Genomic DNA, 72,089 nt, shown 5'->3' on the forward strand with positions numbered 1-72,089 from the left:
TCACTATATAGAAATATTTTTAAAAAAGGGAGCTCACTGCTCTAGACTTGTAGACCAAGGCTAACTACTCTTGGTGCAAGATACAACAAAAAGACTTGTGCATCGATGCTAACTACAATAGGGAAAGATACAATATTATGACTTATAGAAAAAGAATTGTATGACTAAAGGCATCTTAGTATGCTAATTACAATCTTTTTTATAGCAAAAATTCTAACCTTAATGAAATATCTGAACCTCCAAGTCTTTAGATCACTACTCTTATATTGACGGCCACCTCCGAACTACAATCCCTTATAAATCATCACTCACATTGTCATCCTTACATTAAGTCGCACATGCATTCACCACTATATTCCACACACTTACACTCATACATCAATTTCGTCTATCATGTGTATATATATACCAATTTGGAATCAAAACATCTTCACCAAGTCAGCCAAAAGAAAGGTTGTAACGTGTATGCACATCTTTGACCCAAAATATACAACCAAAACCAAATATGAAATGTATAGAACATAATACAGACCAAAACCAAAACTAAACGTGCAACACAAGACCAAAATAATACTTCACATGGCATCATCGGACCAAAAATATATGTTACATCTAACTCTGATAGCACAATCCTAACACATGTATCAATCATATCATTTCACAATTGTGTAAGTCCAAACCAAAAAAAGCAACACTTGGACCACAATAATCAAATTTCCAACTATCCTCATCACCAACAAGTAATCAGATCAATATTAAAGCATACTAATATTAATCACATCAACTTTCAATATAAACTGTCCATGTCCATACCATAGTATGTTGACAACAAAACTAAGAGCAGGGGGGGTGGTGAATCAGTTTTCACCGGATTATAACAATTTAGCACAATCTCATATTTGATCAATTGCAGCAAAAAGAAAGACAACAACAATAACAACAACACACATAACACTAGTATTTTTGATGTGGTAAACCCGATTAAGGGAAAAACCACAAAAGCAACCTACCCACAATGAGATGATACTCTGCAGTAGTATGTGTAACTATTATGATGGGGAATGAATATGCATTCAGGCACACTTCCTAGAGCTCACTACTCAAACTACAATGATCGAGAAGGCTCCAACCCTCAAGGAAGGTTCACTACCTTACAAAAATATTCAGACTACAGTCCGGAAAGAGTGAACTGCAAAAATAGCATCCTCTAATGCCTAATGACAGTTTCGATTAATCTCAAATGTCTGTGCTTCACCAACCTCAGTTCAACACACCACACCAAAATATGAACTCACTTGTTCACACATACACCACTCTCTGATAATGCAGACTCAACACCTCGACACCAAATTACATGAATATTACACCCATTTATACAAATCATCAACCTTGACTACAAGGTCGGCCAAACCCATCACCTAATTACAAAATTACATCACACGATACATAAATCAACCATCGGACCAATACAATATCATAGACATCATATCGTGGACCTAAATCAACTTCTCAAACACGCACCACCACTACAAATCTCGCCAAGATCAACTGCAACACGTTACACCACCAAAATACTGCATAACACGAAGAATATCACTGGACCAAGAAGATCATCAAGAACTCCCACAATAATCAATGCAGACCACCCAAAAAAATAAGAAATGATTATGAAACACCAAAAAGAACATTAGAACCATCTGTAATAGTTGCACCAACACCACTTATGCAAATCTCCATCGATCAACACGCTAACATTCAAGAACACTCAACAACAACAACTCGGATAAGAAAGATAGCGTCCAAAGCACCAAATCATGAACCATTTGAAATGAAGATACACATAAACATACAAAACATTCTCCCAAATTCACAACACGAGATATCATCATATTGAAGCTCACCGAATCAAATACCAGACTCTATCTGCCACTAAACAGAAAGACCAAACTTCAAACCAGATCAAATGATATGATCAAGTAAACTCTTGGATCACTGAAACGAATAAGAAATGAAGTATTCCATTATACCAAATAGATAAACCAACCAGATCAACTCACTGCAATCACCAGATCACCAAAACAATTCTCTGCAATACCAAAATCAATGACAACAACATATCCTAGCAACAGCAATATCCAACATAGTATGAATCCACAAATGACAATACTTCACCACTATAGCTAACTCTGATGATGTTCGGACCGTAACCCATCTGGACTACACTTTTTAACATCATTGATGATAAAGCATATATTTGTAATAATGGTCTTATTGCAGATGCCAAAGTTCTACATTTCATCCCACCCAATCATACATCAATTTGTAGGGTCTTCATACAATATCACAAGCCGAAGATATTCTATCACTACTCTCCAATACAATAAGTCTCCTATCTAACAAGGTCTCGTGAATGGATATGCATGTTCTTATGGCTCCTCAAGGCTGAACCCCACAATCCTCATACACATGATATGATCGAACATCCAGGCCTAGAGGAGAGTGGATGTCATCAAAATATTCCTCTCATAATAAATATAGTATCCCAAGTCATGGTAGAGATGAGCTAACATGCTATGTCCCCATGCGAACATAGTGCAATACTCCTCCATCTCACATACAGCATAGACTAGTCCTCTATGCATGTGACTACCTTTCAACCATCTAGACATATGACAAATGCCATAGTAGAAATCATCAATCTACTCACTAATGGGATATCACCTGTTGGATGTAGTAGCCATAAAATGAATATCCAACCCCTTGGCTTTCTAGGAGTCACTCTAGAAATACAGTATGCCTCATCTCTCCCTACCTTTTCTCATAAGCAATGTGATTGATATCTCACAGTCCTCTCTCTCAATGGTAACTATAGGATGTGATATACATCCTCTAGTGTAACTTTCATCTCTCTGATAGGAAGGTAGAAGGTAGATGTATCAAGATCCCATCTCTCCATCAAGGCCATCAACATTCGCTAATGAAATTTGATCATTGGCATGCAGCATACCCACCATAAGCCAACTACTTGAAGAATCCTTTGCTCATCTAGTGTAAGGTGATGGATTTGACTCCGGGGATGGTTTTATATGTGACTTGAGGTATGCTCTTATATATACGGTAACTCTTGAAAGTATCAAAATTGTGTATTAATAACATCATCACATAAATATTCCTAGCCCCATGTGTGCCACTTGGTGCCCTTTTTGGAACCATGGTGCCCCTATGGGACCATGGCACCCTAAGGGGACCGTGGCACCCATCTGGGAACATGGCGCCTAGTCTAGGTGGCCCATATAAAAATTAGGGATACAAAAAGCTAATTAACCAATCCAAAGAAATCAAATCAATAGAGTATAATTTGGCAAGCCTACCTCGTCAAGTGGGATGTCCTCCAAGACCGATTTCCTTAGATACTCTATCTTGATGGGTACTTTTGGTCATTTGTGGGATATTTGTATCTATATGGGCTCCTCTTTTACACTATGAGACAAAAAGGTGAATAAGACAAATGAATAGTTCTCTTGTCACCATCTAAAGGTAAATTCTATTTAAATCCCTAATTCTAGATTTTGCACTTAATCTTTCACATCTTGAGCTAGAGAGCTTTGATTATCACCTTGTCTATTGTGTTGGAATCGTGATTAAGTTCTATTTCTTACCAAATGATTCTGCATTAGTTTTGATCTTGTATTAAAACTTTTTGCAAGCATTTTTCATCAATTTTCCTTCACAATTCGAAGTGGTAAACATGATACCCTATTTCAACATACTAATTAGCAAGCCAAAACAAGGGGGCATATAGCCACCCTCGAATTTCATCACTCCTAGTAAGCATTTTAGGTGATTTTGTGATTTCAACTAACAATATGGTTTTGTAGAATATGGTTCCTAATGTTATACTGTAAATTTTGTTGGGGGCTTTGTTCGACATATTATGGACATGTCCTTTTTCTCATGAATTTTTACTTTTTTGTACTTTAGCTTGAATATGCATGTAATGTCATATGACCACTAAAGTTGGGGTTAAATATAGTGTCATAAATTGTACACCTTTAATTAGGTTATAAAATTCCATGCTTAGGTTATCACCCACCTTAGTGTGTCCCATCGCATTATGCATTATAGGACTTCTTTAGGCATTTAATTCTTAATTTAATTAAACCCAATTCCTCTCACATCAATTTACATATCAAAAAATCGAGTCCCTGATCTTAAGTGCACCCCTTTTTTATTTAATCCTAATCCTACCCTAATTTTAATCTTCAGGGAACATTTCACATATCTACACATCTTGGTTTGAGCCACTATGTTGGATTTGGCATTAGAACCCCATTATCTTGCATTCCTAGAAAATCAAAAATATTTTGTCGAGACTGGGTAGTATACTACCTAGTATCGCACTTTTTTCCTAGAATTTTGGGAGGATAATAAGGCAGTCCTAAGTTATTCAAATCCCACTTGTGTCAAATTTCATCAATTCTAAGTCAATGTTTTATAAAATTCAAACTTAGGGTTTCATATATATGGCAATTATTTTCCACATTTGAGTATCCCTAATCTAGCAATTGGAAAAATAAATTCTTGTGAAGTGAAAGTACTACTTTGTGTGAATTCTCAGACCTGCAAATTCATCCATTAATCAAATCTTCATCAACATCTTCATCAATCATGGAAGCTTTAGGAGATAATGAAGAATAATAAGGGAATCACTGATTGTTGATTGGCTTGTACGTCTTCCTTATTTGGTATGATTTTGTGTTTTTCCTATGTATCTATGTTGAGCTTCATATTTACATCACATTGATTTTTATATTTACATTATTGCTTTAGATCTGAATTACTATTAATGATTTAAATCATTCCCATTACAAGCATTTATGGTTTTCTCTAATACATTTGGGTAGAACTTTAGTTTTCATTTAGCTCATAGTAATCTTACAAACTCATAAGATTCAAGAGCACACACAATTTTTAATTACAATATTGGTTATTTGTGGAGATGGAAACACCAAATAAAGGGGGTTAACTAAAACAAACCCCTATATAGCCATAACCATGTACCATTTTCAGATTATAGGTGCACTCATAGGTATTCATCGATGCGAGAAGTTTTTAGGAGACCTCAACAAATAGGTATAGATTTTTAGCCAAAAGTTGAACCTGGTTTTCAAGGACCAGGGAACCCAACACCCTTGTCCTAGGTCTAGGACTCCCCCATGCCCTGGTTTTCTATGTTCAACTCCATATTTTTAGGTCACTACTCAGGTTATCTTAGAAAACAGACCCCCAAATTGTAGATCAATAAACCAAGGTGCCAAACTCCTTGGTCCTATTAGTTCGAGCTTAGATTTTGGTCACATATGCACAATTACATCTCTCTAACATTTTTGTGCTTCTTGTCTCAATTTTGTTACATATCAGTCTATTGTACTTGATATTATATTCACTTTCCTTTGTTCTTTAATCATAATTTTATATTCTCCTATACTTTACATATCCCTTTACATAGCACCAAAGAAATAGAAACCCTAGAAATATCTCTTGACTCTCTGTCACAAGAGTTAGTCAAGGAGAATCACTCCTCTAGGTCCTTTCTTATTCCAATGTTTGAATGAAAGTGGAGTTAACTCCTAATATTAACCAATTCCATTTTTATCTAAAACACATACCAAGTCAAAGGAGCTTATTTTAGGCCATAGAGAAACTTTTGAAGATGACAAACAAGTGAAGGATCCTGAACAAACCCTTATGGCTATTCCATGTATATCTCATCTTGAAGGTTACCATGAATAAAAGAACTCTTCACATTGATCTAATGAACTTCCCATATGTGAGTTGCAAATAAAACAATGACAAGTCAAATGGGATTCATTTGGGTGACTGGTGCAAAAGTCCTAGATTAGTCAACCCCAAGAACCTAGGAGAATTCTTTAGCAACCAAGTGAGACTTATGTTTATCCATAAACCTATCTGAAGAATTTTTTTGATAGATCTACCTTCATCAAACAAGTTTTCTTCCCTTGGGAAGAGAGACAAGCTCTCAAGTGTGGTTCCTCTCTAAGGAATTGAACTCTTCCTATATAGCTATTTCCCACTTCGGGATACTTGAAGCTTCCCAAAAGGAATGTGGATCAAAATTTGAAGAAATGAAGAGGTGTGGACCTTGCTAAAGCTATGACCTTGTTTTTCTAACATCTAAAGAATCACCAACCCAATCACTTGCTGAATCTTTTTTTTTATGAATCCAAAGAGGTATTGAGACTAAAGAATATAGAGGAGAACCGTCATCCTTTGAATGATTAATTTCAAAGGAATTTGAATCTCCATCATCACTATCACCATATGAAGAGAAGAAAGAATACTCCTTAACAATTTAATCAAGAGGATTAAGATCCCCTGGAGAACTATCATCATGATAGGATATCTCTGATATGATAGTGGATGGAGAAGTGGTAGAAAAATAGTTATCATGCATCTCCTCAAAATGAACACTACTCTCAATCAATAACTCATGAGTGGGAGGATCATAAAACATAGAATTTGACGTCATCTAGACATCCAACAAATATGCAAGGATTACTTTGTAGATCTATGGCCCTGCATTTCTTTGATAAAATGTGGGCCCATGCATGAGAACCAAATACATGAAAGTGCTTAACTGAGGGTTTTTTAATAGTCTAAGCTTCAAAGGGAGTTACTGACTTTATATCTTTCTAAGGGAATCGATAATGAATATAACATGCATAGTTAATGGCTTTTGCCCAATATGGTGGTGTCAAAGATTCAGACTGAATCATACAATTGACCATTTATGGACCAATTTTTCTATTATGCAACTCTATTTTGTTGAGGATTGTAGGGAAATGTATGCTACAAGTCAATCCCCTTAGAGACACAAAACTACTCAAACCCGTTGTTGACATACTCCCCCCCAATTATATATATTCAAAAATTTGATAGATTTCCAAACTTGTTTCTCTACAAATGCTTTGAATTCAAGGAATGAATTAAAGACTCAAACTTTTTTTTCAAAAAATATACAAAGGTGTATCTAGAAAAATCATTAATAAATGTCAAAAAATATCACACTCTACAAAAACATGGATGTGAAAATGGTCCAACCAAATCACTCTGTACCAACTCTAAAAGTTGTGAAGCTCTCCAAGCTTTGCCTTTGTCAAATTTATCCTTTAAATGTTTTCCAACAATGCATCCTTGACAAACACCATCATAAAATTTAACTATAGGCAATCTTGTAACTATGTAATGTTAATTGATCTATTGCAAGTAATGGTAGTTTAAGTGGCAAAACCACTGACACCAAAAGTTACTCATTTCATGAGAATAAGTGAGCAAAACATAAGGTGGATTGAAAAAAAAATGAGAAAATATATGAAGTCGTGAGCGATGATATTATTTCCCAACTACAACTATAGAATCATTCTACAACTAACAAATTACCATTGAATCATGAAAGAACTCAACCCATTTGCCTGAACCTATGTGAGTGATCTGATATATTGATAAGAGATTAGTTCATTGGGAGGATACATAAAGAACATCATGGAATGTGTCATCCCCCACATCAACATACCCTTTTCCACACACCACAACTAGAGTTTCATTACCCATCAAACTAGAAGGCATAGAACATGCCTCCAAAGATGTAATTTCATCCTTTGATGAAGTCATGCGGTGCGAGGCACACGAATTAAGAACCTAAGTGGATGGTGGTGAAACAAATACTTAAAGGGCCTTTCTCTTTCATGTCCCCTCTCTATTTTATTCAGCCTTATTAGACTCCTCGCTTGAACTTTATTTTACTGATTTAGGACCATTAATATTATTATTTTCAAGAATGTGTGTCAAGTGATCAATTTGTTTCTTCAAAAATTTATGATCATAATGTATGGGTCTATCACAATAGGCACATTTGACCTTCTCTTTCTTAGGTTTCCCATCATTAGAATATTGGGTCTCATTAGATGCTTTTGGGGTAGCTTCTTTCTAATCATTCTTCTCATTTCTATTCTCTTATTTCTTCTCCTTATTGTTAGTACTTTGTACTTTTTGTTCTTTTGTCCCTTGGTTGATATCTAGGGTATGTGACTTGGAGAATTTTAGAGTGACCATCTAGATAATCTTATCTTGTTCCCGTGTGAGAGATCTAACAAAATAATCTAATTTAGTATGGTAAATTAAGTCCCAAGTACACCCTTAGTAGTATAGAAGGTAGAAATAAATATTGAAATATTTAAAACCTATCTTGGGGAGAATATTGAGAATTAGTTGTCCATCTTTCTTTTCATTTCCACATTGATATAACTACAACCTTACCAATTTCAATTTTGTGAAGAAACCTTAGATTGTGTTAAAATTATTTGGATTGACTTGTGAGATCATTTTCCAAGACATGACCCCTCATTGAATGTTGAATTTTGAATAAAGTTTCTAACTTTGTTCAAAGTTCATTAGTAATCAAGGATTCAATATGAAAGAGTAAATCAAGAGATACAAACAAACACAAAGTTCCATATGTTTCATCACATCTATTGAACCACTTAGGATTTTATGCATCTATAGTAGTTTCAATTTCCAATCCTATTGTTATCCTATGGAAACCAATTCTTTAAAGTAGATTTTCATGTGTTATTTTTGTAGTGTCATAAAATTGTGACCCTAGAAGTTTTAACAACATTTGAAGTCCTCACCTTGGCGATAGCATCTTCCTTCCCAATCTAAACTTCTCTCTACATTTGCACCTTGAACCTCTCCTTGTTAAAGCCCTGAGATGACGTCAGGACCCTATTCAGACCCCAAGATAGGGCAAGACAAGGACGTGGCACCCCCATCCCCCCTAGAACAGGGGCATGGTATCCTTGTCCCCCTAGGACAGAGGCATGGTGCCGCTGTCCCCCCTGTTAGGGTGGTTCCAAGATAGGTCCCTTCGGTCCTATCTGCATTTTAGGATTCTGAACTTCCCCGATATCGGCCTTTGGTGAATAGATCCTCTGAGACATGTATAAAAGGGAGTTGGTCCTCTCATTTGGATATAAATGAATGGGTGATACAAAAGAGACAAAGGAAGAAATATACACAATAGGCGAAGTTCAAGCATTCAAGTCTTCAAGCATGCATCAAGTCTTCTTCTCCATCTGTCTTCTTCATTTATCCATTGGAGCAACATTTACAACATTCTTTTGCAAGAATGTGTGTGTGTTAGGGTTTTGTCATGTTACATGCCATTGCATACAACATTTATGATTACATTGAAGAAGTAAAGCAACCATTATCAACAAATTGCAGATCTACAAGGTATACATTTCCATTGTTTACATTCAACCATTTGCAATTAATTTCTTTCAAGGTTGATTCCTCAACCGGGGTTTGACTGAGGAAAAACCCTATCTACAACCCTTCTTCCCCTCTTTTATGTGTGTAGGTTGCAGGTGTGCAGTTGTAATTGCAGGTTTGGGCTTCATTTGCAGAGATGAAGAAACCCTTTTCGTTTAGCGGATTTTTCGAAGGATCGTGGACACTTTCAGCATGGTCCCGACAACTTTTCCTCAAATTTGTAGGGCAAATTTGTACCAGTATAGATATCTCAAATCCGAAGTTACAGCGCGATCCCGAACCGATAGCCCCTCATTTCACTCATTTTATCTCTCTTTTCTACATACTCAACAAGTCAACTTTCTCATTTACAAAAGAGGGTAAATCACACTTCAACCCTTGCAATCCACTCAAATTTCACATCTTTGTTTCCCTTGGATTTGGATCTAGTGGATTCAAGTCCCTCTTTTGAATGAATCCTTCCAAGTGAAAATAATCCTAGTGGCTTCATTTCTCTCTCCTAGCTAAGGAGTCACTAGGATCCAATTTTCCACTTTACAATTTTCACTCAAAATAATTGTAATGAGTTAGAATGGAAACCATAATTTAATCCATGATGTAGAAATGTCAAAAGAATGAGAACACAAGAACACCAATACATCCCCACCCTTTTCACTAGACGTAGAACGCCCTACCCCCTCCCCCTCCCCTGAATATTACAACGTTGGAACTTTATATTATAGTATGATTACAAATATTTTCCCAAATTACAATAGTGTTAAGGCCCACAATGGCTAAACGTACAATCATAAAATCTAGAAAAAATAATTATGTAGTTGTGCTCAAGACCAACTTCAACATGCAATATCTAAAAAGGGAGATAACAAATCTATTCAAGACCAATATGGATGGAAAGTTTTCATCTTTATCTTTCCGATGATATCTTTTTTGATAAAATTTGACAAACAAGACAAAAGATATGAATTTTTAGAAAATTGATTTCATCTTGCAGGAATGGTTTCTTCTAGCAACAAAAATTTTACTTATGATTTGATTTCTGAAAAAATTATTCAATGTATGCACATAATATCATAAACCCAAAAATATTTTTGAGCTATGAAAGGAAACCCAAAAAACTCTTTTTAATCTAGCAAGCAAAAGATAAAAAAAATAAATGTTTAACATTAGCTAACCAAAAAATGGTTGCATAATGCTTGTTGGATATTAATTTTTATTAGATCTGATCAACATCTACAAAATCTAATAAATAGCTAGATGGATTTTTAGGCTTGAGAAATGAACTCAAAAATCATTCTTCAATTTGACAAGCAAAAGATACAAATCTAATACAAAAATGAAAATACCTCCAATCTTTGTTTAAATTTGTGTGCTTTGATTTTGGGTGAAATGAAAGCCAAATCTGACTTTCTTGAGCCTTTTGGATGTTATGGAACAACTAAATAAAGACACTAGGATTACTAGATTGTTGCAAACACCTAAATTTTACAAAAAATTGCACAAACAAATGTCAAAGATTAAAAGTTTCCCTCAAACTTTTTTGATTTTCAAGTTCATATGGAAATGCAAGAGAAGAACATGTTGAATTTTGCAACACAAGAACTTGCAAGATCACATGGAAAACAAAGATACCTCCCACAAACGAGAGATGCCCAAATGAATGTTATACTACTCAAAAATAAAGAATATAGAATAAATTTTAATTGCACAATGAGGTGCTTATAAAGAAAGTGTAGACACCTAAAAATGGTCAACGCTTGCGGAATCATACTTTAACATTGGCGCATTGTCTCATTTTAGAGTTTTTGCGTCGCATTAACATTTCTCCTATGTCACGCATTTGGTTTTTATCATTTGCGAGCATCGAGTCCTTCTTCTGCATTCTCCATTTGTCTCATTTTCGAATTTGGTCTTGTCAACACCAATATCAGTCATGATTTTGGTCAATCTTATCCTGTCGCATCTATGTGTGTATTCATTTGTCATCATTTTGGACATCGTCAATCCTAATTAGGGTTTTGTCCTCTTATCAATCTTGTCATCGTGCGATCGATTTGTCATTGATCCTTGTCTTTTGATCAATTTGTCATCAATCTTGTTGTCTTGTGATCGATTTGTCATCGATCGTTGACATTTTCAATCTTGTCGTTTTGCAATCTATTTTGTCATCGATCCTTGTCTTCTTGTCAATCTTGTCATTTTTGCGATCAATTTGTCATCAATCATCGTCTTGCTCAATTGTGTCAATTTGGATCAATTAGTCATTGCTCCTCGTCAATTGGCGCATTTATCAATCACATCATTTATCAGCATTGGTCTTTTATCAAGTCAGAATCATGATCAAATCAAATCGACATCAAATCAATCTTACATCAAAACCTAATTGTCATCCTTGCATTTCTAATTCATCTTTTAGGGTTTCATGATTTTATTCATTTAACCCTGTTTGTCATTTCTCTCTCTAGGTTAAATAATTTATTTATTTATCCTAGGTCTTCGTGTCACAATTAAATGTTTAATTTAATTGGCTAACTAATTATTCCTCTTTTTGTGAATTAATTAATAAATGAAAAATTATTAATTAATTCACCTAATTTTCTAATTTCATCAATTTCTAATTTCCCGATTTCATCATTTTCCAATTTTCTAATTTTCCTAATTTATAATTCAATTTCCTCCTATTTTTCTCCTAATTTCATGGGAATGACATTTCAATTTGTCATAATTTGTCATAGTTGACAATCAATCAATTTTTGACATAGAAATTTGTCATAATTTTGTCATAAATTATCAATCAATCAATTTTGCATAGAAAGTGCAAATTTGTCATAAATTTGTCATAATTGACATTCTTGATTTGCAATTTCCATTTGAATCTCTTCATGCTAATTTGATCATCTCTCCAATTTGTCTATAAATTGGATGAATTTCTTCAATCCTGATCTAATAATCACTTTTTCGAGTCGATTCCTGAATCAATCACGCTTCGAGTATTCTTGAGCAATCATCTTGTCTACTTGCTTTCATATCATGATCATGCACTAGTAGGTGAGATCCACAACAAAGCTATTTGAAGGAGAAAGAAGGACAATGGAGCCACATGAAGGAGACATTCAAATCTGCACTTGGTTTGCTTAATTTTCAAATCTTGAATGTTTTGTTTTCATGTCTTTATTGAGTGTGTTAGGATTGATCATTGCATTTGAGCTTTTGTGATTGAGCTATGACTAATATTGATATTTGCTTTGATGATTTCTGATTTCCTAGCTACATTAATTGGTGAACCCGACGTGAACTAACCACTTAACAATGCTTTTGAGTGCCTTTGAGTTGATTTGCAGGTTAAAAACCCAAGAAACAAGGTAATGCAGGGTTTTCTAAGAACTTATGCACTTGTGTCAAGCATTTTGTGCCTGTGTTATGCATTTTGTGCCTGTGTCAAGGACAATTTGCACCTGTGTCAAGCATTCTGCGCCTGTGTCAAGACTTCTGTGCCTGTGTAGGGATAGAAGCAGAGGTAAAGGGTAGTGTGTTTTTACTTGCAAATTGTTTTGTTTTGCATGTTGTTTCTTCTTTTTGGTTTTTTGGTACTGATTCTCTATGCAAAACCTTGGCATATGCATGGCAAAGACAAACAAATGAAACTATTAACACATTTTTGTGTAGGTTCGATAGTCAAAGACTAGATATATCAAACTTCTGACTTGGGTTTTGCAGGTTGCCTTGGAATACAACTAAACTTTGTGTTTGAAATTAATATTTAGGCACCTAGTGTGATTTCTAAATAGGATGGAATGAATATATGTTTGCTTTGATTGTTGAGTTTGACATTGGAGTAGGAGAGTATGCTCTCATCCTTTTTAGGGTGATCAGAAATCTAGATCTTCAATACCATGCTCATGTTTTTGATTGTGTGTCACCTTTAGAGGGCCTGCCTTCTCGACCATTTTCTTTTGCAAGCAAGTGATAATCGTGAGAAGGGAACGACCCAAAGTGAGTATGGCTAGAATGCCTTGGCATTCTAACTCACTATAAACAAATACCTGATGGGCAAAAGCTTTGAAGGAAGGGTTACATGGGAATTGCAGTTACTTGGGAAGTGATGACCCTTGAACTCTTTCTCATATCAACATCTAAGTAGGGCCTCTTGGTCTAAATCATGCTTGCACGACTACATTTGTTTGGTATCTTGATGGGCTTAATGTCTCAATCACGCGTGCATGACATCAAGGAGTAATGCTTAACAGAAATCCTTACTAAACACCTTGTATTTAGAGGCCAAAAATCCTTCTAGTTGCTTGAGAAGGACAAGTTCGGATACTTGGAAGAGATACTAAGTTCGCCATGGGGAGATTTCCATGGGGATTGATGCTTGGCTGCCCTGAGAAGTGAGTGTCGTGGAGGGGAGCCTGTGGGGTCAAGCATCTATGTATTCTCCTTGAATCCCATAACGAGTCTACCTCTCAAGTACCTAATGTCCTTGCCTACCATAAGAAATGTGTAAATGAGAATGATTGTCTGGAGTCTAAGTTGAAGTATCTTGTCTTCTTTGTTTGTCAAAAGTTGAATTGTAAAACAAGACAAATTGATTCAAAACAAGGTTAAACATAAGAATATTTCATTCAACAAACTTCAAAACACCTTCAAACATGGTTGTCAAACATTTTTCAAAATCTTGTCTCAACATTCATGTCACTTAGATTTAGGTTCATCCTAGGTGTCCATTTTGGCAAAGTGCATTGTCAAGTACCAAGATTAGGTTTCATCTAGGTCATACTCCTTTTCATATCAATAAAGGTCATCCATTTGCATGTGTCCTCTTGCATTAGAGTAATACCATTTCATAATTCAACCTTAGGTTTTTCCTTAGGTTGACATTGTCATACATTTGCATGTGAATACCCTAGGTCCCTTCATTAAGCTTAGGTCATTATCATATCATATTAGGGTCATTTTCATAGTAATTGTCCCTTTGCATATAGTGTCAAAACTAGGTCTTGTCATACTTGAGTAATGCAAATCTTTGATAAACCCTAAGTTATTGTTAGGAAGTCTAGACCTTGTCAAACTTTTGTCTTTTTGTCATCAATGTCATTTGGTCAAACCTAGCTTAGTATCCAAGCATATAGGTGAGACATTGTCATCTTGTCCTTTTGTCACTTGGTCCTTTTGTCCTTTGACGTCTAGACATCATTTCAATTTCCTAAGGGTCTCATTTTTAGAATTGCATTCATAAGTTTGTCAAAATCTTGAAAAAAGAACAAAAACATAGGTTGCATTCTTGCCATAGATTGCATTTCCGTCTGTTTAGTTTGCATTTAGTTGCATATCATACATTGTCCTTAAAAAAAAAATTCCAAAAATATTGCATTTGCATAGTGACATGTCTATTGAAACAAGGTTCCAAGCACCAATGATGCAACAAAGTTTGACATATCAATCGGCAATGCAATCACAATTATATCCAACCCAAAAACAAAGCAACATTGATCAAACTTTTTATGATGAAACAAGTCTCCAAATACAAAAACTAGAGGAGAAACTAGCTCAATAAAATGAGATTTTGGAACAAAGAGTGAAAAACATTGAGAAGAATAGATCACAAATGTCCAAAATGCTTCAAAAATTTCCAAGTTGAAATCCAAAGATTGAGCTAATTGATGTAAGATCTCTTCTTGAATGATCAGACATACGAGCCCTCCTCTCCCAAATAGAGATGATGAAACAATTTCAAGAAAAGAGACAACATCAATTTCAACATTATGTGCCTTCACATCAAGAACAAGAAGGTGTTTACTATCAATCAGATTTTCAACCAATACAACCAATGGTTCAACCAAATGTTCAACATATACAACCAATACAACCAATGGTCCAATTTCAACAATATGTCCAACCAACTATACAATGTCCACAAATGGTTCAACCAATGGTGGAATATCAATGTCAACAACCACAACCAAACATTCAAAAACAAAGGTTGCAGCACACACCAACTCAAGTTTCAAACATGTCAGAACAATTGAACCAAGTCCAATATCAAAACATGACATCAAACCAAAAACAAGTTCAAATTCCAGATCCAATCATGTCAAAACCTCGAAAGAAAGGTGGCTTTATTGCAAGGCTCTTAAGGAACCTACCAAGTGAGTTCTTTGAAGAAGATCAAGATAATACAATTCTGTCTAGCAATGCCTCATCTCCCCACAAACAAATTGACTCTCCAGTGGCATCTATCCCTACACCTTTAGAAGTTTCACAAGAACCTTTTATATTGTCCTCATCAAACAATACACCTAAGGATACAGTTATCCAAGGACTATCCATCGGTGATTGCCAAGATAATCCAATTCATGATGCACATCCTTGTCATGTTTCGGAAATACTAGACCCAATGCCACCATGCACTTTATTGTGATTACCTATTTTAGAGGACCCCATTCGAAGTCCCTCTTCCTCATGTTCAAGCATTGATTCCTTGCCAGAATCCATCACAAATGTTCAAAGTGCATTTCCTTCATGCCAAAACATTGATCCCTTGTCAGAATCCCCCATGCATATCCAAATTCCAACCCCATGTCAAGAGGATAATTTAGAGCATGAAGAAACGTGTCTTAAAATAGATGAAGATCAAGGTCCTGAAACCTTATCATCCCATCCAATTGTTGACCAGGACCCCATCTTCCCAGACACTCATGACAATTCCCTTATTCCTGTCAATTCTATCCAAGAACACAATGTCCTTTCAAATCCCATTGACATTCCACTTCCTAAGAAAGATCAAGATATCCCTTCCATCCTTTCCGATGATCCCATTAAAAGTCAAGAGAAAAGCACCTTTAAATAGGATTCCAATGATCTTCCTCCTTGTCAAGATCAAATTATTCCTTTAAATCCTCCACAAGATCCTCTTGTTCCTCCATCTCCTTGTCTTAGTGCTCCATATACACTCCAAGATCGCATTTCTTTTGATGATCCCATTATTTCTCCCATTCCATCTCTTGAAGAGCCTATCATTGAACCATGTCCACTACAAAATCCTAGTCCCTCTCATGATCCTAATCCCCCTCATGATTCTAATGTGTTAGTGCAAGATGTTCATGAACCCTCGACATGCATAATGGGTTCTTCCACTTTGGTGCAATCTGATCCACTTCAAGATCTCATTATTTCTCTCATATCATATCCACCTCATAATGGACTCGTGTCTTCTTCCCAAATAAAAGAGTATCCTACAAGTCAAGATATTCATAAAGGCAAAGGAGTAGATCTCCATAAGAAAGCATCCCTTCATGTTAAAGAAGATCTTAAGGGTCATGTCTACACAACTCACTCTCAAGACATTGGTATGCCTCCATCAAAATCCAAGCATACACCTTCCCCATCATACTTTCCATCCATCTTAGGTCCTTATATTCCTTCATCCTCTATGCAAGGTCAGCAAAGGCACACATCCTTGAGTAAATTCCATCAATCCAAAAGAACTCCATTTCATTCATATCCATCCATGCATTCCTTTCCCCCTCCAAGAAATTTGGATGCCAAGTATAAAAGTCATAAGTCTAGAAATCCACATGTATTCAAGGATAAACATGTCCAATCTAATCAACATGTCAAAGCAAAGAAAAATATGATCTATAAAGAAAAAGAAATATCCAAAAGGTCACAAAGGCCCATTTCTCAAAACCAAAAGTCAAAATATATATGGGTTCCTAAATCCCTTATGCAAGCAATGCACTCCAAGGAACCACAAAAGCATGAAAAATCAAAAACCATGTGGATCCCTAAGTGGCTTCTTGAAGCACAAAAGCCTAAAGAAACATAAAAATTGGCATCCAAAATTGCTATTCCTCCATCCAAACCTTCCAATTCTATTCCTTCATCACCTTCTTCATCCATTTTGGGCCCTTATGTCCCAAAATCCCAAGCTATTCCTCCATCCAAATCTCACAATCCAAAATACATTTTTTATCCATCAGTCCATTACCTCTCAAGGTGTGTGCCAATGTCAATCTTGCCAACATTTCCATCCACTCAAGCACAATTCTTCCAATACCCTATCCATTATTCAATTCATATTTTCCATCCTTCGATCCCTTTGGTCCAATCCTTTACATAAATCCTTGCCTTAGTTTCATCTCATTTTCCATGTTCTCATCCTACCAACGTCTTTGAGCATACTTTCATAGGTCATGGTCCATTTTTTTTTCAAGGCTACTATCCAAACAAAAAGATGTTTGAGTCCTTCTTCCATCCCCTATCATGTGTCCATCTTCTATTGAAAAAGTCAAAAAGATAAAAGAAAAAAAAAAGTAAAGCAAAAATAATTCGTCCACTAGTGAAAACTTGGCAAACAGGCGCCTTGGGCAAGTACCATGATGAAAACCTGGCAAACAGGCGTCATGCGTAATTTATGAACTTCTTGCACACCACACTTGGGGGCAGGTTTTATCCTATCATATCCTTTTGTCCTTCATTGTTCCATTATCTTATCGAACCCATGTCATACTCCTTCATATCCTATTGCCCTTCATTATCCTATCGAACCCCTGTCATTACTCCTTCATTATCCTATTGTCCCTCATGTCCATTTTCCCTTTCCACCTTTGATCTTGACAAGGCTGACGATCTTCATGAGCATCATGCATCTTGTTTGTAGCTTTTAGTCCATCATAGCTTTTGGTCTTCATCCATTTGCTTATTATAACCTTTCATCCATATTCCCTATCTTATTGCAACTTTCTGCCACTATCCCTTAGCCTATCCCAACCTTTAGTCCATGTCCCTTATCCATTCTTGGTCTTGCTTATCCTATCCATATCTTATCACTATCCATACACTCTTTCTATCCCTTGATCTTGATTTGACATAAGGATGCAAAATTTAAATATGGTTTCAAAAACCTCTTGACATGTCCCTCATGCCATGTCACTGCTTTACATTGTCATATCCAATCTCTTGTCCCATCACGCCATAGCCCTTGAAAATTGCCTCCATATTGTCTCCATGATAAAAGGCCTTTGTCTTCCCTCTATCCACCATCATTTCAGCAAGCCTATTTATTCACCTGTCATATTCCTTGCCTTGCTAGACACTGGGGGCAAAATGTCCTAAAATAAATCATAAAAATTGAAAAATGTCCTTAAAAAAAAATCATAAAAATTGAAAAATGTCCTAGAAAATAATCCAAAAAAATTGAAAAATGTCCTGAAATAATTTTAAAAAATTGCAAAATGTCCTGAAATAATTCAAAAAAATTGCAAAACGTCCTGAAATAATCCAAAAAAATAGAAAAATGTCCTAAAATAATTAAAAAAAATTGAAAAATGTCCTAAAATAATCCAAAAAAATTGAAAAATGTCCTGAAATAATCCAAAAAAATTGAAAAATGTCCTGAAATAATCCAAAAAAATTGAAAAATGTCCTTAAAAAAATCATTAAAAATTGAAAAAAGTCCTGAAAAAAAATCATAAAAAATCAAATAATGTCCTGAAAAAATCCCTAAAAAAAATCGAATAAAGTCCTGAAAAAAAAAAATGAACAAAAAAATTTCAAAACATTAAAATCCAAAAACAAGCATTTTGCAATAAATGATCCCTTTGAGCATAGACAGATCACTGAGCATCCCTCCAATGACATGCAATCACACTATGCTTTAATGAAATCATGCTTAAACAGATGAACTTTTTCACTCAAACCAGGCATTCAAACTGATCACAATTGTCTTCTCAATCGAACATCAATATCAATATCATTTGACCTTGTCACCATTATCATGAGTCTTATACAGGGTGTGGTATACTCGAAACCAGACTGTGTCCTGTCTTAGACGAGGTATCGCATTCCCTGAAACCAGACAACATGATCGTCCTATCAGCACTTTCAACTTTTGACAATGAAGATCAAGATGTTTGTTTGACTTGTTGGAATTTGCGAGTCTTATCATTTATTGATTTATCTTCGATCATGGTCCTATGTTGGTCAATGATGTCACTAAGTGATTTAGAGTGACCGGGATGGTTCATGGTCCCTTTCTTTTTTGTTGTGATTGTTGTTTGTCTATGATGTGTCTGTCTTTTGCAAAAAGGATTGCATTTCAGCTCTGGCCTTCAATGCCATGATGCTCCGCATCCATTTTGCTACATTAAAATAAAGGTTCTCACCTACAAAGTGCATTACTAAAAGCAAGTTTTTCTTCATCTCTAACTGTCCTCTGTCTCATTTCTTCTTACTAACATTTCTTCCGTTAGTTTGGATAATCAGTTCGGTCTAGTGCTCCGATTTCCCCAAACACATATGTTACATCCTGCATTCATTGGTTAGTACATTTGCATTACATCAAGCATCACATCAAGCATTTTATCCATTTCATATTATAAATGCATCAAAAACACATTAAAAAAAATACATCCATACATGTTCCACAATGGTACATAACCAGTGCATAAGTCATCCATACATGGAAAATAACATATGTCATAACACATTGCATTCCATCATATCGATGCATATCATATCATATATCAACATAATATCGGAGTACAAAATTGGACTGTCTGTCCTAAGTATGGCCCACAGGCTGACTACAAAATGTCCAACTACATAATATCATCTGTCTGTCATAAGGAGCACGTGCCTCTGTCACTAGGTGCTCCCTCTGTCCTCCTCATCCCTGCCATGTCTCATGGATGATGTTACTCCTGGTCATGGCTGTGGTGGTCTCATAGGTCCACTCACCCCCATGCTACTCAATGACCTCCGAGAGCGTGCCCTGCTCTCTATCCTTGATCGTGCCCGATATGAAGCTGCTCTCTACTCTGGTGGAACTGCACTCTCATATAGTGTCCTCCAATGGCGTATCTCCTCTCCGGTCTCTACCAACATCTGTGCCATCTCGCATGCATTGGCATCCCTAATTGACCCAATATACTCAGTGACTCTCTGTTCCTCTCGCTGTGCCTGAGCTATTGTTGTATCTCAAGCCGTTGTAAGTCTGGCTATCTCTGCTCTGAACTAATCCTGCTTTGTCCTCAAGATGGCATTTTGTCTCTCTAATGTCGCAATATGATCATGCTGACTTGCTATGGTAGCCCTGCACATCTCCATCTCCTCTATGCTAGCTGTCTCTAGCTCTATGGGTATATCCTGCAATGCCTCATGCTCACCTGAATCTGGCTCATCCTCGTCATCCCCATCCTCATCTCCATCCTCATCACCCCCCTCATCCTCATCCCCGCCCTCATCCTCCTCGTCCTCATCATCTCCCTCCTCCTCTCTAGTGAGTGGGAAGTCCTCCTGTCTCCTTGGTACCAAAATATTAGGATCTGTCAATGGCACTGGCCATCCTCGTGCAAACCATCTCTCATACTCCTCTGTCATCCCGGCATCCTCCACATTTGATCTCCAATCCCACTATCTCTGTTGTAGCTATGTGAAGTCAGCATATGCTATGTGTGGCTGAATCATACTCCCCCACTGACTCATCTCTCTGTGAGATTGGGCAAAGTGTGCAGTCCTCCTAGGTACATCCTGCCTCTCTCCAAACTATCATCTGACTCTCTCTGGCAGGTACATCTCAATCACTCTCCGGTGATTCACTGGTCGCCTGATCAGGTACCTCTCTTGTCTACAATATGGTAGCTCATCACTATCATCTAACCATCCAGGGCAATCATGATATGGCCTCCATGTGAACTCTCTCAGTCTGTCTAGCTCATGTCGCCAATACAATATGTATCCAAAAGGACCCTGTTTCAGTGCTCCCCCATAGCAATACACATATGGTCGGTGTGGTAATACTTGTCTCTCTGAAATCAGTTGACATATGGCTATGTGCTCGAATGCACATACCTGTAACAGTATGACTCCACAGCTCAAAGTTTGAACCCCCTGATATGCTATCTGATGCAGCTAAAAATATAGCATAGCCAGTACACATGGTCCCCATGCATACACCGTCCCCTCTGTCGCCATCCGCTCTAGCACTCTTCCCCATCCAATCGAGAATCCATGTCCTTGTCTGTCTCCTACTAGTAGACATGCTATAACCACGACTATCACCACATATCATCAATCATACTCTGATGCTATGGTCTCCCAGCCAATCTCCCTCTCTACGATATCCAGATCATCTATGTCGCACTCAAATAATCTGCACAATGCATCTCTCCTTGTCACTAGGTCATACTCTACCATCTCCCCATGAATCAGAATGCGAAGGATACGCCATACATCCTCTAGTGTCACAGTCGCCTCTCCAGTCACCAGATGGAAAGAGGAGGTCTTTGAATGCCATCGCTCTGCCAATGCAATCAGTAGTCCTGTGTTTGCCCTAATCTCAAGCATGAATGTGATATAGTATATCCCAAGTCCTACTAATGTATCTCTGTCCGTGCTCCTGAGTCTATGTCATAACATGAAGCAGTCAGGTCGGTTCTCCCGTGTGATCAATGGATACTGTCGACTCTGCATCACAATTGGGGCATATTTTGTCAGTTTTAGGGTTTACTCCTACGGGTTGCATTTCCTCATTTCATGTCTAAATCAGGGTGTTTTTCATCTCTTCTGACCTATCCTACCCTTATCCCCCCTTTCTGGATCATTTGCATGCTGTTTTTGACATAAATTGAGTTCCCAGGGCACAACTGCACCTGTGTTGTGTATCCTGCGCCTGTGTCTCCCTACACAAGCACAAAAGACATTGCACAAGCACAGGATTCACCCTACAGAAGTGCAGAAGTCAGTTTCTGCCTTTTTTGTGGGCCCCGCAATGTCCTGCAAGCCAGTCAAATTCATAAAATTGAAAACATGAGTTTTTGAAATACATACCGCGGCTCCTGCATCGTCCGATCGTCTGTATGTGCGTACATGTTCTCCAAGGTGATCTGCCCTTGGAATGTTCGCCATCTCTCTGCAAGTGTCCTTTTCCAAAGCAACAAATCCTTCTCTTTAGCTAATGCAAATGAGCAATTTTCACTCTCTTTGTCTCATTTATAGATCTTTGTCAGTGCATAAATGGACGTGCACTCTCTCCATCTCATGCTGGTCGCAGTCTTTTGCACCTTTAATTGCTTGTCTTTCATGCATCCGGTCTCCGATTGTCAGTCCGTTTGATCCTATCATATTCTATCACTATTATCGATCAATTGGCCTCTTTTCTGCATGTTTCCAGCCAATTCCTCGAGGGGGCATGCATATGTCATTGTCAAGATCTGGGGCATTTTCATTAGTGTTCTTTCAAACAACGCTTAAAATCGTATTGTCTCAAAGAGGGGCAAAATGTAGACACCTAAAAATGGTCAACGCTTGCAGAATCATACTTTAACATTGGCGCATTGTCTCATTTTAGAGTTTTTGCATCGCATTAACATTTCTCCTATGTCACGCATTTGGTTTTTATCATTTGCGAGCATCGAGTTCTTCTTCTACATTCTCCATTTGTCTCGTTTTCGAATTTGGTCTTGTCAACACCAATATCAGTCATGATTTTGGTCAATCTTATCCTGTCGCATCTATGTGTGTATTCATTTGTCATCATTTTGGACATCGTCAATCCTAATTAGGGTTTTGTCCTCTTATCAATCTTGTCATCAATCCTTGTCTTTTGATCAATTTGTCATCAATCTTGTTGTCTTGTGATCGATTTGTCATTGATCGTTGACATTTTCAATCTTGTTGTTTTGCAATCTATTTTGTCATGGATCCTTGTCTTCTTGTCAATCTTGTCATTTTTACGATCAATTTGTCATCAATCGTCGTCTTTCTCAATTGTGTCAATTTGGATCAATTAGTCATTGTTCCTCATCAATTGGCGCATTTATCAATCACATCATTTATCAACATTGGTCTTTTATCAAGTCAGAATCATGATCAAATCGAATCGACATCAAATCAATCTTACATCAAGACCTAATTGTCATCCTTGCATTTCTAATTCATCTTTTAGGGTTTCATGATTTTATTCATTTAACCATGTTTGTCATTTCTCTCTCTAGGTTAAATTATTTATTTATTTATCCTAGGTCTTCATGTCACAATTAAATGTTTAATTTAATTGGCTAACTAATTATTCCTCTTTTTGTGAATTAATTAATAAATGAAAAATTATTAATTAATTCACCTAATTTTCTAATTTCATCAATTTCTAATTTCCTGATTTCATCATTTTCCAATTTTCTAATTTTCCTAATTTCTAATTCAATTTCCTCCTATTTTCTCCTAATTTCATGGGAATGACATTTCAATTTGTCATAATTTGTCATAGTTGACAATCAATCAATTTTTGACATAGAAATTTGTCATAATTTTGTCATAAATTATCAATCAATCAATTTTGCATAGAAAGTGCAAATTTGTCATAAATTTGTTATAATTGACATTCTTGATTTGCAATTTCCATTTGAATCTCTTCATGCTAATTTGATCATCTCTCCAATTTGTCTATAAATTGGATGAATTTCTTCAATCCTGATCTAATAATCACTTTTTCGAATTGATTCTTGAATCAATCACACTTCGAGTATTCTTGAGCAATCATCTTGTCTACTTGCTTTCATATCATGATCATGCACTAGCAGGTGAGATCCACAACAAAGCTATTTGAAGGAGAAAGAAGGACAATGGAGCCACATGAAGGAGACATTCAAATCTGCACTTGGTTTGCTTAATTTTCAAATCTTGAATGTTTTGTTTTCATGTCTTTATTGAGTGTGTTAGGATTGATCATTGCATTTGAGCTTTTGTGATTGAGCTATGACTAATATTGATATTTTCTTTGATGATTTCTGATTTCCTAGCTACAGAAAGCACAAAGATAAATTTAGGAGAGTTAAGGTGCAAGCATGAGGACTTAAATAGAGCACAACTTAGCTAAACTAGATGCATAAAAGCTAAACTAGGTGCACAAAAGCTAAATTAGAAGCAACATAGCTAGTTGTAAAAAAGAAACTAATAGCTAAATATGCTCTACCACCACCCAACCCCTCCCTTAATTGAAACTTAGGGTGAGAAAAATATTCTAAATGTGTGAATGTAAATCTGGGTCTTATGTGAGGAAAATGTGAGTGCAATGATGCTAACAACCTAAGAAAACACAAATTAATCAAACACTTGTGATTGGGATGCTAAAAAGGAATAAATGAAATATAATTAATATCATTTTGTTCCTTTGATTTTATTATCGCATGGTTTGATGTGTGCTCATGAATTTTTGGATGCTCAATTTTGCTCCATGACAATTGATGGAAAATGATTGTGCAAAGTGAGTAGTTACTTCAGCATTACGACGGTGTGAGTGTGAAAAAGTTGATCAAATGCATAGAAAATGGAGGGATTAAATAGAATTTGGATGAGAGATGAGAGGATTTGAAAATGAGACGCTTGTCCTCAAAGAGGTAAAGTGGCAAGCCTCAAGGTGCCATGTGGAATGAGATTCCACACTTGTCCTTGGCTCAACAAGAAATGACAAGTGTTTTTTAAAAAAGCAAGTGTTAAATAGGAGAGTGACATGTGTCCTCAGAGACATGTCTATTTGGGAGATAACCATCCAAAGAATAGGGATTATTATCCAAATATTTAGAATATTAGGAATGGAACACAAATGTGAGGGGGAGGTTAGAAGGGATAAGGTTGGTTAAGTGGACAGGGTTGGTTAGAACCCATGGGTTAGGCTTAGGACAAGGGTTAGATTGGGGTTTAGGTTAGGAGACATGTGGGGAAATAGGATTAATCAATTTAATTTATTAATTCTATAATTAGAAGAAAAGGACAAAAGTGAATTAAATAATCTAATCATGTATTTGATTTATTTAATAGAGGAAGGGGGAATATTTAATTAATTAGATGATTTTGGGTTGTCAAATAATTAATTAAAAGGGACTATAGCATAATTAATAAAATTAATCAACTAGAAGGAGGGAATGCTAGTTAATTAAATAATGCGTAATTATTTAATTTAGAAGTTCTTAGGATAGTTAAATTCAATTAATTAGATTAATCAAATTTAGGTGTCTACATTTTGCCCCTCTTTGCGATGGAGCTAAAATTAAGTCTCATTTGTCGTAAAATTAGGGCTCATTTGTGCATAATTTGTGCACAATGATATTGAGAATTGGGAGCTCTAGAGAGATTATTGTAAACTTAAAGTGCATTTTAGAGATTTTAGTGTGTGCAGATGAGATGGCATATCAAGGACGACTGAGGCATCAAGTGGACGTAGTCAGGAGTGTTAGGCAACATCGAGCTCCAGACCGAGAGGTAGCAATCAAAAACTATCCTTGTACTTTCATTTTGATCATTTTTTAACATATTTAGGGTAGGAAAATGTGTTCTTGCAAGATCATGTCTAGCGAGTTTGTGTTTGTGTCCCATGGGAATGCATTCTTGCGACTGCGAGATCACTTAGGGCTAGGGGGAAAGGGACAAAGCGCGGGTCCGCACTCCTGCAGTAGCGGGTATACAAACCTATCAAGTGAGAGACCAAAGGGAATGGGATTAAATGGAATGCTATCCCACGACAGCGGGATTGCGAAAGCAATAGCAGGAATGCATTCCCACTATAGGAAGTTTGGTGGTTTCATGAATCTGCTAGACTAGGAAAAATGGAAAATGGTTGTTGAGGAAACAACAATGGGTTTGAGGGCAAGGTAAAACTAGGAGATTCACCAAGAGGCGAAGGGGATAGGCTAGGAAAAAAAGAATACCAAGAAAACTAACGAGTTGCTTTGTGACTTGCAGTGGAGCATTGATATGTTGGTGAGTCAGGAGAGGCACTCAATGGTCTTATGGATTGGAGCAGAGCTGAGTGCCATGAATAGATACCATTGGATTGGGATACATGGCATGCATTCCCCACATGAGGTCACACATGACAATTTTGACAACACTCATCAAGTGGTGGAGGAGCGAGACAGTGACCTTCCACCTACCAACAAGGGAGATTATGGTGATGACTAAGGATGTGTATTAGATTTACAGGTTGTCAATACGAAGTGTCATAGGCATAGCTCAGGGGATAGAGCAGATGAATGTTGTTAGACTCCTGGTAGGCACAAATGCGCATCTACATCATGGACAACTATCTCTAGAGCAGGCATCGGCACAGGTGGCGCTAGAGAGGAGGATATATTTCTATGTTTACGCCCTTGTTAATGGATACATCTTACCAGATCGAGGCGATAAATCCATAGTACTAGGCATGATCCAAGTTGATATTAACACAATGGATGGCGATCATCCGATGGCATGGGACATTGGTATTGGTTGAGTTATAGAGGGAGCTCCACAACATAGTGTATCATCTAGGGTAGGGCTATAGATACATTACACTACTATAGGTGTGGGCGTGGGAGCACATTTTTGTCACACGTCTAGTAGGATGACAAGATTGAGACCCATCACAGTCAGTGGTATATAGTTGGGGGTGTGTCTACATTATGAGGTGATAGATGATATTGACCATTCAAGAGTGATCCTGGATAGGTTAGATGACAATGTGATCACATGGAGGCCCTATATGGCTATAACAGCATGGCCCAAGGATGTCAGGCACATTCTATACATGACTACTCCAAGATACATCATTACGAGGTGGGAGTATGTCATTGAGAGATACAGGCCAAACCGAGTACCAAGATAGTTTGGTTGGGTACAAGATGTACCCGAGACACCATACAGATTCCGATGAGTTACCTAAGAGAGGGTGGTCAAGTTTGAACCATCATTGTAGGACAAATCCAAACTCATACAGTAGTGGGCACGATTAGCCTTGACACCATGGGACCCAAGGAAAGACCGACAGATGCAGGGGTTACGACAGTATATCAGGCTTGGTGGGATCAACACGGGTCAAACGCCATGGGTAGGGTAGGATTGACACAACTCAACATCAGGAGGGTGTAGGTATGGATGAGAGGAGGAAAGGTTGTGTAGTATCAACTAGCCTGAAGGATAGGGCCCAACAAGCCATAGGGGGAAAGGGAGTAGGAGGAGGGGACGCAAGGATAGGAGGAAATGGGTAGACAAGAGGAGATGAGGTAGATTCTATGGATGTTGATGTGCCAATATCCACATAGGCAACAAGGCAAGGATAGGGCAAGAGTATGCTAAGGTAGGTATGTCCTCACAGGCAGAGGAGAGAGGAGAGAGTGGAGGGGTCATCAGCACCTCTGATTCCAACTGCATCAATTCAGTCTCTTTAGGAGGTCATGGCCAAGGTAGAGCAGAGATTACAGGTAGTGACTGCGGAGAGATAGCCTATGTCAAGAGAGGGATGGCACAAAGAAGGCTTGCACACAACTCTAGATAGAGAGAGATAGGTTGGTATAGGAGAGAGATGTAATCGTAGTTACAAGGGATACATTTAAACATGCTCAATGATGGATAGAGGAGAGAATGGCCATACTGGTTGGGATGATAGATCACCAACTCGTAGAGATAGAGGCATTCTCATACTAGGCGGGTTGGTATAGGTGCCAATCTGAGAGCGTTGTCCCACCAGAGCAGCACCCAACATACATATCACCACCCTGAGCTAGAGGATCCAACTCATCCCACAGCAAGGGAGATAGCAGAGGATCAAGGAGATCCAGACGGAGTACCAGTGGATCTAGTAGGAGGACCCACACATAGGGAAATGGTCACAACATAGGTTCAACAATAGGATTTGCACATGGATCCCATGGGCAAGTTCAAGGACAGGGATCTGCATGATAGGGACTGACCTAGTCTCCCCAGAGCATTCTGTTGTCGCTTGATGCAGATGTAGATGAGATAATTATCTTTGGTACACCATATAAAAGATCCATTCATTCAAATATTGTATTGATTATTTGCACCCCATGCATTTTTTTGAGCATGCAAAGTGATCATTATTATTTGATTCATTAGTGAGATATATACTTTATTCTTTTAGATCTTATGTACCACATGATGTATATTTTGATACACTTGTACATATACTTTTTTTTTACATATATTCAGATAGTTATATATATGATGGAGATTGCTTTGGTTTGCATATATGGTACTGTTATTTTTTTGATGTATGCATGTATGATTTATGATGTATGGATGCACATGATACGAGACACTAACATGTTTGTGATGCAAGATGTGATGTATGCATGGATAATTAGACTATGTGATGTGATTTAAGATATGGTATGTATGACATGCATTGACAGATTTGTGATGAGGGATGGAATGGTATTATGATGTAATGATTTAAATAGATGCTTGTGCAACGACATCGATGTATGAATACATAGGATATGAGATGCATGGATTAGGTGCTAACCCATTTGTGATGCAGGATGTGATGATTGCAAGATGATTATGATGTGATTTATGTTTATGGTGTGACCGAGATGTATGCTCAATGGTATTATGAATATATGGATGCATATGAGATAGCTTATGTGATGGATGATCGTACTCGATGGACTAACTGATGAATGATGTAAGATGTGATTCTTATGAATGATTTGTATGAATGAGGAATGATATGAAATGTATGGATTATCTGCTAATCCATGTGTGATGAAGGATGTAAGGCGATGAGATGCATAATGCTTCAGGGATATTAGTCAAGGATGGCAAGATGGATAGAAGAGCGAGGGGACGCACACACATTCCTAGTTGGGATTGATAATGGAAAATTATCGGGTGAATGCAATGCAATGCAGATGAAAGATCATGAAGCATGACTACCCACAAAAAATAGTATGCCATGTAGTGAGCACTTATTTTGATTTAGCATTGTATGTGATATGCTAGGGTATAAGGAACCAAGGAAAAATTTCATAGCCAATGCAAGGAATGACACATATAAATAGACACACAAGGTTAGTCTAACACCACATAGTTATAGAGAACATTGCAAGAATTAGTTCCAAAAAAACCACAAGTAGAAGACATGCCTCGATGTAACATGAGATAGCCAACACCTCATGAGGGTACAACAAGGAACACATCCAAAAAAAAACATGAAGAAAAATAAAAACCATAAAGATCAAACCCCTGGCTTTGTTATTCCTAGCACACCACGATATAAAGGATTGTGGCAACTAAGAGGAAACAAAACAAAGGAGCCCTAAAAGATAAACATAAATAAAAAAGAAGAAAAGGCCAACATGAGTATCTTAGATATCTTTTGCCAAAGTATGACTAATGGATGAGGATTGATGTTGTTGTCTAACTAGAGGAAGGATACATCCTATGCAGACTGATGATTGGATAAGTGATCTATGAGGTGGACTGACACAAAGGGACCTGATAAGATTGTGATGACAAAGACATTGAAGGATAATTGTTGAAGAACCAACTGATGAGATAAGATCTTAGACGACACAACCAACATACACATATGTACAATGATACCTATACACAGGGAACTCCTACATACAACTGACACGATGACCCAGGAGAAGATCGAGGGAATATACGGGACAAGCATGACACTATGCACAGAGGACCCAACACAGAAGCTTTTTATAAGCAGTTATGGAAAAGCGAAGCTCAAGGTGAAGTTGATGGATGCAAGTGATGGATGAGGGAATGTGGGTAACATGAGGTACCATGCAAAAAAATGTGGATGTGATGGAGATGCGAATGATGGCAGATAGAGATACATACCGCTATGCAAAAGGTGAATGCGAAAAACTAAAGGATAATGGAACTACTCTTTACACATAGTGCCTATTTCTAGGTTTTCACCATATGTACATTCCCAAGGCACCACCAAAAGTGGTTTTCACCAAAGGATGATGTTATTTCTCTTTACTATTTTTGCTATTTATTTCTTTTTCCATTTTAAAAAAAAAAAAAAAAAAATTTGTATTTTTTCAGATTTTTGAATGTGAGGTACATTGCCATAGACTATGCATAGCATCTCTTCAGGTGTAGGATATTGAGGGATTCATTGAGAGGGTCCCCTTTTGGATTGGATAATTGATAGGCCTCTACACCATACTTTGTTGCTACCACATATGGACCTAACCAATTAGCTTCAAACTTTCCTTTCTTCTCTCAATCCTACTAATTTTGTGGATTTTCTCTTAGGACTAGGTCACCTACTTCAAACTCATGAGGGTGGACCTTCTTTTGATATTGCCTTTTGAGTCGAGTTTGATAAATCTACATAAGATCATATTCTTTCTGATGTTATTCGTCAAGAAGATCAAGTTGAGCTAGTCGTGCATGTTGGCATTCAGTTGTCATTGATGTCAACCAGTGAGTAGGAGTTGTTGGCATGGTCTTGTCAGTATGATCATATACTAAGTGTCAACCGGTATGAAGAAGATTGAACCAGCAAAAAGAAGAAAGGAATGGTGGAAGAGAAGTATGTTCTGAGTTGACAGATGATATCACTAGTATGAGGTGAGATGCAGGAGTGTGGTGGCATGCTTGAGTGATAACTAGTAAGGTATAAAGAAGTATGAAGGACTGGTTGTTTGTTTGTGATGAAGAGGCATAATTTTATATGAATCACAACAACACCCGGTGAGTAGAACAAAAAGAACGGCATGAAGACATACTAGAAGGCAAGATGAATTGTCATAGGATGTGTTGGCGGTAAGAGTAATTGTTTAGTGTGTTGGGCATACCAATAAGGGTTTGTACTGATAGAAGGACTCGTCAAATGTTCTAGTTTGAACCAACCCTATGTCGGTGAGTTGAATGTATGTTGATGTGTGCCCTAAGAAGCTAAGGTGGAAAACATGCAGAGGTCAGTGAAATATTCATTGATATGGTTGTTTGTGTAGTAGGTGGTCATTAAATGATAAAACCACAAATCACGGGTTGATAACAGACTGATGCGGCTCGAGGAAGAATGGACAACAAAGAATGATTAGATAGTTGAGGGATTGTGATCCAAGCAGTAAATACAATTGCAGATTAACCTCGAGAAAGAAACTGCTGGATCATAAATGTGTCGACGGATTTCAAGGCCAAAAATAGGGTTAGGTGCTATTTTTGGCAAACATGAGTTGGACAGATGAAAAATGCGTGATGATTTATCCCTTCAAAGCAAGTGAACGATCCAAGGCAGATCGGATCAGATTGGATATAAATTTGATTGAAGGAGGGAAACCCTAACTGTCCTAAGTTTGAATTAGTTTTTGGCAGGAAGCCTCAAGTTTAAAGATGTCGACCTAAGACTGATATGCGATGATGTTGGAGAGTGAAAGTGAGTGAGAAAATGTTGTTTGAGTGAAAAATAAGAAAAATCTAAAGTGTTTTTGTACCGGTGAGAAAGAACAAGAAAAACAGTGTAAAGGACAAACCGACAGAGTAAGTAAAGAACATAGAGGTGTCAAAACTAACAGAGGCAAAACCTGGCAAAGTGTGGTCAAGTGTGAATTAAATCTAGGAGTCAAAGGGAGAGAAGTTTTAGTAGAGTAATAATATCCAGAAAGGTGTTGTTGCAAGGTGTGTGGAGTTTTTCCCAAACCGGTAAGATTGAAACCAACAATGCAGAGTATTGAAAGGTTGCAAAACTTCATTCGCAATAGGGAATTTATTTGTGTATTTGAATCTTCATATTGTCTTCACTAAGTAGGTGCTTAGTGCAGGGGTTGTAGATCCATTAGGTTGTAGCCTATAAATTGATCAAGGGTTGGTGCTCCTTTGAGTCGATGCTCATAAAATAGGGGTTGGTGCTCCTTGGGTTGGTTCCCTAAAATTGTAATCAGATCATTTTCATTATGAGGCTAGATTGGAGCAGAAGATCTCTAGCACCTATTCTCACCGAGCTTTTTCCCACATTGGGTTTTCCTCATATATCTGGTGTTATGTGATGTATTCTTGTGTCTTTGTTATATTGATTTTAAAGAAAATCCTTTCACACACTTAGTTTGCATTGTTTGGTTTACCGGTCAACACTCTGTTTGTTTTATATTGTACTGGTATATCCCTGATTAGCAAAGAAGTGTTTAAATTACTGATTCACCCCTCTCTTAGTGATCCATTGTGTCCAACAATTGGTATCATATCCTAGGCGCTATGTTTTGTCAAAGTGTTCTCTAGCTTGGGTAGATCCTATCAAGTATGTACAATGGCAAGAAATGAATCTGCTTCCTCAAAAGCTCCTATGTTTGATGGTGTCAACTATTCCTTTTGGAGTAGAATAATGGAAACCTATTTGTCCTCTTTAGTTTTTTATGTGTGGATGTTAGTTAAGAATGGGTATACCATCCCAAACGTTGCCCCTACTAATCCAAATGCTAAGAAAGAATACAATGATAAAGCTTAAAATGTCATTCTTGGTGGGTTATCTGATAATGAGTTTGTTAAGGTTATGCACTGCTCATCTGCCAAAGAAACTTGGGATAAGTTGCACAAAATATTTGAAGGTGAAGTTAAAGTCAAGGAAGCCAAGTTACAAACATTGAGAGCACAGCTTGAGGGTTTGAAGATGAGAGATAAACAGAAGATTGTTGACTATCTCCAAAGGATTGATGAAACAACAAACACCATTAGAGGGCTTGGAGAAGAAATAAAAGATGAGGTGGTAGTGAAGAAAGTACTTAGATATCTCACATCTAAGTATGATACAAAGTTTTTAGCAATCAAAGAAGCAAAATATCTGAAAACCTTTACAATGGATGAGCTATATGGTTTCCTAATTTCTTATGAGATGAGGATTGCCTGTATTGAAGCTATGAAGAAAGAAGTTGCATTCAAAACATCAAGGAAAGGAAAATAAGATTCTGCTCAAGATGGAACCGGTGAAGATTTTGATGATATCATGGCAAACTTTTTCAGAAGACTCGAGAGGGGTTCTGACAAATACAAAGGCAAGTTTCCCTTTAAATGTTTCAATTGTGGAAATATTGGACATTTTGTGGCCAAATGTCCATATGGTGATAAGGATGGAGATGATCAATCAAGTGGTAGTAGATCAATTGGTAAAGACAAGAAGAAAAATGTCTATCGGCATGGTAGAAGAGGCAACCAGAAGCAGAGCATCCTTTACACACATTAAAATGATAGCACAAATGAGGAGAGTGCCTCAGATGATTGTTGCAATGAAGATGAAGTCAAAACAAACCTTTTTATGGCCCAAGAGGTCCCAATACCAGAAGAAGGAGAAGAAGAAGAGAAAGAAGGAGAAGTAGATCTTGAAGCAGAGCTCATCAGTGCCTTGGAAGAGCTGAAGAAAATAAGAAGAGATCTGAAGAAGGTGAAAAAGGTTGTAGCTAAAGAACAAGAGATGTTGGAGCAATCTCTTGAAGAATACAAGAAAACAATTGTAGAACTAAAACTTCAATTGGAGGCCAAGAGGATCTGTGAAGTTACTAGTGTCAGCTTGAGTGAAAAGGAGGAGCATCAAAACCTGGAAGAAGAAATTGTTAATCTCTAAAAGGAATTAGAGAAGAGAAAGAATGAACCCATGATGAGAAGCAAGTATGAAAGTAGCACAAAGGCCCTAGATAAAATGTTGAGCAAGTAAAAGTTTGTAAAGGATGCTGGTGGACTTGGATTTGAAAAAGGGTAGAGTTATAGAAGCAAGGACTCAACCGAAAAAGAGATACAGTTCATGACATCCAGTGAGAGTAAGGTCAAGCATGTATTCACTTTTGGAAAATCTGAGAAAAAGAAGTCATATGTTGCTACAACAAGGGATCCACAAGTAAGATAGAATGTTGTCGTGGTTCAACATACAAACCGGTATGTTGGAAATAAAGGAATGAGGAAGGTTGATGACCAAGGTTTCACTATAGTTCATCAAGTGAGGAGTAGATATCTGGTAAGACAAAATCATGATGCTCCTAGGATACAAAACCAGTATGTATCTAAATTCTATGGTTATTGTCACCGATGTAACAAGTTCAGTCATAGAATGGAAAAATGTAGGAAGATGAATGTAACCCCTAGTTTTGAGAGTAGAAACTCATTTTCTGCATTACAAAGTACAAATGTCACATGTTATAATTGCAATGAGTTTGGTCATAAGAGTTATGAGTGTAGGAGAAATGTGCACGTCCTACAAGAATGCTTTGAATACATCTTTCAATGCTAATGTGAAATGTTATAAGTGTCAAAATTTTGGTCACATAGCAAGGTATCGTAAGCTGAGAACTAACGAGCAAAAGAAAATAGTACTAGATCAGAAGATAGAGACAAAACCGGAACACAAGATAACAGAAGAGGAGAAGAAAGAAGAGAAACAAGTTTGGATAGAGAAGGAGAAGAATAAGATAGAGTCAAGTTTGATTGTGTAGACTGATCTACATATTGAAAATGGGAATATATGGGTAGTAGATAGTGGCTACTCAAATCACATGACCAGAGACAAGAAATTTTTTATCAAGCTTGATGATTGGAATGGTGGTTCTATCCAATTTGGTGATAACTCCTATATCAAGATTAAGGGTGGTGGTACATTGAATATTGATGGAAATATCAAGGCTCATGATGTGTAATATGTGGAAGGAATAAAGCATAATCTATTGATTGTAAGTCAAATGTGTGACAAAGGGTACAAGTTCACATTTGACAATACCGATTGTCAGATAAGCAAGCAGAGTACCGGTCAAGTTGTGGCAGAAGGAAAGAGGATAGATGGCAATATCTACAATCTGAAGGAATGCTATGATTCCCAATGCATGATGGGATAGGTTGATGAAAGATGGTTGTGGAACCAAAGATTAGGCCACATGAACTTTGATAATCTGGTAAAGATCAGCAAAAACCGGTATGCAAGAAATAGTCCACAAATAAATAAACCAGCAAGTTATTTTTGTGATGATTGCATCAGAGGCAGGCAAATAAAAGTAAGTTGCAAAAAAAAAGAGTACAATACCTCAAGACCTCTGGAATTAGTACATACAGATTTGTGTGGACCAATAAGGACAAGGGCTCTAGCTAGTGAGAGATACTTAATGCTATTCATTCATGACTAGTCAAGGATGACTTGGGTGACATTTCTACATGAGAAATCATAAGCATTTGAAAGATTAAATATTTTTCAAAAGAATGGTTGAAAATGATAGTGGATATTGGTTAAAGTGCTTAAGATCAGACCAGGGTGGAGAATATTCTTCCAATGAGTTTATTGACTACTGTGAGAGACATGGAATCTGGAGACAGTATTTAGCAACAAGAACACCACAGCAAAATGGTGTGGTAGAGAGGAAGAATAGGATAGTGGAGGAGATGGCTAGAACAATGTTGAATGAGGCCAACATATCGGATACATACTGGAAGGAAGCAGTTCATACTGTTGTCTACACATTAAAGCGGGTATAGTTAAGAATGAACTAAAGAATGACTCCTTATGAGTTATGGTATGACTAGAAACCATCACTCAAGCATTTTAGAGTGTTTGGAAGTAAGTGTTTTATCAAGACAAATGTTGATGGATTAGAAAGTTTTGATTCTCGGAGTGATGAAGGAATCTTCATGGGTTACTCAACCAATAGTAAAGCCTACAAATACTACAACAAGAGATTAAGAAAAATGGTTGATAGTATAAATGTGAGAATAGATGAAGACCTATGTAAGGGAAAATATTCACCAACACCCTACATTGATGATTCAGATATTGAGTATGAAGAACAATCTGACAATGGACCAGTAGAACAAGCACCAAGCAAGAACCCCAGCCGATATGTGCAAAAGAACCATCCAGGAGAATAGATCATAGGAGATAAAAAATGAAGGTGTACAAACCAGAAGGAGATTAGCTCAGAACAATGAACAGGCAAATTTTTCCTCATGACAGAACTTGAGCACAAAACTTTTGATGAAGCTAGCAAAAGTGAAAAGTGGATAGATGTCATGGATGAAGAGCTGAAACAAATTGAGAAAAATCAAACTTGGGAACTTGTTCCTAGACCGACAGACAAGAATGCCATAGGTACTAAGTAGGTCTACCGGAATAAGATGAATGAAGAAGGCAAGATAATCTTGTTAGACAGTTCAGATAACTGGAAGACAACTGACAGGGGGGTGAATCATTTGTCACAGATTACCACAGCATTAATAATTTAGAACTTTAATACTAAAACCCAAAACAATAATACCAGAATAGCAGATAAACCAATTAAGCATAAACAGTAATCATAGAATAAATACCATCCACATGAAACCAACATTTGTATGTGGAAAACTTGATAAAGGGAAAAACCACGATGGGAAGCCTACCCACAGTTAGATAATACTTTTGTAGTAAGTATGTGAATTACATTAAAGGGGCCTGCACTTGCAGGAAGGCCAACAGCCTAGAGCACACTACTCATCACAAAAAGAGCCTCACTGACTACATATAAATCTAGACTACAATCCGAAGAAGTGTTAAACTGCAAAAGATAGCATTTCCTATACCTGAGTACAGTTCCGGTTAAGCTCAATACCAGAGGACTAAATCCTCTTACATAAACCCAATTCAATATCCAATGATCGACCTAATCCTCTACCTGAATGATATTACATTATTCGCATATTACATTCCTTGATCATGACCTCTTACAATAATCATGATGATCTACAATGAGATCTTATATCTTATTTATACAACCCACGACCATAAACAATCAAGTCGTCCACCAGACAATAAACCAATTACATAATTACAAACCATGTTAGCCTTAGACCAAAACAAATAATATCCAACACATAATACATCCCATAAATACAATAATAGGTCCTATCCACATGTTACATTAATGTCAGTCCATAACCTAGATCAATCGGGACCAAGTATAGGTCCACACACTTCAGCAATGATCTCCAAATGCCAAGTTTCGAACAAGATCACCAACATCATCCTAAAACTCCATTAGAAGCTACACCAACACCAATTATGCAATCCATCAAAGATCTCCACCAAAATCTCTACCGGTGAAACCCTCGTCGGAACAAGAAACCAATCTTCATAGCAAGAAGGATAGCATCCAATCACCAGACCAAAACCAACTAACCAAATATGAGTATGAGTGTCATGAACAGGCCAATTCCATCATCAGATTATATCGGAGTCAACCAGATCATACCGGATCCAAGTTAACCAAAAACCACTCAACCTACCAAGACCATAAGGGTGCTAGTAAAGCATCCAAATAGCTGGTGTTGACATCAATGATAAAACATCAATGCAACACATAATCAATTCCACCAAATGGCCAACAATCTCCCCCTTTGGCATTGATGACAACACTAGATGTGAAAAACATCTAAGTACCAAAAAATGCCAAACAAGTCTCCCCCTTTGACTAATATCTCTATAAAGCTTTGAATTTATTTTACTTTTTCACATCATTATCTCCCCCCCTTTGACATCAATGCCAGAAATCTAACAGAAATATCAAAGCAAAAAAATAAGCCTCTGAATCTCAAATTTGATTACTCCCCCTGAGCAGTAGCATCCCACATCAGTGTCGAAATGAATAGTATCTCTGATGATGCATGTCAGACTGATACCAAACCACATCAATCAAGTCTTTGATGGAGGGGCGAAAACCCCCAATCTGTCTCTCAAGTACTCAAATGATTCCTTGGATAAAGGTTTAGTGAAAATATCTGCAATTTGTTCTTTAGTGTTCACATAAACCAGTTTAACTTTATTTGCTTCCACCTTCTCCTTCAAAAAGTTATACTTGATAGATATGTGCTTTGTCTTAGAGTGAAATACTAGATTTTTTGATATATCAATAGCAGCAGAGTTATCACAGTGAATAACTATCGGTGCATCACAATCCACCTTTATAACCTTCAAAATTTGCTTCATCCATAAAACTTGTGTACAGTTAGTAGCGGCAGCAAGATATTCAGCTTCAATAGTAGATAAAGAAGTACATGATTGTTTCTTGCTGATCCATGAAACCAACTTCTTTCCAAGAAAGAAAGCTCCATCAGAAGTACTTTTCCAGTCATCAACATCTCCAACCCAGTTAGCATCTGTATATGCACATAAAGTAAAGTTATCATCCTTAGGGTACCACAAGCCATATTCTGATGTACCTTATAAGTATCTAAAAATATTTTTCATCGCCACCTCATGATTTTCTCTAGGATCACTCTGAAATCTTGAAATACAAACAACATTCATAATGTTAGGCCTAATCTAAGTCAAATAAAGTAGACCTCCAATCATAGATTTGTATCTTGTAGGATTTATCGGTGTAGAAACGTCTTTTCTTGTCAATTTCTCACTAGTAACCATAGGTGTACTTACCGGTTTAGAATCCCCCATACCAAATTTCTTCAATAATTCCTTAGAATATTTAGTTTGATAGATAAAATTACCTTTGTCAGTCTGAGTAATCTGCAAACCTAAGAAAATTGCATCTCACGAATCATAGACATCTCAAATTCTTTCTCCATATTCTTAGAAAATTCTATGCATAACTTATCTTCACCTCCAAAAATAATGTCATCAACAAATACTTCAACAATCAGTATATCATCATCAGTGATTTTTTATAATATAAATTATGGTCAGCACTGCCCTTAGTAAAACCAAGCTTCAAAAGATATTTATCCAACCTTGCATACCAAGCTCTAGGTGCTTGTTTTAATCCATATAAAGCTTTCCTTAACCTGCAAACCATATCAGTATCATCTGATAGTGAAAAACCATCAAGTTAATCAAAATAAACTTCTTCATCAAGATCCCCATTCAAGAATGCACATTTAACATCCATCTGATAAACCTTGTAGTTTTTATAAGCAGCATAGGCAAGAAATAATCTTACAGCTTCAATCCTAGCTACCAATGAAAAAGTTTCTCCATAATCAATTCCTTCCTTCTGAGAATATCCTTTACAAACCAATCTAACCTTATTCCTTATAACTTGACCATCCTCATTCAATTTATTCCTAAAAAACCCATTTAGTTTCAATAACATTTTTATTTTTAGGCCAAGGAACCAAAGTCCATGTGTTATTTTTCTCAATTTGATCTAATTCTTCTTCCATAACTTTTAACCAAAATTCATCTTTACATGCCTCAATTACTGATACCAGTTCAACTTGTGAAATTAAACATACCTCATTAGTTCCCAGTCTTCTTCTTGACATCACTCCATTGTTTTTATCCCCAATAATTTGATTTTCAGAATGATTCAATCTCACATACCTAGGAGTCTTCTAACTCTTTGTTCCTCTTCCATGTTCTTCAGTTACTGTAGAATACTCTGATGTTGCCTGAGTAACTAGTTTAACTCTTTGTTCTGATAAAGGTGCTACCGATTCAGATATAATCATTTCCACTGTCGGTTCCTTCTCATAAACTTTGATTTGACTTTTTCTCAGCTCATCTACTTTGACATTAGCACTCTCCACAACTCTCTACAATCTCTTGTTATAAATTCTATATGCTTTGATTTCATTAGAATAACCAAGAAATATGCCTTCATCACATCTAGGATCAAATTTCCCAATAGTATCATCTCTCCTGATATAACATTTACTACCAAAAATTTGGAAATACTTAACTGTAGGTGTATTGCCAAATCATAATTCATAAGGTGTCTTATCGGTTTCTCCTTTGATATGTACTATGTTGAATGTGTAAACCGCTATACTGACTACTTCTCTCTAGTAGATAGGTAGATTAGCTTCCATCATCATTGTTCTAGCAGTATCCAAGATAGTTCTATTTTTCCTTTCCACAACTCCATTCTACTAAGGTGTCTAGGGATCAGAAAATTGTCTTCTTATACCATGCTTGTCACAAAAGTTATTAAACTTACCGGATGTGAATTCTCCACCATGATCTGATCTCAAATATTTAATCTTTAATCAGGTCTCACTTTCCACTTTAGCCTTAAAGATTTTAAACTTTTCAAATGCTTTAGATTTTTCTCTCAAAAAAGTAACCCACATCATTCTAGAATAATCATCAATGATTAGAATGAAATATCTATCACCATGAAAACTTTTAACTCTAGCAGCGCCACACAAATCAGTATGAATAAGATCAAGAATATCATTTTATTTATCTTGTATACTCCTAAAAGAGGTTCTGACTTGTTTACCCATTTCTCCTTAGGTATAATCTCTTCCAGTGTCGGATCATCTTCCTTGATAGCCAAGAATACCCATTCCTTCCCACTGTCAGATCCACTAGTAGAGTCTTCTATCGGTTCATCATCTGAATCAGTAATGCCTTCCTCATCCACTATGTAGCATGATTTGTCTCTATTTTTCTTGAATCTATACCTGTTATGATATCCAGGGTTAGGCTTAAATTATCTTTTAACTCTTTCTTCAAATCTTGAATTTCTTTCAGGACATCTAGATGCAAAATGACCAATCTTCATGCAAAACATTTAAAAGGTGTTTTTCCTTCATACTTACTTCATGTTTCTCCTTTTGGTACTCTTCTAGCAAATAGTGCTTCAAGTTGCTCAAACTCATCATCTTCTCTCTTCATATCTTCTAATTCTTTTGCATATAAAGCTTTCCAGTCTTGCTTACGGGTTATAGATGTAGATGCATGAAAAGCAAGTTCAGTCTTCACATCTCCATAAGGTCCAAATTCCTCAAGCTTAAAAGCATATATTTTCCAACCAAAGTATCTTTGTTGACAGATGTATTAGCCATTGTTCTCAACTCATTAATAGCAGTAGCCTTCATTTTGTAAGCCAGTGCTAGGGCTCTCGGGACTTTAGAAACAATTTCATCTTCACTCAGAGTTCCACCACAAAATTTAATTCCCATAACAATCTCATTTACCCTTTCCATGAATGCAGTAATCCTTTCATCTTCTTCCATCTTCATTTTTTCATATCTCACCCAGTAACCATCAAGTTTAGCAATCTTCACTATAGGGTCACCTTAATTAAGAGTCTACAACTTATCCCATATAGCCTTTCCATATGATATGTCTGTTAATCCCATGATTTGGTGATCAGAAAGTGGACACAAGAGGGCTTCTCTTGCTCTAAAATCATTCTCAAGATCCTTATCCAAGTTAGCCGGAGGAGGATTTCCAGATCCTGGATTATAGGGTGTGACACCATTCTATTTGATACCCCAAATCTCCTTGCCAAGACATCTCAAATGAGTCTCCATCTAAATCTCCCATATTGTGTAATTTGTTCCTTCAAGCCTCAATATATCCCTTCAAAAGATAGCTCCAAAAAAAATGGATCAACTTGAACTATTAGTCTCCATAGGATCTTCCTCAAGTGCTTAAGCTTTCTTCAAAGAGGACCAAAGCTCTGATACAAATTGTTAGATAGTTCAGATAACTGGAAGACAACTGAGAGGGGGGTGAATCAGTTGTCACAGATTACCAGAAGCATTAACAATTTAAAACTTTAATACTGAAACCCAAAACAATAATACCGAAATAGCAGATAAACCAATTAGGCATAAACAATAATCACAGAGTAAATACCATCCACATGACACTAAGATTTGTATGTGGAAAACCTGGTAAAGGGAAAAACCACGATGGGAAGCCTACCCACAGTCAGATAATACTTCTATAGTAAGTATGTGAATTGCAATGAAGGGGCCTACACTTGCAGGAAGGCCAACATCCTAGAGCACACTGCTTATCACAAAAAGAGCCTCGCTGACTACATATAAATCCAGACTACAATTCAAAGAAGTGTTGAACTGCAAAAGATAGCATCTCCTATGCTTGAGTACAGTTCTGGTTAAGCTCAATACCAGAGTACTAAACCCTCTTACATAAACCCAATTTGATCTCCAATGATCGACCAACTCCTCTGCCTGAATGATATTACATTATTTGTATATTACTTTCCTTGACCATGACCTCTTACAATAACCATGATGATCTACAATGAGATCTTACATCTTATTTATACAAACCCTCGATCATAAACAATCAAGTCGGCCACCAGACAATAAACTAATTACATAATTACAAACCATATTGGCCTTAGACCAAAACAAATAATATCCAACACATAATACATCTTGAAAATACAATAATAGATCCTATCCACATGTTACATTAATGTTTGTCCATAACCTAGATCAAACGGGACCAAGTATAGGTCCACATGCTTCAGCAATGATCTCCAAATGCCAAGTCTCGAACAAGATCACCAACAGCATCCTGAAACTCCATTAGAAGCTCACCAAAACCAATTATGCAATCCATCAAAGATCTCCACCAAAATCTCTATCGGTGAAACCCTCGCTGGAACTAGAAACCAATCTTCATCACAAGCAGGATAGCATCCAATCACCAGACCAAAACCAACTGACCAAATATGAGTATGAGTATCATGAACAAGCCAATTCCATCATTAGATTATATTGGAGTCAACTGGATCATACCGGATCCAAGTTAACCAGAAACCACTAAACCTACTGGGACCAGAAGGGTGTCGGTAAAGCATCCAAACAGCTAGTGTTGACATCAATGACAAAACATCAATGCAACACATAATTAATTCCACCAAATGGCCAACAAATCCAGCATAAAGAAAGTTTAGTTTGAAAAGGGTATGCTCAAGTGGAAGGTATTGACTTTGAAGAAACCTTTGCACCGGTCACTAGGTTAGAGGCAATAAGAATATTTTTAGCTTTCTCTGCCTATAAAGGATACAAGGTTTACCAAATGGATGTCAAATCTGCATTTTTGAATGGTAATCTTGAAGAAGAGGTGTCTATGGAACTACTGGAAGGATATCTATTACATGGTGATGAGATTTTGTATGTTGGTTGAAGAAAGCCTTGTATGGTTTGAAGCAGGCCCCAAGAGAATGGTATTCCCGGTTAGACAAATACTTGAAAGAGTAAGGATTCCAAAAAGGGAATGCAGACAACAACTTGTATATTAAGGTAAATGGAGATCATATGATTATAGTTTTTGTATATGTGGATGAAATTATCTTTGGTGGAGACAAGGACATCTTTGGCAAAGAATTTGTAGATCAATGAAGACAGAATTTGAGATGTCCATGTTGGGTGAGCTATCTTATTTTCCTGGTTTGCAGATCTCACAGCAGGAGAAAGGAATTTTCTTCTCACAAACCAACTATGTTAAAGACATGTTGAAAAAGTTTCAAATGGAGGACAACAAACCGGTAAGTACTTCCATGGTTACCGGTTGTAAATTGAGCAAACTAGATGAGTCACTGGAAGTAGAGCAGACACTATATAGGTCTATGATTGGTAGTCTGTTATATCTAACAACATCTAGACCAGATATAGTACAAGCAATTTGCATGGTTTCAAGATTCCAAGTTACTCCTAAACAATCTCACTTAAATGCGGATGGGAGAATCCTAAGGTACCTACAAGGAACAATCAGTTATGGCCTCTGGTATCCAAAGAAAGGAGACTTCACTTTGCAGGCTTATACTGATGCAGATTGGGTAAGATGTATTGATGACCAAAATAGTACAAGTGGAGGTGCATTCTACTTAGGAGACTGGTTAGTATCATGGCACAGCAAGAAGCAAGATTCGGTGTCATTATCTACTGCTGAGGCCGAGTACATTGCAACTGCTACATGTTGTTCATAGGTATTATGGATGAAGCATACACTGAAGGACATACAGGTGGAGATACCATAACCTATTCCAATCTGATGTGATAACTCAAGTGCAATCAACATCTCCAAGAATCTAGTAATGCACTCAAGAACAAAACACATTGCAATCAATTATCACTTCTTGAGGGAGAAGGTAGCAAACAAGGAGGTCATCATAGAGTATGTTACAATTGGTGAGCAAATTGATGACATATTTACCAAGCCACTTCCTTTGGGCACATTTGAGTACTTGAGACAAATTTGGGCGTTATCCCACCATCATGCAACACTTAAATGTGTAGGGAGATGTATGGTTCAAAGGGAGTCAACAATTATTATTATCTTATGACTCTTGAATCATGAATCATGGACAGAGGGGGAGAATGTGTCCTACTAGTTGAAGGCATTAGTTGTGATTCAACTTGTCCAACTTCTGATTCCATAACTATTAAAGGGAGAGAATAAGGTTGGAGTCTAGTAGTATGATTGGTGGCAGCCTAAGGTTCCCTTTGCCATTGATGTCAAAGGGGGAGAGAAACCGGTATAGAAAGTGTTGGCATCAATGCCAAAGGGGGAGATTATTGGTATTGAGTTGTCATTGTTGTCAACCGGTGAGTAGGAGTTGTTGGCATGATCATATACTAAGTGTCAACCAGTATGAAGAAGATTGAACCAGCACAAAGAAGATAGGAATGGTGGAAGAGAAGTATATCCTGAGTTGACAGATGATATCACTGGTATGAGGTGAGATTCAAAAGTGTGTTGGCATGCTTGAGTGATAACCAATAAGGCATAAACTGGTATAAAGGACTGGCTGTTTGTTTTTTATGAAGAGCTGGAATGTTATATGAATCACAATAACACCCGATGAGTAGAACAGAATGAATAGCATGAAGACATACCGGAAGGCAAGATGAATTGTCATGAGGATGTGTTGTCAGTAAGAGTAATTATTCAGTGTGTTGGACATACTAGTAAGGATTTGCATCGATAGAAGGACTTGTCTGACGTTCTAGTTTGAACCGACCCTATGTCGGTGAGTTGAATGTATGTTAATGTTTGCCCCGGGGAGCTGAGGTGAAAAACATACAAAGGTCGGTGAAATGTTCATCGACATGGTTGTCTGTATAGTAGGTGGTCATTATATGATAAAACCATAAATCACGGGTTGATAACAGACTGATGCGGCTTGAGGAAGAATGAATGACAAAGAATGATCAGACAGTTGAGGGATTGTGATCCAAGCATGAAATAAGATTGCAGATTGACCTCGAGAAAGAAACTGCTGGATCATAAATGTGTCGACAGATTTCAAGGCTGGAAAATAGGGTTAGGTTTTCTATTTTTGGCAAACATGCTTTAGACAAATGAAAAATGCATGATGACTTATCTCTTCAAAGAAGGTGAAGGATCCAAGATAAAATGGATCCAATTGGATACAGATTTGATCGGAGGAGGGAAATCCTAACCGTCCTAAGTTTGAATTAGTTTTTGGCAGGAAGCCTCAAGTTTAAATATGTCAACCTAAGACTGATATGCAATGATGTTGGAGAGTGAAAGTGAGTGTGAAAATTTTGTTTGAGTGAAAAATAAGAAAAATCTAAAGTGTTTGTGTACCGGTGAGAAGGAACAAGAAAAACAATGTAAAGGACAAACCCAGTAAAGAACACAGAGGTGTCAAAACTGGCAAAGGTAGAACCTGGCAAAGTGTGGTAAAGTGTGAATTAAATCTAGTAGTTAGAGGGAGAGAAGTTTTAGCAGAGTAAGAATCTGCAGAAAGGAATTGTTGCAGGGCGTGTGGAGTTTTTCACAAACTGGTAAGATTGAAACCGGCAGTGCAGAGTATTGAAAGGTTGCAAAACTTCATTTGCAACGGGGAATTTATTTGTGTATTTGAATCTTCATATTGTCCTCACTAAGTAGGTTCTTAGTGTAGGGGTTGTAGCTCCATTAGGTTTTATCCTATAAATTGATTAGGGTTTGGTGTTCCTTTGAGTCGGTGCTCATAAATCGGGGGTTGGTGCCCTAAAATTGTAATCAGATCATTTTCATTGTGAGACTGGATTGGAGCAGAAGATCTCCAGTAGCTATTCTTACTGAGGTTTTTCCCACATAGGGTTTTCCTCGTATATTTGGTGTTATGTGATGTATTCTTGTGTATGTGTTATATTGATTTTATAGAAAATCCTTTCACACACTTAGTTTGCATTGTTTGGTTTACCGGTCAACACTTTGTTTGTTTTATATTATACTAACATATCCCTGATTAGCAAAGAAGTTTTTAAATCACTGATTGCCCCCCTCTCAGTGATCCATTATGTCCAACAGTGCCACTCTATAGTCTTTATCAGAAACAAACTCTTCCAGGGATATGCGCAATGATGGTAGTTCAACCTCAATTAGTAAGACCGCTTATGCACCATAGATGAGGGAGTATGAGGTGGATCTAGCTGGAGTTCATATGCTGGTGCGATAAGCCAAAAGGATGAGATTTAGGTGGAGTCAATCATGACCAGTTTCATTGACAACCTTCTTGAGGATGTGGAGCAAGGTTTTATTAGTTGCCTTGGCCTAGCAATTTCCTTGAGGGTAATATAAAGTGGACCCATGATGCTGGATATGGAATGTGAAACATATATTGGTTTTTAAATAGGGCTCCATTGTAGGTAATGATGGTGGAGGGGATTCCATAGCAAAAAATGATACGATACAGGATAAACTTGGACCCTTGTGTTGGTCCCCAAATCAATAGATTGGAAAGTTCTAAGAGTATGCCAAGCTCTATGCTCAAACCTTCCAACTGACTTGGCTAATGACTAGAGTGAAGCCTTAGTATTACTAACTGCAAGCACTTCAAGCTCTGTAGGACCTAGGCGGGTGTACCTATTCACCAACTGATTCTTCATAATGGTGCTTTTTATAGTAGATTGTGTCTCTAAACTATACTCTAATTTTGGTGTTTATCTCAAGCTAGTATATGTCTCTGAGATAAACTATCTTTCTCTTTAATTTCTTCTAACTTCTTGATTATCTTTCTCTAATTGATTTCTAATTAATTCTTGCTTCTGTCCAACTCCTATCATTCTTACTTCTGATTTTCCTACTTCCTACTCTTGTATCCTACTTATATCTCCTACAATAATTTGGAATAATTTGAGTGTTTTGAATGAAGTTTTTAGACGTAATTGACCAGTGCCTTCTCCTCATTTGGGATACAGAGTCACCCTCTTATAGACTTTCACGTATAACCCTATGAGACAATTTTTAAATCCACCCCTTAGATGGATTTGTTTGCGTATCTAACTCTCAATACTATTTGAGTTATTGTGTGCCACAATAATGAGTGTGGTTGAGTTTAACTTTCCCTTGAAAAGACCAATCAGCAATAACATAAGGATAAGGTTGTCACAGATGTATCCTATTTTATCAGATTATTATGATGACAAGCAATTCTTTCATAAGAGAATTTAAGATAACATTCATTCACTGAAAATGAAAATCATAGAGAACAGATATCTTGAACAAAATATCTTCTACAACACAATTGAAATGAAGCACTGATTATATTACTGAAATCTTTTTTTTACATCCTTTTTTATAGTACATTACAATTGATGAGATCCTATCTTGTATCTCCCCCCATCTCCAAACTATGGTTTCCCTTTTATAAACATAAGGGATCACTTCAAAATGGTTACCTCTTGAGTTTCAAAATATCACAACTGTTCATTTAACTAATTACCACAAAACTAATCAAAAACCATAGAGTACACATTAACTAATTACATCATAATATATTTTCAAATAGGTCCTCCCTTTATCATGAAAAATATCTTCATGGTGAAAATAAATTCCTCCATCTTTGTTAAGAGCTGCAACCACATCATTTCCCTATCTATGGTTTATACCTTCTACACACATATGCAATAGTTGTGGTGGGTGGAATGCATCTACAAAATTGATAAAGATGAACATTCTTTTGAATCTATTATGTGAATTTCTTTCTATTTTCCACTCATGACGCCTTTGTTGTCCATTTTTGTTAAACAATGATAGAAGACCCTCTTTCTTTGAAGCACCCACGAGCTCTGAGATCTTTGTTTGATCTCCTAGTCCCCTTTCTATAACCTCTAAGAATTCCTTTTGGTTTTGTCACTTGAATGGGAAAAAGGCTTAATACTTCTACCAATATTGTATAACCATCTTTACTCCTACAACCTTTAGTATTTCAGAGAGAATCTCCCAATGTCACTTTTTATCATTGAAAATGGGTTTTATTTTCACTTGGAGAGTCATCGCCATGAAATTTCTCAAGTCTTCCCAATGGAGAATAAATCTTCATTACTATCAGTATGACATCAGTCATCGATGAGAGAAGAAGATCTCTATCCGACCCCTAATATCTCCCTAATGAGCTTACTTCACATCCTTCCCCATTGAGTATTTCGGGATGACCTGATGAAATTTCTCTCAAAGAATGTCTCTTCATTTTTGTTATTGGGTTGACTCATGTGGTTGGGGGCAACTTGAAGAACTTATTCTGATATCATAAGTCTCCTCGATATGTTTATGTTACTTTGTTTGTTTCCCTATAATTTGAGATAACTGAGTAAAACTGTTGTCGATGTGTTTCCATATTTCTTCATCGGGGTGACTTGTGTAATCGGTGTGGCTTTTATGACCTTGCCTCAATAGTATTAGTCTCTTTGATGTCTTTAGTTCCTCTTGTTGTACATGTCAAGTTGATTCATCCTGATGTATTTACTTATATTCTCTACCCATGTGACTTTCATATTCGGGCCAACTCTTAAGGTTTCACTCCAACTTTATAAGTCTTCCCGATGTACCCACACTAGTCAATTCAGCAAGACACGTCCTAATGTTCTTCACTTCTATCTTTTGTTTCATACACATATATCGGGCTAACATATAAGATCGGGTTGGTTTGTTTAAAATCACTCCGATAATAGGTGTCATGTCGATGGACTTTGCAATTGCCTTTCATTTATCAACACAATGACACACATCTCTCCCCAATGGTTATACAAGTTTGAATTGGCCAATAGGTTCTCCTATCGGGGAGATACACACAGTGTCTTCTCAAAATGCAAAAAATACACTCAAAATATTATTTCACATGGGTGATATTTCAATTGGTACAACATTTATAGAGCCTTCCCGATTCAAGATTTACTATTCTTACTATTTATTTTATGTAATGGGCATGATCTATCAGAGGGGTTGTAAATTTAAGGTCATATTTCTTGGATATTTTGAAAAGAATGGGACAGTAGTTGCAAAATTATGAGGGCTAAAATGGATAGTAGTGGTAAAATTTGGGTAAGGTGACAATATCATATGTGATAATCAACTTGTTTTTTCTAGGTGCTAACAGTAGCTCTATCGAGGGATGTATGCCCCTAGTGGGCATAGAAAGAATTCAGTTATCTCTGGTATGAGCAAATTGAATGTCAAGTCATCTCTGTCATTCAAAATGTCATTTGTTCTATCCTAAAAAATCACCATTTTATTTGGCTTCCCTCGGCCACCAAAAATTAAAAACCCATTCTTTCCTCTATCAAATATTTGATTTTCATGTTGCAATAATGTATCACATCTAAAAGCATCACCTATAGATCTTTGATTGGTCATTATGATTTCACCATCCCTGTCTTCAAGATTAGATATATATGCAAAATATTTATTGTGCCTCTCATATTTGTCATATGTATTGTAAAGTCCCTCACAACCAATTCCATATTTCATTATAAACTTACAATAAGTATATTTAAAAAAATATGCACTATGGTAATTACTTTTTCCCTTTTGTTTTCACCGAATAGGATCTTGAACTTTCACAAATTATCATATCCTCAGGTTTTCCAAAGTCACCCATTTTAAATAATGTTACATCCATAAATATTTTGTCATCTACCCCTACTTTATAGGAATGCTCCATTTCATCCGAGAGGCATTGGTGTTGATTTTCATTATTCCTTTTGAAATCAACCGCATCCATATCACTACCCGAAATTTCCAAGATATAAAAATTTGAACAATTATTCATTTCTTTAGCTACTTCTCCTGACGGTGATGTTGTATACACATATGGCTCCATCTCAATATCATATAAATAATTTTTACGAACCAATGCAGTATCCATGTCATCTAAAAATAGTTTTTCCTCATCATACAATACATATGAGTTATTTCCAAGTACACCCTGGAGAGATATTGTACAGTTTTCTTTTGTTGTTTCATTATATAAGGAAGCTGTAGATACTGCCTCCATTGGTTGTTCAGAGTGCATATCCACACTACTTTCAAATGCAACCTCATCTTGAAGCATCTCTATTTCTATCTACATTGAATCATTTTCTGACAATCCCTCATTTGCATTTTCTTTTTCTTTGTCAAAATCAATGTGAGTTGGGCATAAAAAAATTGTACTAATTTTATGAGCATACTTTTGCCATTCTATGGCTAGTAGATTTGAAATTTGTTCACTACTGAGCAAATACATGTCTCCTTTTGCTTCTTCCACTACTTCTTCATTTTGATTTTTGTGGGAGTTGTAAATGTGATCCTTTTTAGCATCGTTGCTATCAGTCAAGAGACTTGAGAATTTAATAGATTTACCATGATATACTCCAGTCATATCATATGAAATTGAATTGCCAACAACCTCCTATATTTGGTCCTGTGAGGAATTTTGAATTATATGTTCAAGTGTAACTTGTCCTTCATTTTTATGTGTTCTTTTGTATGCATATCACTATTTGGATCATATTAACCAATGATACCATCATCATTAAATTTCACCTTGAATATATTTTCATAAAAATCAATGAAATCAACTAATTCACTTGAGCTAGTTGGCTTCCCATTTTCAGACCAAGAATTTAGATTTGATCCCCAAGCATTCATGAACACATCAATCAGAGTAGATTCATGTGGTCTGAAGTCATCTGGGATGGCTTGATATGAAGATATAATTCTTTTCAATAAGGCATAGCTTGATTCACCTTTATGTCTCCTTATATCAAACAAAGATTGAATAAACCATGTGGGATCAATACATACTAAGGTATTAACATTCTTGGAAACCTGCTCACAATCTAATTGAGACTCATTATCCTTGACAGTATTATGAAATAAATGTAGAAACCATATTTGAAGTTCCTCCCATGATGAAACACTCTGCATAGTCATAACACTGACACACTGACTTGTGATGCCTGCCAAAGACCTTACAAATAACTTCATAACCGCATCTTTTGCATAAATTTGATAATTTGTTATGAACTTATAGAATATTGTCAGATGTCTAATTGTTGATTCTAATCCACTCCATGAAATTTTGGTACAAGCCTTTTAAGCTCAAGAGGAAAATCATTTTCACCACCAGGGATGCTACTAAAATTTAATGTTTTATATGCTTCAAGAATAAATACTCATCTCTGTGGACATGTCTGATATTGTTGTTGTGTATTATGCATTATTAAATCAGGATATGTATGGTGATACATTTTGGATGTCTCAAATTATTTTCTTCATTAATTATCTTTACAGAGTCCCCACCTCTTTCAAAGAGGAATAAATTATTTTTTCTTCTTCAAATTTCTTTCCCACAATAGAGTCATTTCTCAATAGATTTAAAATTCTTCTAATATTTTGAATATTCCTCCCAAATGGAATTATCAACTACTTCCCCAGCAGAGTCGCCAATATGTTGGTTCCCAAATCAACAGATTGGAAAGTTCTAAGAGTACGCAAAGCTTTATGCTCAAACCTTCCAGCTAACTTGGTCTACCACAATAATGAGCTTGATTGAGTTTAACTTTCCCTTGAAAAGATTAATCAACAAGAACATAAGGATAAGGTTGTCACAGATGTATCTTATTTTATCATATTATTATGATGACAAGCAATTCTTTCATAAGAGAATTTAAGATAGCATTCATTCACTGGAAATGAAAATCATAGAGAATAGATATCTTAAATAAAAGATCTTCCACAACACAATTGAAATGAAGCACTGATTCTATTACTGAAATCTTATTTTTACATCCTTTTTTATAGTATGTTATAATTGATAAGATCCTATCTTCTATCTCCCCCTCCCATCTCCAATCTGTGGTTTCCCTTTTATAGACACAAGGGATCCCTTCAAAATGGTTACCTTTTGGTTTTCAAAATATCACAACTATTCATTTAACTAATTACCACAAAACTAATACAAAACCATAGACACATCAACTAATTACAACATAATGTATTTACAAATGGGTCCTCCCTTTATCTTGAAAAATATCTTCATGATGAAAATAAATTCCTCCATCTTTGTCAAGAGTTGCAACCACATCATTTCCCTATCTCTAGTTTATACCTTCTACACGCATATGCAATAGTTGTGGTGAGTGGAATGCATCTACAAAATTGATAAAGATCTTCTTTTGAATGTATTCTATGAATTGCTTTCTATTTTCCACTCATTATGCCTTTGTTGTCCATTTTTTTTAAACAATGATGGCACACCCTCTTTCTTTGAAGCACCCACGAGCTCTGAGATCTTTGTTTGATCTCCTATTCCCCTTTCTGCAACCTCTGAGAATTCCTTTTGGTTTTGTCACTTGATTGGGAAAAAGGATTAATACTTCTACCAATATTGTATAACCATCTTTTCTCCTACAACCTTTAGTATTTCGGAGAGAATCTCGTGATGTCACTTTGTATCATTGAAAACATGTTTTATTTTCAGCTAGAGAGTCATCACCATGAAATTCCTCAAGTCTTCCCAATGGAGAATAAATCTTAATTTCTATCGGCATGACATTGGTCATCAATGAGAGAAGAAGATCTTTGTCTGACCCCTCTTGTCTCCTCGATGAGCTTACTTCACATACTTCCCCATTGAGTGTTTCAGGATGACTTGATGAAATTTATCCTGAAGAATGTCTCATCATTGTTGTTATCGGGTTGACTCATGTGGTCGGGGACAACTTGAAGAACTCATTCTGATGTCATAACTCTCCAATATGTTTATGTTACTTTGTTTGTTTCCATATACTTCGGGATAACTAAGTAAAACTCTCGTTGATGTCTTTCCATATTTCTTCATCGGGGTGACTTGTGTAATCAACGTGGCTTTTATGACCTCACCCTGATAGTATTAGTCTCTCCAATTCCTTTAGTTTCTCTTGTTGTACATGTCAAGTCGATTCATCTCAATGTATTCACTTATATTCTCTATCGGTGTGACTTTCATAGTTGGGCCAACTCTTAAGGTTTCACTTCGACTTTATAAGTCTTCCTGATGTATCCACACTAGTCAATTCGGCAAGACATGTCCTAATGTTCTTCACTTTTGTCTTTTGTTTCACACACATATATCGTGCTGACATATAAGATCGATCTGTCTTGTTTAAAATCACTTCGATAATAGGTGTCATGCCGATGGACTTTGCAATTGCCTTTCATTAATCGGCACAATGATACACATCTCTCCCCGATGGTTATGCAAGTTTGAATTGGAGAATAGGTTCTCCTATTGGGGAGATACACACAGTGTCTTCCTAATATACAAAAAATAAACTCAAAATCTTATTTCACATGGGTGATGTTTCAATCGGTATGACATTTATAGACCTTGCCTGATTCAAGATTTAGTGTCTTACTATTTAGTTTATGTGATGGGAATGATCCATCAAAGGGGTTGTACATTTGAGATCATATTTCTTGGATATTTTGAAAAGAATGGGATGGTAGTGGAAAAATTATGAAGGCTAAAATAGATGGTAGTGGTAGAATTTGGGTAAGGTGACAATATTAGATGAGACAATCAACTTGTTTTTTCTAGGTGCTAACAACTTGTACACCAGTGGTAAGGGTGAGAGGGATCTTGGTGAAATATTCAGTAGTTGCAATGATAAATTTGTGTCCATCTGAGGAAGCAGGATGGATATTACCAATGAGGTCCAGGCCCCATGCAGAAAAAGGCTATGGTTTGTAATTCATTGCAAATCCTACACTGGAACATGGATAAGGTCTTTATGTCACTAACAGGGCACACACTTCCTGACAAATTCATAACAATCATGTTCCATGGTGGGTCAGTAATATCCCTCTTAATAATTTTTTTACAAGAACATATCCACTCGTATGAGTGCTACAATTTTCAGGGTGCACTTCTTTCATCACAAGTTTAGCTTCGTTTGAATCTAAACATCTAGCAAGGATGTCATGGTAGTTGTGACGATATAGATTGTCTCCTATAAGGGTGGATCAGGCACAACGGTGGATGAGGTTTTGGCATTCATTATAGGATATGTTAGGTGCAAGGGTACCATCTCTAAGGTATGCATGTGTGTCATGGTACTAGGGTGATTGGGGTCCAATGATGTTGTACACCATTTTTCTATGTGATGTTTCAAATGTTGGCTAGAGGAGCTGCTCAACCAAGAACTCATATTTAGGGCTATCTCATTCTATAATGAGAAAAGACCCAATGGTGGCCATAGTGTTAGTTGCTTTGTTTTGAGGCCTAGGGATCTAATCAAATATGATGTTCTGAAAGTTCTACTTGAGATCATTAACCATTCTTTAGTAAGGCAAGAGTTGATCATCTTTTGTTTGATAACCATCATTCACCCATCTAATAACTAGCTATGAATCCCCATAGACAATAATGTCCATGATATTTCATTGAATAGCTATCTTGAGGACAATGATGAGTCCTTCATATTTAGTAATATTATTGGTGCATGGGAAAGACAACTAAAATGACTTGGGGATGAGATTTCCCTAAGGAGCGACAAATAAGAAACCTATCCCCGATCCTTTCTAAGTATGATAACCATAAAAATAGAACTTCCAAGGGGGTTGTGTTGTGACCGTGCATACATATTCATCTGTGAATTCTGTGACCAATGGGTAAGAATCAATCAAGGGTGTTTCTGCTAATTGGTTTACAATAACCTATCCTTTGATGGCCTTTATATCCACATACTAAATATCAAATTCACTAAGCAACTTGACCCACTTGGTCATATGACTAGTAAGGGTTGTCTTGGGTAATAAGTATTTTAGGGGGCAAATCTTGCATATGAGCTTGATCTAGTATGACTTAACTATTGGATATTGTCATGCATTGTTGCTACTAGGATATGTTGTTGTCATTGATGTCAACATATTCATGTGTATTGCTCTGGTGATTGCTGATTGGGAAGATCTTATGATCCGGTTTGTAGTGTTGGTTTGTTGATCACTATTTTGCTGAGTTAGGTATATCCTCTAGTATATTTCGGTGTTATCAGATCTAGTGTTGACCTTTTGGGATATTTCTTATGATGGTCTTGTGTATCTTTATTTCAATTGGATCATGATTTGGTACACTGCAAGTTATCTTTCTTCGTGACAGTTGGTGATTGGTTGTGTTCTTGAGCTTTCAGACGTTGATCGATGAAGATTTGATAAGTGGTGTTGGTGCAGTTGCTCCTGGTGATTCTAACATTCTTGTCGGTGTTTCCTAGTGGTGTCTTGTTTGTATTGATGATCTACATTGATCATTGTGCGATTTTTTGGTGGTTTATATCAACAGGTGATGATTTATGTGTTATGTGGTATTTCTGATGGTGTAGCGTGTTGTGGTTGATCTTGGCATGATTTTTCGGTAGAGTTGTGCATTTGGGAATTTGACTTAGGACCATGCTATGCTATTTAAATCATTATATTGGTTTGGTGGTTGATCTTTGTATTGTGTGATGTAATTTTGTAATTGAGGGTTGAGGGTTTAGCTGACCTTGTTGTCAAGGTTGATGAATTGTATATATAGATGATATGGCCATGTAGCTTTGGGGTCGATGTTGTGTATGCATTAACAAAGAGAGGTTTATGTACGAACAAGTGATTCATCCTTTGGCATCATGATTGAGCAGAGATTCGTGTTGTAGAGAAGACATTTGTGCTTAACCAAAACTGTAATTAGGCATTTAGAGATGTTATTCTTTCAGTTCATTTCTTCCTGATTGTAGTTTGAATCTTATTGTAAGTCTGTAAGACTTCCCCGAGGGTTGTATCCTTCTGGGCCATTATATTTGAGCAGTGAGCTCTAGGTAGTGTGCCTGAATGCATGTGCATTCCTCATTGTAATATTTTTACATACTACTACAGAGTATCATCTTATTGTGGGTAGGTTCCCACCGTGGTTTTTCCCTTAACTGGGTTTTCCACGTCAAAATCTTGGTGTTGTGTGTTGTGTTGTTAATTTTCTTATTTGCCTTATTACTACAGTTTATCAAATCTATGTTTTGTTTGCTATTCCGGTGAAGACTGATTCACCCCCCCCCCTCCTCTCAATATTTCTTCTTGATTGTTGCTAACAATTGGTATCAGAGCTAGATCCTCTGGTAGAATCTTAATCGCTTGAGGAGATCCAGGCTGGCAACTCAAGGTGTAATCTTTAAGAAGGACAGACTGAGATTTTATGGAAGTAACTATGATATATGGAAGGACCGGATGGAAGTGCACTTGATATGTCTTGGTGAAGATTATTGGAAGATTACAAAGAATTTCTATGTTCTTCTTCAGAATGGACCATCTAATCCTGATGAGGTTAAGGAAGCATAACATAATATTAGAGTGAAGGAAGCATTGCTTAGTGCCTTCACTGATTGTGAGATGAATAAAGTGATGGGACTTCAGACTGCACATGAGATCTGGGTGAAGCGTGAGGTGTCGTATGAAGGTGATAAACAAGTGAAGGTTGCTAAGTTGCAGAGTTTAAAAGGAAAGTATGAGACATTGAAGATGGGAGATGATGAGAACATACACTCTTTTATGGCTAAGGTGAATGACCTTGTCCTAGGTATTAGATGTGTCGGTGGAACTATTGAGGAAGATGAAATTGTTGCTAAGGTGAGATCTTTGCCTTCTTCCTATAAACATAAGGTTGCTATTATTGATGATATCTGGAGTGTGACTATCATGACAAGAGATATGTTGGTTGGAAAGCTTGTTGCATTTGAGCTAAGTGAATTTGGAGAATCACATGGAAAGTCTACGACAACATTCAGAGCATTTGCATCTCTATCCGAAAAGTAGAAATATGATCCTAATGAGTGCAGAATATCTAGATATGAAAGAGAGAGAAGAAAGATGGAAGAGAAAGAAATGGAGCTAGATGAACTTGAAGCACTGATTGCCCAAAGATTGCCTAAAGGTGTCAGTAAGTATGATGGAAACTTGCCTTTGAAATGTTTCTCTTGCAATAAGATAGTACATTTTGCTTCTAGATGCGTGAAGAGAATGGCTAAGTATAAAAGGCGTGATAAGTTTTATAAGCATGATAGGAATGATGGATATAACAAGTCTTTCAAGTCTAATCAGAAGTTTAGAAATAGGAAGAACTGTTATTATGCAGCTGATGAAGGTATTACAGATGAAGAATCTAAAGGAGACGAAGTTGTATCTCTTGCCATTAAGGAAGATGGACCTGTACCTATTGATTCCACTAGTTGTACTATTGAAGAGAAAGCTTTAGCTGCTAAGGTTGAAGAGAAAGATGAATGGATAATTGACAGTGGTTGTTCACATCATATGACCGGTGATAAAAGAAAATTTGTGAGTATGGAAAGATATGATGGTGGAATAGTTAGATTTGGAGATGACAAAGCCTGTGTATTCCATGGGAGAGGTTCTATTTCTTTTGATGGTAAGTATAACACTGATGTTGTATTGTATGTTGAAGGTTTGAAGCATAATCTTCTGAGCGTTGGACATATGGTTGATAAGGGTTATGATCTACAATTCAAGGATGGTAAATGCAAGATCTTGAATGCCTCTGGTATAGAGATTGCATCTGGAACTAAGACTGGAGGTAACATTTTTCATTTGAATGCTGGTGAGAAAAGTTGTTTGATTGCTTAGATTGATGAGAGTTGATTGTGGCATAGGAGAATGTGTCATGTGAATTTTGATTCAATGATTAAGATCTATTCTACACATGTTGTTAGAGATATACCTAAGGTTGTTAAGCCTTCTAATCCAGTATGTAAGGAATGTTAGTTGGGTAAGCAAAAAAGAATTTCTTTCAAAAGAAAACAGTATGCATTAGAAGGACTACTAGATCTTGTACATACTGACCTATGTGGACCTACAAATGTTAGAAGTGTGCAAGGTGATAGATATTTTATGTTGCTAATTGATGATTATTCAAAGATGATGTGGGTTGTCTTTTTGAAGGAGAAACCAAAAGCATTTGACAAATTCAAGATATTCAAGGCTAAGGTTGAGACCGAGTCTGGGTTGAAGGTGAAGTGTCTAAGATTTGATAGAGGTGGAGAATTTTGTTCTAGTGAGTTCAATTCATTATGTGAGAAGCATGGTATTAGAAGATAATTATTTTCTCCTAGAACCCCTCAATAGAATGGAGTTGTTGAGAAGAAGAACATAACTATTTTGGATGCTGCTAGAACTATGATGATTGAAGGAAATGTTTTGAAGGTTTACAGGAGAGAAGATATTAGTATTGTTTCTTATACATTCAACAGAGATACTTCATAATATTTGGTAGCAAATGTTATATCAAGAGAGATGAGAACATAGGAAAGTTTGATGCTAGAAGTGATGAAGGTATTTTCTTGGGATATTCAACAAAGAGAAAGGCCTATCGGTGCTACAATAAGAAACTGGGAAAGATTGTAGAGAGTGAAAATGTGAAAGTGGATGAGAACCTTGGGAAAGAGATTAGAGAATGTGGTTATGATGATGGTCAACATATTGTTTTAACACCTATTCAGCATGAAGAGCCTAAGAAGAATGATCCGCTAGAGATTGTGAATCTAGATGTTGTTGGTGAAGGAGTGCAGGAACCTGGAAACCAAAACAATCAATAGACTCTGAGGTATGTAAGATTGAATCATTCTGAAAATTAGATTATTTGTGATAAGAATAAAGGTGTGATGACTAGAAGAAGGTTAACTTCTGAAGAAGTATATTTGATTTCCAAAGTTGAACCTAAAGATGTTGTTGAAGCCTGTAAAGATGAGAGTTGGATGATAGTTATGAAAGAAGAACTAGATCAGATTGAAAAGAATAACATTTGGGAACTTGTGCCTATACCTAAGGATAAGAATGTTAGTGGTACTAAATGGGTATTCAAAAACAAACTGAACAAAGTTGGTCAAGTTGTCAGAAATAAAGATAGACTGGTTTACAAAGGATACTCACAACAAGAAGGGATTGATTATGAGGAGACTTTTGCTCTATTTTCTAGAATTGAAGATGTTAGATTGTTGCTTGCTTATGCTGCTTATAAAGATTTCAAGGTATATCAAATGGATGAAAATTTTCCCTTTTTGAATGGTGATCTTGAGCAAGAAGTTTACATTGGATAGCTTGATAGATTTTCACTGTCGAATGATGGAGACATGGTATGTAAGTTGAAGAAATATCTTTATGGACTAAAGCAAGCTCCTAGAGCCTGGTATGCTAGACTAGATAAATACTTGTTGAAATTGAGATTTCATAAAGGTGTTGCTGACAACAATCTGTACTTTAAGATAGAAAATGATTACATCCTGATTGTTGAAGTCTTTGTTGATGATATAATCTTTGGTGGTGATGATAACTTGAGCATAAAGTTTATCGGTGATATGCAGAAAGAATTTGAGATGTCTATGATTGATGAAATAAAAAATTTCTTAGGTTTGCAGATTGCACAAACAGGAAAAGGTATATTCATATCTCAAACTAAGTATGTGAAGGAATTGTTGAAGAAGTTTGGATTAGATGATTCCAAACTAGTTGGAATTCCTATGGTGACTGGTTGTAAATTGTCCAAGAATGATGAATCTCCTAAAGCTAATCAGAGTTTGTACAAATCTATGGTTGGTGGACTGTTGTATCTTACTCAGACTAGGTCGGATATTATGCATTTTGTGTGCATGGCTGCTAGATCTCAAGTTGATCCAAAAGAGATTCATGTCACTGTTGTGAAGAGGATATTCAAATACCTGAAGGGAACTATGGACCATGGATTATGGTATCCTAGGAATAATGATTTCATGATTTGTGCCTATACTGATGTTGATTGGGCTGGTAATGTTGATGACCAGAAGAGAACTATCAGTGGAACATTATTTTTGGGTAATAAATTGGTTTCATGGGCTAGCAAGAAAGAAGATTCAATGTCTTTATCTACTACTGAAGCTGAGTGCATTGTTGTTGCTAGTAATTGCACTCAGCTAGTTTGGATGAAGTAAATGTTGAAGGATATCAAGGTTATTTATGATGAGCCTATTGTTATATACTGTGATAATTCCAGTGTTATTAACATGTCAAAGAATCTGGTGCAACATTCAAAGACTAAACATGTATCAATCAAATATCATTACTTGAGAGAGAAAGTCGGTGAAGAGAAGGTGAAGATGGAGTATGTATCTACAAAGGAATAAATTGCTGATTTTTTCACTAAACCTTTATCTGCAAATACATTTGTCTATTTGAAAGACAAGTTAGGGTATCCACTCCTCCTAATGAGAACTAGATGCATTGGGTTGCATCAATCTGGTGGATTTCAGAGCTTTATCTTTTTATATGGATTGGTGAGCTAGTGTTGCTCCTCTGCTGGAGTAGTCTATGTTTTGGGGTGAGAGATTCATGTTTCTATTTTGGAGAGTTTGGTTTTTTATTTTTTTAAGCTTTGGCATTGTTATCAAAGGGGGGGAGAGATCATGTGAAAAACGTCTTTCTAAGTCTTGATCTTAGGGGGAGTTTGTTGAAGATATCTTCTTTTCTTTGCATTGATTGTTTTCACATTCATATGTTGCCATCAATGCCAAAGGGGAAGATTGTTGGATATTGTCATGCATTGTTGTTGCTAGATATGTTGTTGTCATTGATGTCAACATATTCCTATGTATTGCATTGGTGATTGTTTATTGGGAAGATCTTATGATCCGGTTTGTAGTGTTGGTTTGTTGATCACTGTTTTGCTCCGGTATATTCCAATGTGATCAAATTTGGTGCTGAGCTTTTGGGATATTTCTTATGATGGTCTTGTGTATCTTCATTTTAGATGGATCATTATTTGGTACTTCATAAGTTATCTTTCTTCATGATAGTTGGTGATTGGTTGTGTTCTTGAGCTTTTAAACGTTGATCAATGAAGATTTGATAAGTGGTGTTGGTGCAGTTGTTCCCGATGATTCTAACATGCTTGCTAGTGTTTCCTAGTCATGTTATATTTGTTTTGACAATCTGCATTGATCATTGTGTGATTTTTTGGTGGTTTCTATCAATTGGTGATGATTTGTGTGTTATGCAGTATTTCTGATGGTGTAGCGTGTTGCGGTTGATCTTGGCATGATTTCCAATGGATTTGTGTGTTTGGGAATTTGATTTAGGACCATGCTATGCTATGTAAATCATTATATTGGTCTGCTGGTCAATATTTATATCATGTGATATAATTTTGTAATTGAGGATTAAGGGTTTAGCCAACCTTGTTATCATGAATTGTATATATAGATTATATGGTCACGTAGTTTTGGTGTCGATGTTGTGTCTGCATTATCAGAGAGAGGTTTATGTGAAAACAAGTGATTCATCCTTTGACATTATGATTGAGAAAAGATTGGTGTTGCAGAGCAGACATTTATGCTTAACTGGAACTGTAATCAGGCATTTGGAGATGTTATTCTTTCAGTTCATTTCTTCTGGATTGTAGTCTAAATCTTATTGTAAGTCAGTGAGACTTCCCTGAGGGTTGTAGCCCTCTGGTCCATTATATTTGAGCAGTGAGCTCTAGGAAATGTGCCTGAATGCATTTGCATTCCCCATTGTAATATTTTCACATACTACTGTAGAGTATCATCTTATTGTGGGTAGGTTCCCATCGTGGTTTTTCCCTTAACCGAGTTTTCCACGTCAAAATAATGGTGTTGTTTGTTCAGTATTTTTGTGTTGTTAATTTGCTTGTTTTTCTTATTACTATAGTTTATCAGATCTGTGTTTTGTTTGTTATTCCGGTGAAGACTGATTCACCCCCCCCCCCCCCCTCTCAGTCTTTCTTCTTGATTACATTAACATGTAGTGTTAGAGATTTTGTGAACAAAAGACAACGACTAAACATGCTTTTTCCATGGAAGAATAATTAAGCTCACAACCCACTAAGGTCCAACTAAAGTAGTAAATTGCTTGTTCTTTCCCCTGATCATCCAGTTGTGAAAGAAGTGCCCCTAAAACGGTTGGAGTAACTAAGATATACAAAAGTAAAGGTTGACCTAGGATGGGTGGCATTAAAAATAGAGGATGAGCCAGATATTTCTTTATCTTATCAAACACTTGCTGGCATTAGGCATCCCACTTAAATTTTGCACCTTTTCTGAGGAGATGAGTAAATGGTTGACACTTATCTGGAAGTTGGGAAATAAAACATCTAACAGATTGTAATTTTCCTTGCAAGCTTTGTCAATTCTTCAATGTTTTGGGAGGAGGCATCTCTAAGATCGCTTAGACTTTCTTGGGATCAACTTCAACTCCATGCTTAGACACTATGAATCCTAGGAGCTTACCTGATGTGACTCCAAACACACTTTTTAGAGTTTAGGTGCAACTTATATTTAGCCATGCATTCAAATGTCTATTTGAGGATAGCTAGATGTTCTTCTCTTATCTTTGATTTACCCAATATGTCATCCACATAAGCTTCTAGTATTTTGTGCATAAGGTCATAAAAAATTATTGTCATTGCGCGTTCATAGGTGGTGCTTGCATTCTTGAGACCAAATTACATGACCTGGTAACAAATATTTTCCCATGGAGTGGTAAATGCTATTTTATGTTGATATTCTTCTGCTATCTTTATTTGGTTATACCCAGAAAATCTATCCATAAGAAAAAGCATTTCATTCCCTACTATCAAATCAACAAGAATGTCGATATTGAGAAGTGGAAAATCATCTTTTGGACATGCTTTATTAAGATCCCTTAAATTTGTAAATACTCTAATGGAACCACAAGGCTTAGAGACATGTACCATATTGGAGATCCATTCTGAGTAATCAATTGGTCGAATGAACTTGACATCTAAGAGCTTTTCCAACTCTACTTTGACCAAAAGTGCAATTTTGGGATGAATCTTGTGGAGTTTCTATTTTATATATTTTGCATTTGGATTTACTACCAAGTGATTAACTACTAGCTCACGATTGAGGCTAGGCATGTCTATTTAAGACCATGCAAAGTTGATGGGCCACTTATGAAGGATCTCATAGAAAACGTAAAATTCATCATCAGATAGAGAAGCATCGACATGAGTGATATGCAGATTGTCTGCAGTACCCAAATTTGTCTCTTTGGTCTAATCTATGAAATTGGTGATCTTTCAAAAACATGTGTATCAATGAGGGGAAGAGGGGAGTCCTCATCTTCTGGCACCTCAAACAAGTTTTCACCAAAAGATACACCCTTTATTTTTACTATTATATGGTCTATAAGTGCCTTGGAAAGGTTTTCACCATGAGACTCTTGATCTTTTAAGTCTTTTTCCCTTTTGCAGTTAAGGATCCCCTCTTCCTTGAAGTAACTTTGAGGATCCAATTTTTACACTATGTTCTACTCAGGATGATATTATGGTGCACACTCGATTTCCCCCAGGAATTGTAGGAGTGTTGTATCATTTTGGAATGTGTCTAAGTGTGCAATAATTTGGCCCCAATCAATGAGTTCAAGTTGGTGAAGCGGAAGGTCAATTAGGAGAATGGATGTGTCAAATAGGGTGGATGTGCCAAAGGTTGAGGAGATATGTATATCATCGTACACTTGTTTGACAACCTCCTCATATATATCATCAATATTGACTGAAACATTTTTGTTGTTTCTAGAAGTATGGGAGGGATGTCCAAAACCAAGCCCTTGATGGTGAACATTTGGAGATAGATCAATAGGTCTTTGAATTACACTTTCTTCATGTCCTAGCCCTCCACCTTAATAATTTGATTTCTAAGTAACCAATTTATAAGCCATGAGATATTTCTCTTTGAACTGATTAAGGTGGGTATCATTGTCTATAGAGACATCTCTAAAGAGCCATTTATTAATATCTCCTTCTATAACCTCATGGTTGAGTTCACCATGGGATTGGAACATGGTGGAGCCACATTTTCAGACCACGGGTTCTTTCTTCTTCTACTCCTTAGTAGGTTTCCAATGAGCATGTGGATCTAAAGGTAGGGTGCCCACTATGAAAGTGCCTTGTAGGGCATAGTTGCCACAACCAGCGTCATTGATCTTGAGTTGGGAAGTGGATGAGATGGAAGTTTTATCTTTAGTAGTGGTGAATATGGCATCAAGGTCAATATATGAGGATGATGAGGTATCTTGTGAGGTTCCAATGTCAATACCTGGGCAATGATGTGAATATGATAAGGAATCTTCAAGAGCACAACAATACTTGAAAGGTTGCGCATCACCACAAATCATAATTTTACAACCTCGGTATGGAAATTTGAGACATAATTGACAATAAGTAGAAGGGATGGCCTGCATGACATGGATCCATGGGTGGCCAAGGATGATATTGAATGGAAAGCCAAGATCAAAGATGTGGCACAATGTGCTCTGTATTACCGGTCCTACTTGAATTGGTAGATTGATCATCCCCACTGAACTTCTCTAACATATTGTCATATGCTTTGATGGTGATGCATTGGTTGTGCATATCCACAATAGTGTACCACATTTGAGTAACAAATTTTAATGTATAGAATTTCAAGGCAGAATCATTATCAATTAGTACCCATTTCACCTTATAATGTTTGACAATGGCTTCAATATTCAATAGGCAAATATGATCAGGAGCAAGGACCATGGCATCAACTTGCATGAAGCTAAGGTGATACGTGGAAGACAAGTGGGCTGCCATGGCTTTGAATTGCATGAGATCTATATTACTGGGAACACGAGCCTCTTGCAACATTTGGGTAAGGATCTCCTGATGAGTAGGTGAGGCTTTTAACAAATCCAAGATGGAGATTTGTGCATGTTTTTTTCCTAAATGCTCAAGGATGTTATACTGCGTAGACACGAGCACTGAGGGAGTAGTAGGAATTGGGGCCCCAAGAAATATCATGTTAGCTCTCCTGATGGTTACTACATATTAAGTGTCAACTCCCTTGACGTGAATCATGTTGACATGCTCCTCCACTTGAGTTGTTAGGGTCTAGGCAAATTCAGAGAAAATATGAATTAACAATTATATGCTAAGACAAACATAGAAGATGAAGAAAAATACACAACCAAAATAACATAGATATTTAACGTGGTTCACCCAAAATGGGCTACATCCATAGAACACAATCATCCAATGTTTTCTTATTATCCAGTAAATCGGTACAACACCATTACAATGCCTTTTACATTTCAGTCGCTTATAACATGCATTTTTTAGTGCAACATACAAAGTCGGCCTTTTTTAGGGTTTTTTCAATGCCTTGTTAGGGCAACATATGAGTGTATAAGTACTTGCATGATCAGTCACCACATATTAACAATCTCCCACTTGGAGACTGATCAGGCTCCACACCGAACAATCTCATATCCTTACTAGCTTCAGTAGTAGCCACACGTTCAGTTGTAGTGGTTGAAAGTGAAACAACCTTTTACAGTCTAGAAATCCAACTAACTAAAGTTCCCCCTACAATAAAGACATATCATATAGTACTCCTTCTTGTATCAATATCACCTGCCAAATCAGAGTCAACATATCCTCGTAGAGAAAATTTTGATCCTCTAAAACATAATGCCTTTGTAGTAGTACCTCTCAAATACCTTAGAATCCATTTGACAACATTCTAATGTTCCATTCTCGGATTGCTCATATACCTGCTCACAACTCCCACTGCATGTGCAATATCTGGTCACGTGCATATCATCGCATACATCAAACTACCAATAACTAATGAATTATACGGAATGTCAGACATTTTTTTTACCTCTTCCTGTATCTTTGGACACATTTCCTTAGTCAATTTGAAATGACTAGCTTAAGGTGTACTAACTGCTTTTGCATTCTGCATGTTAAATCTTTTCAACGCCTTCTTTATATACTCACTTTGAGACAAAGTTAATGTTCCATTTTTCTTATCTTGTGAAATCCTCATACCAAGGATTTGCTTAGCTGCACCCAAATCCTTCATAGCAAATGACTTTGCTAATTTTTGTTTAAGTTCATTTATATGTTGCATGTTAGACTCAACAACAAGCATGTCATAAACAGAAAGTAATGTGATAATATAACTGTCATTATCCAATCTCTTAAAATAAACACAATGATCAGAATGACATCTATGGTAACCTTGTTTAGCCATGAAACTATCAAATTTCAAATGCCATTGTTGGGGTGCTTGCTTTAGGCTATACATACTCTTCTTCAATTTGCACACTAACTCCTCCTTACCTTTGACCTCATATCCTTGTGGTTGTCGTATGTATATTTCCTCCTCCAAATCCCCATGGAGGAAAATTGTTTTAACATCTAGTTTTTCAAGATGCAAGTCTTCTATAGCCACAAGACTTAGAAAAATTCTAATTGAAGTCATTTTTACAACTCGAGAAAATATTTCATCAAAATCTATGCTCGTTTTCTACGCAAAACCTTTTACCACGAGTCTAGCCGTATATCTTGTATGTCCTTCATCCTCTCCTTCAGCCTATAAAACCATTTATTTGGCAAGGCTCTTTTTCCTACAGGTAATGGGACTAAGTCCCAAGTCTAATTTTGCATCAAGGAATCCATTTCCTCTTTCATGCCTAGCTCCTATTGTTGTTTTACATCCACCTGCATTGTTTCTTCATATCCTTCTAGTTCACTAGAATCAGTCAATAAAATATAATACAAAGAAGGAGAAAATCTTTTAGGAGGTATACTTAACCTCATAGAACTTCTAACACTTGTAGGAGTCTATGGGATATTTTGTTGTTGCTGAGCATCAGGTACCAATGGCATTTTATTCTTAGGAATCTCATCTAGCACCACATATTCCTTTTTGATTTGTTCATGCTTATTTTCCTGCATTTGTTATTTATACATAACCTTCTCATTGAATATAATATCTCTACTTCTAAGTATTTTCTGACTTTCAAAATCCCATAACCAATAACCAAAGTCATCCATTCCATATCCAATTAAGGTACATTTTTTATATTTAGCATCAAGCTTGGTTATTTTTTCTTTATCAACATGGACAAAAGCTTCATAATAGAAGGTTTTCAAAAAAGAATAGTTTAACTTATTACTAGCCCATGCCTCCTCTAGAATTCCACCATCCAAAGGATCTGAAGGTCCTTTGTTTATCAAATAAACAATAGTATGTACAACATCTGCCAAAAAATGTAGGGGTGGTCCAACATGAAATCTCATGCTTGTTGCATGCTCCATGATGGTCATATTCATTCTCTTAGACACACCATTTTCTTGTGGGGTACTTAGAAAAGTCTTCTGCCTTTGGATTCCATTGAAAGAACAGTAATCTTCAAATGCTTTTCTACAATACTCACCTCCATTATCAAACCTGAGACACTTCAACTTTTTTCTCTCATTCTCAACCAAAGCTTTTCATTTCTTAAAAGTTTCAAAAACATCTTATTTATGTTTTAGGAAATACACTCATGTTTTCCTAGCTGTGTTATCTATAAAAATAACATAATAACAAGATCCACCAAGAGATGATACCTGAGCTGGTCCCCATACATCTGAATGCACAAGCTCTAACTTCTCACTCTTCTTTTCTTTCCCAACCTTGAGAAAGTTGACTCTTTTTTGTTTACCATTAACACAATTCTCATAAAACTCTAAATCAATCTTCTTTAGTGTTGGCAATAAATTTTTAGAGTGGGTGATTTTCATCCCTTTATCACTCATGTGCCCAAGTCTATGGTGCCATGGTTTTTATCTATCCTTGCAACATCTATTATAGTTGCCCCTGCAACATCTTTTTCCATAGCATCTAAGGTAGAATAAGTATTACCAGTACACAAATAAAATGTGCCTACCATTGCACCTTTAGCTACTACTAATGCACCTTTAGTGGCCTTCTAGACATTGTCTATAAAGGTAACTATGCAGCCTTCACTACCTAGTTGTCCTATAGAAATTAAATTTCTTCTTAAATTAAGAACATGCCTTACCTCCTTTAGTAACTAGTCATTTCCATTCTGCAACTTAATTTTTATCTTGCCTTTTCCAATAATTTGGCAAGGCTCGTCATCACCCAAATATACCTATCCAAAATTACCCTAAACATAATCTAGAAAATAATTTTTATGGTGTGTACCATAAAATATATCCCTTGAATCTATTAGCCAAGAATCATTAACATTATCTAAACACAGAATTAAGGCATCTTGTAAAGTATTACCTACAACATTGGCTTCCTTAATGTCATATTCATTTCCATCTTCTTATTTGTTTTTCCAAGACCAACAATCTTTCTTTAGATGTCGTGTCTTTCTGCAGTACTAGCAATCCTTTCTTCCTCTGGATTGAGAGCATCCTTTCTTTGACTTCCCTCGTGACTTCTCACGCCTAGGGCCTTTTCCTCTTTCCTTTGATCTTCCCCTATTCTCTACATTCAAAATAGTACCCGATGATGTTGAAGTTTCACTTATGCTTTTCCATCATATTTCCTCGCTTAGAATAACACCAACAACATCATCAAATTTCAAAGTGTTTGCACCAGAGATAGAGTTACTAACAACCATAACCAAGCTATTCCAACTTTCTAGCAAAGAACATAAAATTAAGAGAGCCCTAACCTCTTCATCAAAGCTAACTTTTACATAAGTGTTTGGTTGGTAACTATATTAAATTAATTTAAATGATCTACTACAGATCCTCCTTTACTTATTATCATATTAATTAAACGCTTCATAAGAAATACCTTATTCGAAGCTGAGGGTTTCTCATATAGTTTATCCAGTGCTTGCATCAAGTTTGCAGAAGTTGTTGCTTTTGATATATTGAATGCTAAGATGGAACGATGCACAACCAAATGGTTCCTAGTGCCTTTCTATCTAGAATATCCCAATCTTCATTTTACATCATGGTTGGTTTCTTTGTCTTTCCTTCCAATGGCCGCTACAAATCCTTATGATACATGTAATCCTCCATTTGTATTTTTCATCACTGATAATTCTGGTCATTGAAGTTCTCAACCTTGAATTTGGTTTCTTCCATTGCTCCCACTCAAATCTAAAAATCCCTACCAATTTATAGAAATACACGACTTTGATACCAATTGTTAGGGTTTAGGCAGGTTTGGAGCAAATACAAAATAGCAATTATATGCAGATACAAACACAAAAGATGATGAAAAATACACAACACAAATAACATAGAGATTTAACGTGGTTCACCCAAAATAAGCTACATCCATAGAACACAGTCGTCCAATCTTTTCTTATTATCCAGTAAATCATTACAAAACAATTGCATTACCTTTTACATTTCAATCACTTATAACATGCAATTTTTAGGGCAACATACAAAATCGATCTTTTTAGGGTTTTTTCAATGTCGTTTTTTTCTCAAAAGAAAGCAAAAAAAAATTCTCAGGGACTGCAAGGATAAATTACGAGTGTACATTACTTGCATGATCAGTCACCACATACTAACATGAGTAATGAAACCTATCATACTACCATAATCGAAGGGGATATTATTGTAATTAATGTTGTTGGTTGTACGAGCTTGACCGACGTTAGATGTACTAGCTTCTCCTTGATGTTTAAGAAGAGAATTATTATACATGTCAAGGTTTGCATTTGGTGACTTTCTTGTGATAGGGCTGATGATAATTTAACCCTGGTCAATGAGGTCCTGAACTAGGTGTTTTAGTTTCATACACTTGTTCCTATCATGACTCTTAATACGATGATAGGTGCAGTATTCATTATCCTTATACCAGTCAGACTTAGGCTTAGACTCATCAAATGGTTGTGTTTGTGGATACACAACCATGTTATGCTACTCCATATATTTGAAAATTACAGATCTAATGGTTTCACCATGGGCATGAATTGCTTTGGACAAGGTGATCACATTCGTCCTATTAGCTTGTGCATTTTGTGTTTGCACTTGCGGGTGTTGATAAGCAATAGTTGGTGAGTTGACATGAATCATCATGGAAGGATTGTGTATGATTGTTCTGGGGGATTAGCATACATCTGTAGGGTTGGTGGCTTTGCAGTCACGATCATTTGCACTATCTTGGAATAAATAACCCCATTGCTTACAACATTCTTTTTTTATTCCACTACATTTTCTTATCGTTGTTAGGCTTAACGAGATAGTCCTTGTAGAGTTTGATTATTCCTTTGTTGATCAAAGCCTTTTCTATTGATGGTCCCTTAGACATGATGTCTTTGAAGGTGCTTGAGCAATATAAACATATATGGTATGCAAGCTTCAGGTAGAGATTACTCATGAAAACCAGGACCAATTGAGTATCTGACACAGTACATGAGAGATGAGCAATGAGGGCTCTCCACCTTTGGATGTAGTCCAGGAGGATTTCCCCTCCCTTTTGCTTGGTCTAACAAAGGTCAAGCATAGAGATGTCATTTTCTATATTATAGCAATAATGACCCACAAAACAGTTTGACAAGTCTGTGAACGAGGTGATAGTGTCGAATGGTAATATGGAAAATCATTCAAGAGAGAATCCACTGAGACTTTTAGGGAACAACCATAGGAGATAGTTGTCCCACTATGACACCTCTTGACATGCCATAAAGAACTCCTTATTGTGATGATGAGGATAACCTTTCCACTTGTATTTGTCAAACTTTGGTGTTTCAAAGTGTTTGGGGAAAGGCATTGTCATTATGGACTTGTCGAATGGGTATGGACAAAGCTCCTCAAATTTGAGGATGTGCTCGACGTTGTTGTCTTGTAAGGTTTTAAGAGTTGCCTTAATCTCTTCCCATTCAATATTGACCAAAAAAGGATCAGGAGACAACATGGCAGATTGATAATGTGGCACTTGATATGCCACCTAATATGAATTAAGATAGTTTGATTTTTGTGGCTAGTTTTGATAGCTTGCCACATTTTGATATACAGGAATGTGTTGTTGGACAAGTAGTGGTTATTGATAATGGGGTGGGTATGAGTATGTCATAACATTTTGTTGAGGAGTGATATGTTATTGTTGGTACTGCACATTTGGGAATTGTTGGACTTGAGGAGTACCACCTTGAAGATAACTACCCCCAGTGTAGTTAGGATGCACATTGGATTGAGCATTATATGATGGGGGATTTGGATTAGCGCCACCTAGAAACTAATGAATATTCATCATGGCATAGAATGAAGGTGATGCTTATAAGTAACTGAATCATGGTTACAAGATGACAGGTTGTGAAGTCACTTGTAGTTGATACTATGGGGCATTGACGACTTGCAATATGGATTACATGGGTGGGGGTGCAGATGATGATGGTATTGTGTAACTCATGCCCCAGTCATAGTTAGTGTGACAAGTGGTGGCAGATAGCCCGACACTCCCTTGGTCCAAGTCAGTGCTTGTGTGGAAGACATGCTTATAGTTTGAGTGATCGGGTTAATGAAAGGTTAAAATATACCACACTAGAAGTCATGGGCATTTGAGTCGTCAAGGAAAGCGATGTGATAAGTTGTGTGCATGACACATTAACCGGTGCATTGTAGATACAACCTCCTAAAAGTGGAGGTGGCGCGAGTCTTGATGAATTAGCATAAAATGGTTGATAGTATCGTCCAAGGGTACCTATAGGTGGTAATCTAATTGATGCAAGTTGGGCACTCTTTTGTGGTGGTGTCACTAGAATTTAGGTTTGTTTTTGGATAAAAAATGATGATGGGAGTTTTTGTAAGGGAATCTATTGTTGAAGAGGTTCTTGTGGGTTAGTAGTTACAGGTGTATTAAGTGATACAACAGTCATACCTTGGACAACCATGTTTGCAAAGATGAGACTCTTATGACTCTATGATTTTGTCTACCATTTGGGCATTATCAGGATTTAAGAGGAATTGGTCAACAAGATCGATTTGGGCATCTATCTCATCAGGTTGATTGACCATAGTAGTATCATTGAGGACAATTGGACTAAGCATCTCATAGCTGATCGAAACATTTCCTAATATAATAGGGCTAACTCCCGAATTATAATTTGATTATGAGTTGGGGAATCCTACTCCAAACTGAGATGGTTGTTGTTCCATGGCTTGTCA

Source organism: Cryptomeria japonica, chromosome 10 (assembly GCF_030272615.1).
Source record: "Cryptomeria japonica chromosome 10, Sugi_1.0, whole genome shotgun sequence".
In the NCBI taxonomy this organism is placed as follows: Eukaryota; Viridiplantae; Streptophyta; class Pinopsida; order Cupressales; family Cupressaceae; genus Cryptomeria; species Cryptomeria japonica.